This window comes from Lynx canadensis, chromosome E3, assembly GCF_007474595.2.
Source record: "Lynx canadensis isolate LIC74 chromosome E3, mLynCan4.pri.v2, whole genome shotgun sequence".
Taxonomy (NCBI): domain Eukaryota; kingdom Metazoa; phylum Chordata; class Mammalia; order Carnivora; family Felidae; genus Lynx; species Lynx canadensis.
In genome coordinates, this window is record NC_044318.1 from 23,212,168 (window position 1) to 23,264,890 (window position 52,723).

General features: G+C 51.4%; 4 protein-coding genes and 1 long non-coding RNA gene across 10 annotated transcripts; 3 read left to right on the forward strand and 2 right to left on the reverse strand.

Annotated features, from left to right (window-relative positions):
* The first annotated feature begins 4,487 nt into the window (after window positions 1–4,487).
* Window positions 4,488–17,966, forward strand: KCTD13 (potassium channel tetramerization domain containing 13). Its single transcript, XM_030300171.1, has 6 exons — window positions 4,488–5,079; window positions 6,386–6,555; window positions 14,324–14,413; window positions 14,503–14,555; window positions 15,216–15,411; window positions 17,137–17,966. Exons 1-6 carry the CDS (start codon window positions 4,836–4,838, stop codon window positions 17,371–17,373), a joined length of 990 nt encoding a protein of 329 aa, XP_030156031.1. The 5' UTR covers window positions 4,488–4,835; the 3' UTR covers window positions 17,374–17,966.
* A 181-nt stretch (window positions 17,967–18,147) lies between these two features.
* Window positions 18,148–21,267, reverse strand: ASPHD1 (aspartate beta-hydroxylase domain containing 1). The gene is made up of 3 exons (XM_030300170.1): window positions 20,275–21,267; window positions 18,919–19,032; window positions 18,148–18,383 (listed from the first exon to the last, which is right to left on the reverse strand). Exons 1-3 carry the CDS (start codon window positions 21,152–21,154, stop codon window positions 18,274–18,276), a joined length of 1,104 nt encoding a protein of 367 aa, XP_030156030.1. The 5' UTR covers window positions 21,155–21,267; the 3' UTR covers window positions 18,148–18,273.
* A 1,338-nt stretch (window positions 21,268–22,605) lies between these two features.
* Window positions 22,606–41,591, forward strand: SEZ6L2 (seizure related 6 homolog like 2). 3 transcript variants are annotated; one of them, XM_030301437.1, is made up of 18 exons: window positions 22,606–23,349; window positions 24,314–24,445; window positions 25,114–25,413; window positions 25,744–25,883; window positions 26,152–26,353; window positions 30,971–31,156; window positions 31,804–31,972; window positions 32,603–32,766; window positions 34,740–34,940; window positions 35,414–35,552; window positions 36,380–36,576; window positions 36,717–36,911; window positions 39,023–39,214; window positions 39,298–39,489; window positions 39,978–40,016; window positions 40,195–40,312; window positions 40,414–40,535; window positions 41,012–41,591. In XM_030301437.1, the coding sequence occupies exons 1-17, from the start codon at window positions 23,271–23,273 to the stop codon at window positions 40,526–40,528; spliced, it is 2,760 nt and encodes a 919-aa protein (XP_030157297.1). In that variant the 5' UTR covers window positions 22,606–23,270; the 3' UTR covers window positions 40,529–40,535; window positions 41,012–41,591. The 3 variants fall into 3 exon arrangements, with proteins under 3 accessions (XP_030157297.1, XP_030157298.1, XP_030157296.1); XM_030301436.1 differs by having other exon boundaries at window positions 22,609–23,349; window positions 40,439–40,535; XM_030301438.1 differs by lacking the exon at window positions 39,978–40,016 and having other exon boundaries at window positions 22,608–23,349; window positions 40,439–40,535.
* A 1,170-nt stretch (window positions 41,592–42,761) lies between these two features.
* LOC115504127 lies at window positions 42,762–48,085 on the reverse strand. 3 transcript variants are annotated; one of them, XR_003965594.1, is made up of 4 exons: window positions 47,822–48,085; window positions 46,171–46,620; window positions 45,923–45,980; window positions 42,762–43,458 (listed from the first exon to the last, which is right to left on the reverse strand). It is a non-coding gene; the product is annotated as an uncharacterized LOC115504127 (long non-coding RNA). The 3 variants fall into 3 exon arrangements; XR_004343042.1 differs by having other exon boundaries at window positions 45,923–46,620; XR_003965593.1 differs by lacking the exon at window positions 42,762–43,458 and having other exon boundaries at window positions 45,605–46,620.
* A 3-nt stretch (window positions 48,086–48,088) lies between these two features.
* CDIPT (CDP-diacylglycerol--inositol 3-phosphatidyltransferase) lies at window positions 48,089–51,999 on the forward strand. 2 transcript variants are annotated; one of them, XM_030300835.1, is made up of 6 exons: window positions 48,089–48,477; window positions 48,572–48,706; window positions 49,423–49,576; window positions 50,040–50,121; window positions 50,706–50,787; window positions 50,933–51,999. In XM_030300835.1, the coding sequence occupies exons 1-6, from the start codon at window positions 48,435–48,437 to the stop codon at window positions 51,076–51,078; spliced, it is 642 nt and encodes a 213-aa protein (XP_030156695.1). In that variant the 5' UTR covers window positions 48,089–48,434; the 3' UTR covers window positions 51,079–51,999. The 2 variants fall into 2 exon arrangements, with proteins under 2 accessions (XP_030156695.1, XP_030156696.1); XM_030300836.1 differs by lacking the exon at window positions 48,089–48,477 and adding an exon at window positions 49,119–49,308 and having other exon boundaries at window positions 48,617–48,706.
* Window positions 52,000–52,723: the final 724 nt, after the last annotated feature.

A 52,723-nucleotide genomic window follows, 5' to 3' on the forward strand; every position in this document is an offset into this window, starting at 1 on the left:
CTCTCTCTCTCTTTCTCTCAAAAATAAATAAACATTAAAAAACCCTCCAATAATGATATTTTTACCTGAAATATATAAAGAACTTATACAACACCAAAAAAAATCTGACTTTAAAATGGGCAGAGGACCTGAATAGACATTTTTCCGAAGAAGACATACAGATAGCCAACAGATACATGAAAAGATTCTCAGCATCACTAATTATCAGGGAAATGCAAGTCAAAACCACAAGGAGATATCACACCACATTAGTGAGAATGGCTAATATCAAAAAGACAAGAAAAAACAAGGGTTGGCAAGGATGTGGAAAAGAGGGAACCCTCGTGCACAGTCATTGGGAATGTAAATTGGTGCAACCACTGTGGAAAACAGTGTGGAGGCTCCTCAAAAAGTTAAAACCAGAAATACCATATGATCTAGTAATTCCACTACTGGGTATTTACCCAAAGAAAATGAAAATACTAATTCAAAAAGACATATGCATCCCTATGTTTATTGAAGCCAAGGGGTTATTTACAATAGCCAAGATATGGAAACAATCCAAGTGTCCACTGATAGATGAATGGATAAAGAGGATGTGATTGATATGTATATTCGATGGAATACTATTCAGCCATACAAAGGCAAGAAATTCTGCTATTTGTGACAGCATCGATGGAACTTGAAGGCACTATGCTAAGTGAAATAAAGAAAGAAAAACACCATAATATTTCACTTATATGTGGAATCTAAACAACAACAACAACAAACAAAACTAATAGAGACAGAGAACAGATTGGTGATTGAAAGAGGCAGGGGTTGGGGTAAGGGAAATGAATGAAGGTGGTCAAGAGGTACAAACTTCCTATTATATGATAAGTTCTGGGGATGTAATGTACAGCATGGTGACTATTTTATTTTATTTTTATTTGAGGGAGGGAGGGAGGGAGGGAGGGAGGGAGAGAGAGAGAGAGAGAGAGAGAGAGAGAGGAGGAGAGGGGCAGAGGCAGAGAGACAGAATCTTAAGCAGGCTGCATGCTGAGCACAGAGCCAGATGTGGACCTCGATCCCATGACCCTGGGATCATGACCTGAGCCAAAATCAAGAGCCAGACACTCAACTGACTGAACCACCCAGGCACCCCAACATGGTGACTATTTTTAAAAGAAAAATATTTTAAGGAAAATAGTATCTGAAAACTATGATAATTTACTTCACTTTTAAAATCAATATAAAATATAAGAAGGTTTAAATCACAAGAAGACTGACACTGATCTTATACAAACCAAAATATCATACTGGTATTATTTTTACATGGCAAATTTAAATTTAAAGACATTGGATTATGCCAAAAGCTCTTCCTTTATCTTTGAACTGAGGCCTTTTCTTATCTTGTACTATAATAACAAAGCCTATTACATAAATATACTTTTCAGTGCACACTGAGGAAATCATATATAGTTTAACAATTAGTTTAGACATGTTTGTTTAACTAGATTAGATATTTCTAGAGTGCACACATTCAACAGAATAATTCCCTAAAGTTTTCCAAGAGAAGAAAATGGACAGCAAAAAAAGTGAGAGGTAGCTACTTAAGGCTATAAAACTATCACTCTAAAAGGCTAATTCATGTTTTTCCTGCAAGGAGAAGGAAAACAGTTTAAATGTTAAAAAAAAAAAAAAAAAACACATTTTGACATAATACACACACACACACACACACACACACACACACACACAGTGATATTCCAGCCTATTTAAAAAAAAATAAATGAGGCACTTGGCAATGTAATACAGCTATACAATTAAAAAGTCAGCATTTATTAATCTCCAAAGTATGGAAATGAAATAATCACCTATGTTAAACAAAATAACTTCTCTCTCTCTCTCTCTGTCTCTCTCTTTCTTAGGTAGGCTCCACATCCAATACGGAGCTTGAACTCACAATCTTGAGGTCAAGAGTTGCACACTTTACTAACTCAGCCAGCCAGGCACCCCATAAAATAATCTCTCCTTTTGACAAATAAGACAAATAATCTCCTCAGGAGACTTTCTTCCTTTTTTTGTTCTAAGGTACCTCTCAAATAAATAATCTTGTTAGGGGCCACTGCAATTCTAAATTGTCCCTAGTGAGACTGTGTCAGAGAGATAAGGGTACAAGTTAGTATAATTGTGAGAAGGAAGCAGGTATTTGGCCCAATCTTAGTTGAGACAAGGATCCATAAGGATGCTGTGCAACCTTGCATCTGCAGAACTTTGCCAAAGGCCAATTTTCATTGACAGGGACCAGAGAAAATGTCCTGATTCTGGTCAGAAGAAATGAAACAAAGAAGTTTGCAGGGACACAAACAAACCTGAGGAAGAAGACCTTATAGCAATTTAAAATGGCAATCTGCTGCAAAGTTTATCCAAAAGACACTGGTCCGAGGATACCTTTTGAATTTCATAGCCTCTAAGACTCGTTATAGTACAGACTTATTGGGCATTGGTTGATAGAGTGATTTGTCTGGTTTATCCTGGTAATAAATGACACTCCAGCATGCTAACTAGTTATATGACCCCTGAGTGGTTGGCATCTCCAGCTTCTTAAAGGGACAAGTGACATTCAATCATTAGAGTTTGAGCAGTAACAGGTTTGTGATGACCTTAGACATCCAGCACTGTGTACCTGTCCTTTCCCTAGAAACGTTTCCTGTTATAGACAAATGGCATTCAAAACACTAGACAGGAGGTCAGACCATAATAGCAGGTATAAAAAGCCCGATAACAATTTTACCAAGGAAAAATAAAAATCTAATTGGATAACCAAAAAACCAACGGGGACATTATACCAAGAAAAACAAAATAATCCTAACACATAAGGGTCTTAACAAAATATTAGAGCTCAATATAGTGAGAACTTGGCTCCTGGTCATGGACAGGATGGCACCTCCGAGACACAAGGGATCTCAGATGTGTACATTATTACTAGAGTGGAGGGTCCCAGTCCACGGTGGTAAGGGCTTTAGCTGAATCTCTGTGGGTTCCCCATTTCTGACAATGCCCTCCAGCCAAAGATCAACAGGAACACACCTGTAGTTAAACGGGCGATGGCACACCATGGGGAACCCCATCATGGACATCTCAGCAAGCGTGTGTTAGGAAGGACTTATTTATTACAGGATTTAGGCTTGTGTTGGATGATTTTCAAGGAGGGTTTGAGAAACGGGAGATTTGCACTAGGTTGGAAGTTGTCAGGAGGTAGGGATAATTCTTTTTGGTTATCTTAATAATTCTTATCTAGAATTTAGGAGGAACAGATCAAGGATTAAAGCCGTACTTGGTAAAAAAATAAAAAGGCAGTCACTCAAACTGGGGGGGGGGGGTAGAAAGAGTTATGTTTGGTCATTTTTGTGGTTGGGACAATGTTCTTGTTTTTGTGTTCAGACATGATTATGAAACGGTCTTTCTCTCAATCCATCAGAGACTGCCTTTGTCTGATGTTGGGAGTTCTGTGAAATTGTTTACGCTCAAAAGGACAACACCATAGCCCGGCTGACAGTGCTAGGCCAGCTCCTGGCAATACCAAGGCTTCTAGAGGGAGGGTGCCCACCAGCTCTCAGCTGTGATGGGCTGCTTTTCTCTTTTTCACCAGCTACACTTGTAAAATCACAATCGACAATCCCTTCTGGTAAAACATGAACTCTTTGGGTCACCCCAGGCCCCATTACTCCCCAGTGCCTTACAATGGCCCACCCCACTCATTTACACTCCCGTCCCCGGGCACTGAAATCTGCACCCCTCGCTAAGCAAAAAAGGAACCAAGCCCAGAGAGAGGTGGCTTGCCTAGGATCACTCCGTGAACTGGGAGCATGGTGGAAACTACAACTCCGTTTTTCCCTGCTAGACATTAAAGGCCCATTATTAAATCTCTGAAGTAGCAGCTTCTAGAAGGAAAGTAGATTCAGTCAGATAAAACACACGCTCTTGTCAACAAGGTGTTCCGATCTTATTCCTTCTTTCTTTCAGGATTGGCTGTCTCGTGACATCAGCCGGGATTCTGAGACCCTTGCCTGGCTGCGGCAGCCACCCTTGACATTCATTCTGCTCCTCAAAACCACCAAGCGCGTTCTGGCCTGGAGTCTGTCTGTGTTTGTGCCCTTCCCACAGCCCGGAACTCTTGTCCCTCACACCTCCACGTGGCCGCGTCTTCTCTGCTTCGGCCCCGCATCACCTCCTCAGGGACGCACTCCCTCTAGACCTTACCTACTCACACCCTGCATGCCCTAGCACTCCTGTCACCTCCTCTAGAAGGCCACCTCACAGCAGTCTCTTGTAAGAGTCTCCCTTGGTGCTTTGTTCGCAGCTCTTCTCAGTTTGTCAAAAACGCGGCGATGGGAGGCGGGAAACCTTGCCCTTCACGCCCACGAAGCGCTCTGAGGGCAGAGACCCAACGACGCGGAGGAGACCTCGTTTTCCACGGCAGACTCGCGACCGGGGGGGAGGGGAGTGGGGGGGGAGGAAGCCTCCTACACTCAGGGTCCCGGGCTCGCGGAGGGGCGCCCACCTTGCACAAGGCCCCGCCCCGCCATAGGCGGAGCGCTGTCTCCCAACCGGGCCCAAGGCCAGCACGCATGCTCCGCACCGCCGGCCCGCGAGGTCGGGGGCGGGACCTTGAGGCGCCTGCGCAGTTGCTCGGCCCCGGCTTCCGGGCGGTATCGGCGCGATGGAGCGGAGGGCCAGTGCCGCCGAGTAGCGGCGCCGTGAGGTCGCGCGGGCCGGGTGGTGTGACCCGAGGGCTTGGGTCTCCGGGTACTTGGGAGCCGCCGGAGGGTGCGGAGAGAGCCTAGGATAGCCGTCCGCCGCCACTCCCCGGCATGTCGGCCGAGGCTTCGGGCCCGGCGGCGGCCGAGGCCCCGTCCCTGGAAGCGCCTAAGCCCTCGGGTCTCGAGTCTGGCTCCGCCGCCTACGGTCTGAAACCGCTGACCCCGAACAGCAAGTACGTGAAGCTGAACGTGGGCGGCTCGCTGCACTACACCACGCTGCGCACCCTCACGGGACAGGACACCATGCTCAAGGCCATGTTCAGCGGCCGCGCAGAGGTGCTCACCGATGCGGGAGGTACGCCGCGCCGCCCTCACCTGTGTGGTCTTCCAGATCCCCGTCTGCCTTTCTTCGCCCAGTCTCCTCCTACCCCCTCTCTTGTCTCTATCGTCCACTCAACTCTTATTCACCTCCCTCCAGCCCCACATCCCGTCTTATCTCCCCTTTCTCATCCATAATCTCCCTCAGTCCTTCACCCCCTGCAAATAACCAATGTTTATGGAACATCACTTCCCCCCCGCAACAGGTGCTACGGTTGTGATTCAACATGTCACTTCAGAATTTTTATTATCACTTCCCTCCAATTCTCCCACCCTTTACTCCTCTGCCCAAACGACTTGGGAACCAGCCCTTCTGCTAGCAGCGCCCTTCCAGGCAACCTTCAGGTTCCTTCTAACTGCTTAGCCTCATGTTTGCCTGTCTACCTCAGCACTGCTAACCACCAGCCGGGAGGAGTTGTCTGTTAGCGTGTTCCTGTAACACAGGTCCCTGTACACTCTAGGGATTCATCTGTAAATGCAGATTGTAGAAAAGGGCTGCTTTGGGTTTGCCAGGGACACCAGAATGGAGGGTGGACAGTTCTCTTTGGCAGGTGAACCTTATGTTCTTGGAGTGTTGCCTTCAGGGTTGGACACACATGCCCCGGTGGAACCTTAAAGTTTTTGTGAGGGGCGGGGGGGATTTAGAGGGATATAACAAGGATTGTAAGAGCAGGAGAATTAAAATTTCAGAGGTGGAGTTCAGTCTTCAAATATCTGAAATTGAAGAATGGATTTATTCAGCAATTATTTGTAAAGCGCCAGTTAGTGCCCGAGATACTTTGGTAAATGAATCAAACAAGATTAGTCTTGTGGACTTTACTTTTTTTGTGGGAGCAGGAGGAAAATAATGAGCAAGTACACATGCAAAAAATACATGTAATTGCAGATAGTAATAAGTTCTATGAATAATATAAAGGTTAAAATGGTAGTGAACCGGAGGATGGGGTAGGCATTTTAATTAAGTAGGATGGTCAGAATTAACACCAAAGGTTAGAGTTTGTTGATACGGTAATCTGTAATAACTTTCTCCCGGTGAGAGCTTTTTCAACATGGAACAGACTTGGAAGGGAGTTAATTCTCTGTGTCTGCAATATGTTGTTAAAAAGGGGCCTATGGGAGAACTCACTGGAGATTTTTAAAAGGGATGTTCTTGGGGATGGCAGCGGTCTGAGACAGATCAGTATTCAGACTCGAAGAGGGAAAATCTGTTTTTCATAAAAGTTTAGTAGCTCCGGAGCCACCTGCAAAGCCAGCCTTCCTCCTGCCTCTCTCCACCCCACCAGGTTGGGTGCTGATTGACCGGAGCGGCCGTCACTTTGGTACAATCCTCAACTACCTGCGGGATGGGTCCGTGCCACTGCCTGAGAGTACCAGAGAGCTGGGGGAGCTACTAGGCGAAGCGCGCTACTACCTGGTACAGGGCCTGATTGAGGACTGCCAGCTAGCACTGCAGGTGAGGGTCCCTGGGTCCCACCCTATGCCCATGTCCCTGGGAGAGCTGCTCAAGCAGTTAGATACTAGGACATTAAAAAAAAGAGAGAAGAGGCATATGGGGTACTGTCCAGAGATGCTGCCTGTGGCCTGGCCGTGACTGGTCATGACCACAGAAAATTTGGGGGTGCTTTCCACTGTATCCCTGCTGCCTCAAGAAGGACCTCTTTCACCACCTCATGCCAGGACTAATGCAGTTGTTAAATAACTGCTCTCTCCTTGCTGTTCCTACCTGGCTAATGGAGCTCTCACACTAGCACCTGAATGATGGTCCTTAAACACAATCCCAATCTCTTCTCCTCCTTGCTCAGAAATCTTAAATAACTCCATGTGCCACTAGGAAAAAACAAAAACAAAAAACTAATTTAAACTAGAATATAGTGACCTGTGTGATTTGGTTCTGTCCTGGGAGGCAGCATTCCACCTCCAACCAGGTTTGGTTTTTTTTCCTTTTCTTAACTTTTTTTTTTTTTTTTTTTTTAAATAGCGTTGAAATCCTAGAAGCAGAACTGCTCCCAATACAACAGGTTGGGGGTTCCAGAGCCCCAACTGCTGGGCTTCTCTTCTATGGATCTCTTAGGATTCTGAGGAGATAGAAAGCATAGCCAGGACCTGTGGGTTAAGTGTCACCTCTCCCACAGCTCACTGAACGACCTTGATTGAATCAGTTCCTACCTCTGGCATTCTGTCCTCATGTTCCAAAAGATAGGGAAACAAGAAAAATATGTACAGTGTAGTGAGTTTTACATAAGCCTTTTATTCTGTTCTACTTTTACAATGTTAAACATGTCCTTTCTTTTATGATACAATATTAATAGGAGATAATGAGGTTTTTTTTAATGCCCTTTATGTGTTAAAAAGTGGCAACTACTAACAACTTTCTGTTGTCTTGGTGAATACTTACTGGTTCTGGAAACCCAAAAATATAGAGTTCCTTTGGGCAATATCCATGTTTTTCAAACTGCATCCCATAGAAGAAAAAATGCATTTTATACTCACATATATATAACTTAAATAAGAGTTTTATGAAAAGATACTTTTAATGAAATACACACCGATATATTCTGTTCTCTTTTTAATGCTTTTTGGGACCCATTAAACTTATTCATGACCCACTAATGAGTAACCACTTGCAGTTTGAAAACCATTGCATTAAATGATCTTGAAAGTGGGTTCCTGCTCTGTAGTTCTACATTTATCCAGTGTTACCTCACACCCACTGTGTGTCAGGAGCAATTCTGCTATCTATTTGTGTGTACATCTTGTACCTCCTGTTTGACATAAAGGAGGGAAGTTGGGGATGCCTTCGAGGTCAAAGAGCCAGTAAGCCGCAGAGCTCAGATTCCCAGGTGCAGTGCTTTTTCCTCTGTACTCCAGCTGCCTCCTTTCCAGGTTTCCCTGACACCATTCCCATCCTCACCCCACTCAGAGTTTTCTTGTTTGCCTGGAGGTTTTGTTTTTGTTGTTAAGATTTGGGTTTAGAGAATTGAGTTCATCATACTCCTCAATGTGTGGTACTTAATCATTATTGGTGTATACAAATCTTTTTACTTTTTCCCTGTCATTCCCAGTCCCTTGCCCATTTCCCTTTGACCCATAGATAGCCCTCCAGTTCTAATGTTTTGATACATACACTTGGATTATGTTTGTACCCTTGAAAAGCTAAAAGCATTGTTTTATATATGTACGTTTTAAATATCCATAAATGGCATTGAGCTATTTGATTGTGTTTTCTGTTTGAACACTTTTTTCAAGATCTATTCATGTTGCTATATGTACATTTAGTTCTTTACTTCTGACTGCTGCACAAGAATCTATGGCTTGTATTCACCATATTTTATTTATACATTCCCCTGAGGTTGGAGACCTAGATTGCCTCCTACTTCCTTCCCCTACAAACAGTGCCACCTGCCACTGTGAGTGTGGATCCTGGGCCAGGGTTTCTCATGTTTGGGAGTGGAATTGCTGGGTCACAGAACACATACAAATAAATTTCAGCGAGTATCATCAGATTACTCTCCCCATTGACTGTAGCACTTTATACTCTTGATCAGCAATGCATAAGGGATCTCGTTTCTGCATATTCTCAACCACACACAGCATCATCCAGTGTTCTAATTTTGCAAATCTGATTCGTATGGAGTGATCTCATTTTAATTTGCATGCCTCTGATTACTAATGAATTGAGCATCTTTTCATATGCTTAACTCACTTTTTTGGTTTCCCATTCTGTGAATTGCCTATTCATATTCTTTACCAAATTTTCTACTGAGTTTCCTTTCTTTTTCTTGTTGCTTTGCAGAAGATCCTTGCATATTTTAGTTTAGTTCCTGGGGAGAATTAAGCCCTAAGGCATATATTGTACATAATAAGTTTATTCTCCTCCTGTGCAGCTAGAATGGTACTATTTGCTTATCATTCTTGGAAGAATTGAGAAAATAGTTACTCAAATTATTTATTTGCTGGGTTTGTGATTTGGGTGAGGAATCCTAGTTGAGAAAATCTGTTTCAGATAATTTCTAGTCAGTTTTAATTGTGGCCAGTATTTTCTCTTGAAATGTCACCTGTCTGTGGCATCTGTTGTTGAATAGAAATCCTTGATTTTTTTTATTATAAATAACCATTTATTATTTTTAAAGCAGTATATATATATGTATTGTAGAAATTTAGAAAACACAGATAATCAAAAAAAATAAAAGCACCAAATATTCTTCCGGGTCTATTCGTGTGTGTGTGTGTGTGTGTTTGCCAAATTATGGTCGTGCTGTATGTGCTGTTTTGTAGTCTGGTTTTTTTGTTTATTTGTTAATAATTGCCATCTTTCCATGTCAATAAAATTTTTTCTTATCTAACATCCAGGGTATACAAATTCTCCATTTGTTCCAGAAACATCTTTTTTTTTTTTTTTTTTTTTTTTTTTTTTAATTTTTGGGAGAGAGACAGAGCATGAACGGGGGAGGGGCAGAGAGAGAGGGAGACACAGAATCGGAAACAGGCTCCAGGCTCTGAGCCATCAGCCCAGAGCCTGACGCGGGGCTCGAACTCACGGACGGCGAGATCGTGACCTGGCTGAAGTCGGATGCTTAACCGACTGCGCCACCCAGGCGCCCCTAGAAACATCTTTTATAGCTGACTCATCTAAACCAGGATCCAGTCTAGATCTTTGCATTACATCTGGTTATTATGTTCTTTAAGTCTTCTTCCAGCCGAAAACCATCCCTTTTTTGTTCATGCTGACTTGTTAAAGAGACCACCAGCTGTCTTGCACAGTGACCCACTTTCCAAATTTGTGTGGTTGTTTACCTGTGGTGTCATTTGGTTTGTTACTCTACCCTATTCTGAGTTTTCTGTGAACTAGACTGTAGATTTAAAGACTTGACACTAAACATTTTGGTTAGAATACATTGTAGGTAATTTTATGTATTTCATACTGTGTAATATGAAGTGACCCATAATATTGTTAATATGACCCATCATTGGTAATGCTCAGAATTGGCTCCTAGATTCAGATGATAATGGTCAGATCCCTCCATTATAGTTACACTTCCTTCGTGCCAGCTGTAAAGCAATCTGTGTAATGTTTATGCACTGTGTGAATGGCAGTTATCTATCAACCACACACCAGTTGAGAATCCTTACGTGAATCAGTAGTTTCATTAGGGTTGTGGAGTAATTATAATTGTTATTATTCCTTCAACATTATGAGCTGGGGTTATTTGTAAAGTCACGTTTTCCGTTGTTAACTGGAGAAATTCTTGATTTTTTTTAATGTTTATTTTTTTTGAGAGAGAAAGAGAGAAACAGAGTGTGAGTGGGGGAGGGACAGAGAGAGAGGGAGACAGAATCCGAAGCAGGCTCCAGGCTCTGAGCTGTCAGCACAGAGCCTGATGCGGGGCTCGAGCTCATGAACTGTGAGATCATGACCTGAGCCAAAGTTGGCTGCTTAACTAACTGAGCCACCCAGGCTTCCTGTGAAATTCTTGATTTTTAATGTCAAATTCCTCCCCGCTCCTTTATTTCCCCCCTTAATGGTATATCCTTTCAGGGTCTTGCTTAAAAAGGTTTTTTGTTTGTTTGTTTTTTCCATTCTACATCTTTTATTAGCTTTATGGTTTTATCTTTCATATATGGGTCTAAATGGAATTCACTGTTATAAATGTAAATTATGAAGGGATTTAACTATTTTTTGTCCTCCATAGAGTGAACTAGTTTTCCCAATGCCACCTACTAAATATTCTGTGGTAGCCAGTGTCCAAGATGCCCACCTGCAATTCTTCCTCCTTATTCATGCTCTTGTTTAGTCCCCTTCCACACTGAATAGGGCTGACCTATGTAATCAGTAGGATATTGCAGAAGTGATGGTGTGTGACTTCTAAAGCCAAGTCATAAAAGACATTGCCATTTCTGCCCATCTCGGGTCACTCACTCTGGGGGAAGCCAGCTGCCACACGAGGACAAGGGAGGTTCACTTGGTGAGGAACTGAAGCCAATAGCCAGCTTCAGCCAATAGCCAGCACAGACTCCCAGCCATATGGGTGAACTATCTCAAGCAGATTCTCTAGGCCCAGTCCAGTCTTCGGATAACTACAGCCCTGGCCAATGTCTGGACTCCAACTTCATGAGAGACCCTGGGCCAGGACCACCCAGCTAAGGTGATCTCAAGTTCCCAATCCACCGAAACTGTGTGATAATAAATGTTTATTGTTGTAAGAAATTTGTAGTAATTTATTACCCAGCAATAGAGAACAGATTGGGTATCTGGAGTGGGGTTCTGTGGTAACAAAACTCTAAAGTGTAGGAGTGGCTTTAGAACTGGGAAGTGGGCACAAGCTGGCATGGCTTTGAGGAGAATATTAATAAAAGCCTAAAGAGCTTGAGAGGGTCTGTTCACAGAAGTCTGATGACCTTGGAGTAGGCTGCTGGGATGACAATGTTACTGGAAACTGGTGTAAAGGGGATCCTTGTTATGTAGTGGCAGAAGTTTAACAACACTGTCTCCTACAGTAATGTAGAAAGTGGAAAATGTACCTAATGATCTGGGTGGTTAGCTAAAGAGATTTCCAGAAAGAATGTTGAAGGTGCCACTGGGTTTATTGTTGCTGATAGTAAAATAGAAGAGGAGAGGGTAAGCAAGAGGAAAAACAATTGAACACAAAGGAGCCAGGTATTACTGGGTTTGAAAGTCCCCAGCCTTTCCAGGTAACGCATGATGTTAAAATTAACAAATGGCTTCCAGGCAAAGATCAAATATAGGGCATTCTCAGTAAAACATGATCTAAAGATGAAACTGAGGATATGATTGTAAAATCCTTTGTTAAGACTTCAGAAATATCCAAGAAGATGCCTCAGAGAACCTTTGAATCAAATAATAGTGCTTCTAAGAAACTTAAGGGTGTTACCCCTCAGCAGTCTCAGCACAAGCCCAAAGTAGAGGACAGCTTATCTCACGAAGATTTGTGGGTGTGGCATTTGTCTAATGAACTGAACCCCAAGACTCACAAGACACCCATTAAGTTTTTAAGAGAATTATATTGGCAGAAACACTGCCAGCTTGGACCAAAAGTGACAGACCGTGCAAGACCTTTGGACCCCCAGAGTTCTACTGGCAGGAAACCATGGAGCTGCAAGCATGGATTATCTTTCATGGAAAAGGAAGGATGACTCAGGGCAGAGCCAAGAGCCATAGAGAATCATTTCTGAATAAGAGTAGGCATCAGAAAGAGCTCCCCGTATTCATCCAACTGGATTACAGAATTGATACGAAACAGTGACCTCCGTGTGCCACCTACCTCCTCCCCAACCGTTTGAACAAGAGTGCCCCGGTGATTGTGCTAATGCCTGTTCCACCACTGCATAGTAGGTATATGGGAGAGATGAGTGGTCTCTTTAGTTCACAGGTCTTCAGATAGAGTGGAAATGTTTACGGAGCTATACTTAAGGAACTACACCTAAGGAGCCTCATCCCAACCTACACTGACTTAGATAACAAGATTCTGTACTTCAAGTGACGCTGAAATGGGATGAGACTTTGGGGGATCTTGGGAGGGAGGAAGTGTGTTTTTCAATGGGAAGGAGTTGAATCAAAGGAGCCAGAAGGTGGCCTGTAGAGTTAGTTAGCCTCCAAGGCAGTCCCTGGTGATTCTTATTCCCTAGTATTCATTCTTTCATGTAGTTTCCTTCCACACTGAACAGAGCTGACAAAACTAGGTCATGAAAGACACTGAGCCCATCACCTTGGTCTCTCGGATCATCTGCTCCGGAGAAGCCAGCTGCCATTTTGTGAGGACACGCAAGCAACCCTATGGAGAGGTCCAGATGACAGGGATGAGATGTTTCCTGCCGACAGCCAGCATGAACTTGCCAGCCATATGAATAAGCTTTCTCAGACACAAACCGTCCAAATCAGGCATGTCTTCAGATTCCTGCAGCACTGGGTGACATGACTACAACCTCAAGGGAGACCCCTATGCCAAAACGACCCATCTGAGCCACTCCTGAATCCTTGACCCACAGACACTAGGGTAATAAATATTTATTGTTGATTTAAGCTGCCAAGTTTGGAGATAGTTCATTACACAGCAATAACCAATACATACTTCATACTTGCCCCCACTGATATGTGGTGTCCTCTTTATAAATATGTTTTCATATATATACCAGCCTGTTTCCAAACTCTCTGTTGTGTTCCATTGGTTTCTTGTTTGTTCCCCCAAACCAAAACCACACTGTTTTCTTTAGTATGGCTTTGTAGGATACATTAATATATGATAGAGTCAGTCTTTTGGTTCTTTTTAAAAATTGACCTAAGTAATAGACTTTTATTTTTCCATGTTAATTTTAGAAAAAGTCATATGAGTTTTTTTTCTTTTAATGTTTGTTTGTTTGTTTGTTCGTTTGTTTTGAGAGAGAGGAGAGGGGAGAGAAATTCCAAGCAGGCTCTGCGCTTTCAGCACGGAGCCCGATGTGGGGATCAAACACACGAACCGGGTGAGATCATGACCTGAGCCAAAACCAAGAGTCAGACGCTTCACTGACTGAGCCACCCAGGTGCCCTAATTTTTAAAAATCTTCTGGAATTTCTAGTTAAGAGATCTTCTGGTTGAGAGAGGTGAGAGGGGTTTTGGCATAAAGATTCTTAAAGACAGGAAAGAGGAAAGAAGCCCATGTATCTGGTTTTGCCTCAGACCTCATCCCACCCAACCAAGTGCATTTATTGAACAGACACTGAGCATCCACTGTATACCAGGAATTCCCTAGGTGAGAAGAGACCAGATCATAAGCAAACATACCCCAAAGTGAGAAAATGTGAAGAACTAAGAGCCATGAAGAATGAGCTGTTAATGTGAAAAGGAAGTAGAGGAGCCTACTTTACTCTAGTAGTGGTCAGGGAGCTTCAGGAATTGGACCAGCACCCTCTGGGGGGTACTGTTTGAGTTATCTTAATGGTATGAAGGGGCCAGCCATACATACAACAGTGTAGACCATTCCAGGCAGTGGGAACAGCAAACACCTGGGTGGGCACAAGGAACAGCCATGGGTGGGGCTGAAGCCCAGCAAGTAGGGGAGAGTGGTAGAGATGAGATCGGAGAGGTTGAATCCTGCAGAGCTTTGTGGACCACTAAGGAGTCTGAATTTTTTTCCCAAAGGCAACAACAACTTTTGACAGCTTTTAAGTGGGGGAGTGAGTGACCTTTGGTTGTGCTGTTAACCACCTTCCGCTTCTTCTCCAGCAAAAAAGGGAGAACCTGTCCCCGCTGTGCCTCATCCCCACGGTGACATCTCCCCGGGAGGAGCAGCAGCTCCTGGCCAGCACCTCCAAGGTGAGGCCCCTGAGCCCTGTAGGGTGGAGGCCGGGGGCCTCTCCTTGCAGCCTGACCCCCACCCTTCTCCATGCTCTCTCCGCCAACAGCCCGTGGTGAAGCTCCTGCACAACCGCAGTAACAACAAGTACTCCTACACCAGGTGACCACCACGGGGCGGGAGGTGCACCGGGTGGAGTCCTGAGCTCAAGCACACCCCAGGTCTGGGCCCAGGGGAAGGGACAGAGGGACAAAGAGAAGGCCTGCCTAGATCAGGGTTCCAGCTCTGCCACTTAGCCACTGGGCACTTTGGGCAGGCCATTTTCATTCCTGAGCTTCAATGTGATCACCAGTAAACAGGCTTGAGGTGAGGATTAGATGATAATGGCTGGCGTTTACTAAGTGCTTTTCCGTAACAGGCATTGCTGTCAGTGCTTCACACATATTAACTCCCATCATCCTCACAGTCGTTTGAAGTCGGTACTATTGTGATCTCCATTTTACAGATGAGGGAACTGAGGCACCAAGAGGTGAAGTAGCTTTCCTGGTGTCATTCAGTTAAAAAGCAGCTGGTCTAGGACGTTAGGTGAAGCAGCCCAGCCCCAGAGCCTGCACTGGGAGCCACTCCGCTGTGCTGGGATTTGCTCCGCAGATGCTGGTCCTCCCTGAGGCCCGCTTAGCCTGGCCCCAGGGGTGGAGGAAGCTCCCTGCTGGGCACCAAACCCCTGGGCAGGACCAGAGTGCTGGGTAGGGGGGCCCCTAGGCTAGGGGAACAGCGGGCAGGAAGCCAGTGTACTGAGGCCTCCTGGCCCCTGGTCCTCAGCACTTCAGATGACAACCTACTTAAGAACATCGAGCTGTTTGACAAACTGGCCCTGCGCTTCCATGGGCGGCTGCTTTTCCTCAAGGATGTACTGGGGGACGAGATCTGCTGCTGGTCCTTCTACGGGCAGGGCCGCAAAATCGCCGAGGTGTGCTGCACCTCCATTGTCTATGCCACGGAAAAGAAGCAGACCAAGGTCAGAAGGGGTTCAGAGTCTGATCAGGGAGGGCTGTGGTGGTGGGCAGCACCAGGACCCTGGACTGGACAAAGGCAGCTCAGCAGACCAGGCAGCGGAGAGTCCGTTACTGGGGGCTAGGAGCTGCAGTTCCAAGTTCCAGGGTCTTTTGTAACCTTGGGCATGTCACCTTACTTCTGTGGGCCTGTTTCTCTGCCATGAAATGAAGGTGTTGGATTACAGTGGGATTCTTTACCTAGGCCATTTGGGTCTCCAGGCTATCTGGAAGTGGTTTGCAAGTTTGGGAGTGTGTATGCATCTTTCCATTTAGAAAGACCATAGTTGTTAGAATCTCAGAAGGGTCCATGACTCAAAATAGGCTTTTAAAACCTCAGGACCTTAGAACACACAGGTCTCTTAGAACAAGTGAGTGTATAATTCCTGAGTCATTAACATGACAGTCATCAGCAGATAACTTCCTGAGCACCTACTCTGCACTAAGCTTTGCACCAGGCTTCAAATCAAGGTGAATGAAATGTCTGGTTAAGTACCAGCCCTTTGTCATGGCATCTACTTCCTTCTGCCCTTGATATGAGGGAAGAGCCTCAGATACACCCTCTGAGCACCCAGTGCTATCTCATACCTCCCCACCTTTGTACACACTGTCCCTCTTCTTAGACTGTTTCCTCAGCCCCGTCTGCCTAATGAACTTGTGCTTAATCTTTAAGACGCAAGTCAAGCACAGCTTTCTTTGGGACACCTTCGCTCATGAACTTTCAACCCCACAACCCCAGAGTTGATCATACTTCCTTCTTAGCAGACTAAGCAGGCAGGCAGAGGCGGAGATAGGGGGCTGTCACACCAGCAGCAAGGGGTTAGCTTCTTGAGCGTAGGGGGTCTATCTTTTCTTCCTATCTCTCTAGTACTAGACAGGCACTTGCCACACAGCGAAAGCTAGGAAACATTCATTGAATGCATGCATGAATGAATGAGTGACCAACCCACCTTCTAAGAAGTTTCCACTGTAATTGGGAAAACAAGATAAACCAGTAATGAGAATGCAGCTTGTTAAGAGTTAGTTATATCCCTCCAGGCCACACAAAGAGACCCTCCATCACCTCCTCACTTCACTCCTTTCCACTCGCTCCACTGCCTCCCTCCTTACTATACTAAGTGCACTCCTGCCCCAGAGCTCTTGCACTTGCTGTTGCCTGTTCCCCAGACTGCTCTTTCTCTGCTTATCCATCCGGCTCCTTCCCTCCTCCTTTGTCTCTTGGTTCAATGTCACCTTTTCCAGGAGACTTTCTCTGAACTCCCTCTCTAAAATTGTAACATTCCTGGCCATGACAATCCCACCCCCTTTTTATTACTTGTATGTCTGTGTCCTCCCCCTAGAATGTAAACTTCCTGCAGATAGAAACTTTGTTTAGTTCACTGCTATCTTCTCAATGTCTAGAACAATGCCTGGTACAGTGCAGTCACTCAGTAAAAATTTGTCGAATGAACATACCAAGAGACTTGGCAGCAAAGGAGAGAAAACAAATAACTCTGCCTGACTTTAGAGCTGGACCTTGAAGGATAAGTAAGACTTTGCTGAGTAAAAAATTTGCAAAGAAGATAGTCCAGGCCAAAGAACCTGTGATTGCAAAGGCTCAGGGGTGTGCCAGTGCAGGGCCAGCTGGGGGAGGGGCACGTCTGTGTATCTGGATCAGAGGGTTGGAGCTGGGGGTTGCTGGCCTTTTGCAGGTGGAGTTCCCAGAGGCCCGGATCTTTGAGGAGACCTTGAACATCCTGATCTACGAGACTCCCCGGGGCCCAGACCCAGCCCTCCTGGAGGCCACAGGGGGTGCAGCTGGAGGTGGTGGGGCAGGCCGAGGGGAGGATGAGGAGAACCGAGAGCACCGTGTCCGCAGGATCCATGTCCGGCGCCACATCACCCACGACGAGCGTCCTCATGGCCAACAGATTGTCTTCAAGGACTGACCTTTGACCTTTCTCCCTGTTTTCCTCCTGCCACTGGAACCCAGTTCCTCTCTCTTTCCCTCCTTTTCCCATACCTTTGCCCCGGCTTTGCTGGCCAAGTCGTGGGCCCATCTTCTGTCCCTTCATCGCATGGTACAGTTCACTGTGGCCCTTTTCCATTCATTCCCACCTCACTGCTAACAGCACGGTACATTCCAGCCCCCTCCCTAGGTCAGAGCCCTTCAGAAGGCCTGCATTTGTTCCCTTATCCCATTCTTGTCCTGTTCTTCCCTCACCAGCTGGTTTAGAGTGATTTAGAGCTCCCTTTCTCCCCTTCTCTCTCTCTCTCTCTCTCCCCCCCCCCCCCCCCCCCCCCCCCCCCCCCCGCTTTTTCAGCACATAGTACACGCCAAAGTGTCAAGCCAGCCCTTACTGAGCCACCTCCCTACTGCCGTGCAGGGTAGTTTCCCTCCCTCGTCCTTCCCCCACCAGCCCCCCCCCACCTCCTTAACTTTGTACTAGGCTGGCCTGGGCTTGCACCAGCTCAGCCATCTTCTCAATCTATTTCATATTATTTATTTTAATTTTCTATTAAATTATTGGAATAAAGTTGAGTTGAGGGTCTGGTGCTGGCTCTGAGGGAGAGGATCGGGGAGATGGCTTGTGTTAAGGAGGTACTTGGTTAGTTGGATGGGACAGGCCAGGAGCTCCTGCCCAAAGCCTTGAACTGGGCTGGTAGCTAGAAAAAGGTAGTCAGGAGTTAGGAGAGGATTTAAAATCTGTATTTCAGTGTTGGCTGGTCCGTTCCCACCCGCAGCCCCACCCCACCCCCTGCAGTGGAGAGGCGGTCCTGGCTACCACTCAAGCCATCCCTGAGTGCAGCATCTCTCCAGCCCAGATGTCTGAGGGGAGCCCCTTCCTTCAAGGGTCTGGTGCGAAGACAAAGTCAAGGGCCTGGCGCTCAGCCCCAGCCACGTTGGGGTGCCAAAGGTCCACGATGAAGACCACTCGAGGCCCATCTTCTGGGGAGCCTAGGGCACATGGGGATGGAGACAAGAGAGCAGCTGACATTAATTACTTATATGCCAGAGCACTCGCCAGGTGCTCCTAACAGCAAACACTTTGTAAATAAGTGCCAGGCATTGTTCTAACCCCTTGTATGTGTTAACTCTTCATCATCAGAACAAACTTGAGGGTCAGTACCACAATTATTCCTGTTTTATACAAAGTAACTGAGGCACAGAGAGATTAAATAACCTGCCCAAGATCACACAGCTAGTAAGTGCCAGAGGTAGGACTGGAACCCAGGTGGTTCAGGCCCAGACTCTTGTGCTGTTAACCACTTGGCTATGCACCTACATTAACTTATTTAATCCTTGCAGTCACCCAATAAAGAAGGTGATCGCCCCATTTCACAGGTGTTTGGGGAAGTTATAGGACTCGTTCAAGGTCATGCAGCTGGAAAATGATGGTGTTAGGACAGGAAGCGGGTTGGGCTTGATTCTGCAGTCTCTATTCCCTTTCACTCAGTCTCTCATCCCTCCTAGCAGAACGGGAGCCCATTACCATTATGAGCCACTGTGTGCAGGAAGGAGTCGTCCACCAGTAGACAGTGTCCTTCAGCCCAGCACTGGGGCTCGCCCCCGACCACCAGCTCACAGCCAGGAGGAATCTTCAGGCCTGTGGAAAGAGACCCCGGCATCCAACACCCCTGCTTCCATCAAATGGGCCCACCCCATTTAGTCAAAATGCAGAATTGCAAGTCTTAAGCACCCCATGTAGTGTCCCTCTTTGCTGTCTGGAAGGTGACCCAAATGTAATTACGACATAGTAGCAGCTGAAGTGCTGGGAGATACAGGAAAGGCAGTGCAAAGCACAATATTTGTTTCAGAGAAAAGGGAAGGCTCCCTGGAGGAAGTGGCATCTTTTCTTGGGCTTCTGCCAATTTAACTCAAGAAGCTACTTAATGTGTGCTTGGCCCTCATTAGTATAATACTGATGGATCCACTTTGGCCCCAGGACCACAACACAGTAGAGTGCTGTGAGGAAAGTGGGCACCAACTCCAATGATGGGGAATAGACCTCCCAGAGGCGGTGTGGCACTTGAAAGTGGAGTCCTGAAGGCTGAGTAGGATTTTTCGAGGAGGTGATAAGGGAGAAAGAGATTCTAGACTGAGGATAGTGTGAGTGTGGCATCTGCCAGGATCAGCCAGAAAGCTCTCATGATTTAACACATGGTGGGAGGGAAGGGGAGGAAGGGAACAGGTGGGAGATGAGGAGAGAAGGAATCTGGACTTGATCCTGAGACCCGTGTGCTTCGAAGTGAAGGACACGTCAAACTGGTAGCACACAAAATGCTTTTAGGCAAAACAAGGTTTTAAGTAACAGCACATTAAATAACAAAAAATGTTTCCTTTTCCATTTTCTTTCAGCTTTTAAAACATGAAGAAGAGAATCTCAGTTTGGTGCTACCATAACTTTAACACCCCACCAACACTGCTCCCTTCTAAAGGAAGAGAGTGGAGGCTTCAGCCTCAGAGAGACTATTTAGCTGGGATTTTTAAAGCTTGCTTCTTTCTTTAAGTTTAAATTTGTTTTTATGAGTCCTTTCTATTTGGAGCAAGTAATACTGATTATCATTGTTCTCTAAAGATTCCTTTTAAATAAGCGAGACAAAACGTAGGGAGAATCAGTATCGAGAAAAACAGTACAGGTGGAAAATGACCATGGCAAAGCTTATGAAGATGGTTCGCAGGTAACTGAAGCTCAGGAAATGCTGCTGTGGGCAACAGGGAGTCATGGAAGATTTCTGAGAAGAGAGGCATGATCAGAACCATAGTGTAGAAAGCTCTGGTGGCAGAGAAAAGTCTGGAGGAGGGATCGTGGAGGCAAAGAGGTTGTCTGTAGGCAGCATCTACTTACCCAGATGGCATCTGACCCGGGCATTGGTGGGCCCACAGCGACCCTCAAGCCGGGCCCCAGGCAGGAGGACAGAAAAGCCAGCATTGCCGAAGGTGTTGGCACTCATAAAGCTCCGCAGCCCCCTCAGTGCCCGATAGGCCCCCGGGCACCGGCGGCAGTTGCTGGGTTGGCACCGGCCTGCTTGGTACAGCAGGAGCTGGTAGCACCCAGGGGCCAGGGGTGGGGACCAGCCCCGAGGCAGAGGAGTTGTCCCTGAGAAGTCCCAGCTCACAGCCCCAAAGTCCCGCAAAATGGCAGGGAAGCTGCTCTCCAGGAGCTCCACATCATGCCGCTGGGCATCCCGTGGCACGAAGGGGACTGAGGGCAGGTCTGGCAGGAAAAGCAGGCCTGGGCGCTGAATGCCCAGGACCCCTGGCCCTCCCCCAGGGCCTGGACCACCTTGAGCTGCCCTCCTCACCCTACCCATGCCCGCCCAGGAGTAGCGCCTAGCATAGGCCCGCAGGCGACGGCTCACTAGGCCTTCTGTCCTGAGTCCTTCCCCCGGCTCCCCAGAGCTCCCAGGGCTTGGCCTGCCAGTCTCAGAGCATCCCCTAGGCCCTCCACTGACACCCCCAGCCCGACCCCCAGCCTCCAGGGCCTGCATGTCTTGGGAGCCCAGACGGTAACAGTACCAGAGGAAAAGGGAAGTGAGGGCTCCAAGGAGCAGGGTAAGGGCTGAGGAGGCCAGGGGCGATGGCCACGCAGGCATGATGGGCAGGGAGGCCCTGGCCAGGAGGCCTGGGGCATCTTCCAGACCCCAGTTCCCCTGTCCCCCCAGTTCTCCACCGGTTCCCTCTGTGGCTGCTCCAGGGTTACCCCCTGGGCTGTTTCCCCTCCACATTTCCCACTCTTGGTTCTGTCTCCTTCTGAGGTCTTCTCTTCACCTTCTAGCTCCCTCTTTCTCACCTCCTCCAAATACCTCCAATCCTCCTTTCTCTTTCTTCCCTTCTATCTCTCTCTCCTTCTACCTCTTTTTTCTCCTTCAACACTCTCCTCTTCCTCCTCCCCCACCCCCTCTCCTTTCTCCTTCCGGCAGTTTCCTCTCTCCCCTTCAGCCTCTCCTTTCCCCACTCTCTCTCTCTGTCTCCCCCTCTCCTTTCTCCTCTCTTCCCTCTCCTCCCCGCCCCTCTTTAAGCTCTCCCTCCCTTCTAGCTTCCCCGGACAGCAGTTCCTACCCCACCTGGACCCGCAGCCCCGGGAACCCGCAACCAGTCGTCCTCCGCAGCGGCTTCTCTCTCTCCTTCCTCCCCCTTCTCCCCTCTGCCCTGGCTTCTCACTCGACCCGACCCGCGGGTCTTCTCTCCCTCTCTCTCTCTCCTTCTCCCTCTCTCTCTCTCTCTCTCTCTCCCCCCTCCCTCCCTCTCTCCTACTCGTTCCTTCCTTGGCTCCCACTCACCCTGACGTCACCCATCCCCACAGTCCTCTCAGCTTAGCTACCCCCGCCCCCACCCAGTGGCAGCCGCATCTCAGCCGGGATGGGGGGAGGGGGGGGGTCGTCTCCGGATTTGCCTCCCCGCCCCGACGGGGCGCCACGTGGGGCGCAGGGGGCACTGTGCCAACCTCCAGCCGCCCCGCAATGCGAAAAGGAGGGGCGGGGGCTGAGGAGGGGCGTGGCAAGGCAAGGCAAGGGGCGGGCGCGCGGACTGATGGACAAGGCCGGCGCTCGCGGACTGAGGACAGGGACACTGCGGCCTGTCCATAGGTCTGCAGATCCCTTGACCAGTCGGCCTGTGACTCCCCTCCCCCTCCGCCTTCGCTAGAGCCGGCCCCCGGCGGGAGACTGATTGATAGCGAGGGTGGCTTCAGCCAATCGCCGGCGGCGCGGGGGGCCGGGCCCGCTCCGGCTGGGCCGAGAAGAGCTGTCCGCTGGCTGGTGGTGCTGAAAAGGGCGCCCCAGAGGCGTGGTGACAGAGGCCAGGAGAAAAAAAATCAAAGTTGAAGCTGCCTGGCCGCTGGCCGGGGTCGTGAATGTAAGAGAAGGGGTTTCCCCTCCCCAGATCCCGGCCTGTCGCCCCTGCGACTTCTCATAAACGTGTAAACTTGCCATTCTCCTGGAAGAGGGGAGCCCATTGCACATGAGCTGTAAAACAGAAAGGGAAGTCCTGTGGGGGGTGGGGGTCCTGGATGTGGGTAGGGGGCATACTGGGGAGCCGAGCAAGCGTGAACCCAGCTGTGCCGCCCCTCGGCACCCTGGGAAGAGGAGATTCAGATTCCAGATGTGCTGGAAAGGCTGGGGGAAGAGGTTGTAATTACAGCTAGGACCAGAGTTTCCTTTGCCTCCCCTAGGGGCCGCGGGAGTGAGGATTACGGTCTGGCTCATGTGGTCCCTCCTTCCTCCATCTGCACTTCCTCCTTCTCCCTCCCCCCTCCCCGTCGCCCCCAAATAAATCCCGGCCCCTCCCTTCGCCCGTCCCCAGGATCTGACGTGGGTTCGACACCTTTCTCAGCTTCTCCCTCCCGCAGCTCCTGTGCCCGAGCTTCGGCTCTCCAGGTTCCGCAACCCCCTCCCCTCCCCGCCAAGCCCCGCTAGAGCACAGTAGGGACCCTCCTGATCCTCGACCCCACCCCAGACCCCCTGAAGCTGTCTTGCCTCTCCCCACTCCTCCAGCTTGGGATCCAGCCAGCTGGGGGGACCCAGGCGCCCGAGCGAGAGGGTAACCCAAGCGACCCGGCCCCTTCGGCCTTCTTGGTCCCACCCCCTGCAGCCGGAGCCGCGCCCCCTCTCCCACAGACCCGAGAGCAGAAGACAGAGGAGATTGGGCAAGGAGGGGTGGGATCCAGGCGACCTCCAGCCCAATTCTGCCCCTCCATCCCAAGGGGCAGAGAAATTGTCTTTCTTGCTCCATGCTAGCAGGGAAAAAAAAATAAATAAGTAAAGGGAAAGATAAAAGGAGACGGAGGAAAGGTGACAGATTATTTAGGAGAGACGCAGAGGAGAGAAATCGGTGTGAGTCGCCATGGGGACTCCCAGGGTCCAGCACCCGCCGCCTCCCCAGCTGCTGTTCCTAATTCTGCTGAGCTGTCCCTGGATTCAGGGTAAGGACATGGGAGCGTGGGGGTAGGCCCGGGGAAGGTCCTCAGCTGGGTCTTCTGCCATCCTTTCTCTGAACATCCTGGGCTTTCTGAGCTTCTGGGGGAGGGGAGGGGTACAGCTGATGGGGAAGGGGCCAGCCAGGGCTTTCTCGCTGGTGCCTGGAGCCCTAACCCCCAATACTGAAGAGGTGGGGGAATGAATGAGGGGAGCTTTTACCAGAGCCAGGGGGGGTGTTAAATACAGGAAAAAGGGCTGGGGAAGTTGGGGGGATGTCTGCGGAGGCGGCATGAAGCATGCAGGGTACCTGGGTGGGACACGGAGGTGGTGGGAGAAACGCCAGGCACTGCACACACAAACGCTCTTGGACGAATGGACAAAGACAGATGAACAGAGGCAGTGCTCAGAGACCAGAGACCAAATATTCAGTCCTCTAATCTGACCCCTCGCCAGACTCCAGGGAAGCTGGCAGAGACTGCAGAGAGGGAGAGAGAGAGAGAGAGAGAGAGAGAGAGAGAGAGAGAGAGAGAAAGAGAGAGAGAGAAAGAGAGAGAGAGAAAGAGAGAGAGAGAGAACACCACACTGCAGAGACAGAAACCCAGAAAGAAAGCTGGGCACTGCGGAAGCAAGGGCTGGGAGGTACTGCCAGACCCTCTGCAGAGCTCCAGGGTTGGGGAAGAGCACCAGTGAGGGGAAAATGAAGGTAGCACTGTGGCCACGCTGCTGGCGCTGTCCAGGGTTCACTGAAGGCCCACTCAGCCTGGGGGGTGGGGGGAGAGGGGAAGGTGCAGGAGTGTGTGAGGCAGCTGGGAGCCCCTCCTCCAATCTTGGCTCTCAGCCCAGTCTGGGACCCTCTGAGCTCCTGCAGGCCCTGCTGACTGGGGAGAGGGGAAGAGCTCTGGAAAAGATCTTTCTGGAGAAGGAAAGAGTGTGGGGCAGTGGAAGGGCTCACACAACTTCATCTCCTAGGTCTGCCCCTGAAGGAAGAAGAGGTACTGCCAGAGCCCGGAAGTGAGGCCCCCACAGTAGCCTCCGAGGCTTTGGCCGAGCTGCTCCATGGGGCCCTGCTGAGGAGGGGTCCAGAGATGGGCTACCTGCCGGGTGAGGCCCCCAGAGTGGCACGAGTGGCATACAGAGAGGGAGGAAATAAACTCAGGGAGATGGGAACCCAAGCCAGTGACGTTCAGAGAGTGATGGTTAGAGCGTGTCAAAACTGGGCATAGACAGAGACCCAGGGAAGTCGAGACAGAATCATCAAGAGACAGAGCCAGACAGAAAAACAGACCATCAGAGAGAAACACAGATGGAAACTCAGAGAACCAGACTCGGAGGAACAGGGGGGAGAGAGACACAGAAAGAGAGAGAAATGCAGAGAGTAGCAGATTTAGACTCATAAAGTCAGAGAGCCACAGGAATACTAAACAGAGAAGAGTTCCAGAGAGAGCGAAAGAGAGAGAGAGGAGAGAGAAAGGGGTACACAGGAAGGGGAGCCGGATCTGAAAGGGGAGGCATGGAGAGGCTCAAGGAGACTGTCAGAGTGGAAGGACCTAGGCAGAGAGGTGGCCAGGGATGGGGGGTCAGGCTGTGGACGCCTTGGGAGGAGGCTCAAAGTTCGGGTGGGGAAGGGAGACGTGGGGGGGGGCCTGCACCTTGTGGGGGAGGTCTTTGGGGTTCAGTGGGGGAGCCCCCAGTTTCCCTCAGCCCTGCTCCCTACCCATGGCCCCCCAATTTGCTCCTTCTGTGCCCTGACTTCCGTTGCACTGTCCCAGGATCTGATCCAGACCCCACACTAGCCACCCCTCCAGCCGGCCAGACTCTTGCAGCGCCCTCCCTGCCACGGGCCACTGAGCCAGGGACAGGGCCTCTGACAACAGCCGTAACTCCTAAAGGGGGCAGGGGGGCAGGCCCCACCGCACCAGAGCTGCTGACCCCGCCCCCAGGAACTACGGCCCCGCCCCTTCCTGGCCCCGCCTCCCCAGGCCCACCCCTCGGGCCTGAGGGAGGAGAGGAGGAGACCACGACCACCATCATCACCACGACAACTGTTACCACCACGGTGACCAGCCCAGGTGAGGCGAGCGAAAGGGGATGGGGACAGTGTGCAGGAGTACGAATGTGGGAGAGGAGCGGGTGTGCAGGGGGAGAGGCTGCTGGGAACGTGTGGAAGAAGGGGTCTGGGCTTCCGCTCAGTAATAATAAAGGCTGGCATTCATATGCCCTTGCTATGTACCAGCACCTCTCTCTGTGTTTTATCTCCATTACGGTTGGGGAAGGGAGCACCGGATAAAGGTGGTGAGAGGGGTGCTGGGGCCAAGACAGGTGAGGACCCCCAGAGTTGCTTGGCTGGGGGGGCAAGAACACAGGGATTCTCCCAACTCCAGCCACTTGTATCTCTTCAGTTCTGTGTAATAACAACATCTCTGAGGGCGAAGGGCATGTGGAGTCTCCAGATTTGGGGAGTGCAGCCAGCCGCACCTTGGGGCTCCTGGACTGCACATACAGCATCCATGTCTACCCTGGCTACGGCATTGAGATCCAGGTAACTGGACTTTGAAGCCCCCAAGCCCTTTCCTCTAGGCCCAGGGGTGTGCACAAGTTTGGCCTGGGAACCAGAGAACCTGTTTCCTAACTGAAATGGGCCTGTTTTCCGAGGATCTCAAAGACTCTCCTAGAGTTCTATAATTTGACCGATGTCACAGTGATATTTGGCTGCCACACGCAAGGGAGGGGAAGGCAAGGGGTGGGGGACTTAGGGGTCACCCACCCTCACTGACTTGTCCCGGGGGGTCTGGGTCTGGCTTCTTTAGGTGCAGACGCTGAACCTGTCTCGGGAGGAGGAACTCCTGGTGCTGGCTGGTGGGGGGTCCCCAGGCCTGGCCCCCCGACTCCTGGCCAACTCCTCCATGCTGGGAGAAGGACAGGTCCTTAGGAGTCCAACCAACCGACTGCTCCTGCACTTCCAGAGTCCACGGGTCCCAAGGGGCGGTGGCTTCAGGATCCACTATCAGGGTGAGGAGTCTGGGGTGCTGGTGGAAGGGGAGGGGCCACACTGGGCACAAGGGACATCACCAGGAGCCTTTCCTCCTGGCTAGGACCCTGGGGGCAGAGCCCATAGAGGAGATCTACATACACTTATTTCACACACTCACAGACCTGTGTCTGGGTGTGCACACAGCCAGGTGGCAGTTCACCCATTCACTCGACAAATGTTTATTGAGCACCCGTTTCATACCGGCCCTGTGTTATCCCTGGAGGGAGAAATGAACAAGCTAGATGTAAATCATCAAGGAACTCAGAATCTAGGTAAAGAGATGGGCAAGTAATCAGGATGATTATAATTCAGTGAGATTCGGACCTATATCCCTATGATGAAGGAAACACAGGCAGAGGGAACAAATTTCAAAGGGACCTAAATTTCTCCTAAGGGATACAGGGACACCTTCTTGGAGGAGGTAACTAAGCTGGGAACTAAAAGATGAGCTACTAGGGGAAGGTGGGAGGTGGAGAAAGAGGCAAGTGTCCTGACGGATGAAAAAGCATGGCCTCCTTGAGGAGTTGAAGTGATTCAGCATGGAAGACAGAATTGTCTTAGCTGTGTGACCTGGGGCGAGTTTCTTAACCTTTCTGTGCCTCACTTCTCACCTGAAAAGTGGGGATCATAATACTTAGCTCATGGCATTATTAGGAAGATCAAATTAACTAATACATGTCAGGTGCTTAAAATAGTGTCTCGTACACAGTGAGAGCTCAGCAATGTCAGTTGTTGCTACAGAAAAACCCAGAAAGTGGTGGGTGGGAAGCAGGCTCTAAGAGACCAGACTGGGAGATAGGTTGGATTCAGATCATGAGGGGCCTTATCAGCTTCAGTAAGGAGTACAGATGACTTTATCCTGCAAGGGGCATGGAGACGGGTTGAGAGGTTTTAAGCAAGACAGTGACAGCCTCAGATTTGTGGCCTAGAAAGATCCTGCTGGGTGTGGGGGGCGTAAGAGGCACAACTGCATTCATGAGCAACCACCCACAGACAGCCTACAGACAGGTGGACATTGGTGCTCACCCGTGTGTACGGGAACCTTCCCACAGTGCAAGGGTATGTTCTAGCATACACGTGTGTATGAGGCAACAGTCCCAGCCCACTGTCCCATTCCGGACCCTGCTGCCATCTCCAAAGTCCCTGTGTTCCTTGGAAAACAGAGAGGGAACTATGTTTGGGGCCAATGTCCCCATTTACATCACCTCATGGCCTTGCCTGCCTCTTGTGTGCTCTGCTGCCCCCCGTTTCCCTTGTAGGCTTTATCCAGCTCACACAGCACCCGTACCCCTTCCTCACACCCTTTCGAGTTTCTCCTAGGGCTCTGCCCAGCCCCAGGGGCTCATGTGTGCAAGGTGGAGAGACCTATTCGCGGAGAACCCAGTGAGGTGGGGGCCATGTAACTGGTGGTCGGATCAGCAGGAAGCAAGGGCATGGCCCAGGGCCCGGGCCCAGGGCAGGACTTCCGATTTTACAAAATGGCTCCCCGCTGGCTCTCTTAAGCAGCCACTTCCCTAGGGCATTGAAAATAGGACTCTTTAGACTAAGTAGAACATTTGGGGAAGCAGGGCTATTGCATAAATTGGCCTTCATTACCTGCCTCGGTCTTCCCTGCTTTGCAGCTTCTCAGGGCACCTTTGGGACCGAGGCCCTGTTTAAGCGCTCCCCAGTCTGCACTAGCTGGGGCCTCTGGTCCAAAGTGGCCTCATTAGCTTCTCTGAAAGGCCAAAGGCTCCATCACTGCTCGCCCCAAGCCCAGCGAGCGTTCCCATTTACAAAACCCCTGCGCCAACTGTGGTTTCCTTTGCATCTCCCAGCACCCCCGAGAGTGACCCCCAGCTCTGAGAGGATGAAAGGTCAGATGGATGCTAAACCACCTGTAAGTTCATTGCAGAGTCAGCAGTCAGTCCCCAGCCCTGACTCTGAGGCATTCATTAATTGAGATGGAGTGGCAAGTGATTAAGCTTTTCTAAGTACTTTCTATGTGTCAGGTGCTTTGCGTGTTTCTTTCCTTTAACCTGAAGGCCAGTTGTCAATGATAGTGATTATTACTGCCATTTACAGGTGACAGGCCCTAGAGGTGACATCACCTGCTCAAGGTCATACAGCTAATAAGTCTCGGAGCTGGACCCAGAACTCAGGTCTGCCCGGTTCCAAATCCAGTGCTCTTGTGTATTGTTCCAAAAACCCTCTTCGCCGCCGCATCAGTGGACCAGTTAGGCTAGGCTTTGGGGAGACAAAATAAATAAGGCGTGGTTCTGTCTCATCATGGCAATAGACAGCAGTCAATGTGATGATAAGATTATGCAGGTGCATGTGAGGAGGCAAGAAAGAAACAAACTCAATTGGAAAGGGGAGGGGTGAGGAAGACTTCCTGGAAGAGGTGGTTCTTAAGTTACTCCTTGAGAAATGAAAAAGGGCGAGAAGAGGGCCTTGCAGGTGGGGGAAATGGTGTGAAAAGATACGGAAGTCACAAAATTACATTGTGTAGGATATACAGATTGCGGGTGCTAAGACCTGACGCTGGGAGTGTTGCGCTGGACACAGCTATGGAAGGCACTTGAATGTCAACCCAAAGCATTTGGACTTGATTCTGCTAACTGTGGAGAGTCATCAAGAGGCTAATATATACTTAAACCACTGTATTCTAGAAGGTTTTTGTGTTTATCTTCATAGACTGTGAACTCCCGAAGGGCAAAGCCTGGGGGCCCTTTTTGTCTCTCTGTGCCCAGCACCCAGCCAAGGAAATGCTTATTGAATTTTGAAGTAGGGAGAGACCAGGTCTCTGACAGAATCACTTAGGGCTGGAGAGTTAGCAAAAACAAAGGCCCAGGCAAACTGGTACCTTCCAAGCACGGTTACCCAGAGCCTACCCCTGCTACAGAGACCCAGCTTTGGTGCACCTCCACCTGGCAGCCCTTCTTGATGAACTGTGACTGGTCTGAAACAGACACACAGAACTGTGTCAGGACCAAATTTAGAGTCCATTGTTTACTACCAAGTCTCTTCCTTTCTTTTTCTTTGTTCCTTCCTTCCTTCCTTCCTTCCTTCTTTCCTTCTTTCCTCCTTCCTCCCTTCCTTCCTTTCCTTCCTATTTTCTTTCATTCTTTCGTTCTTTCTTTCTCTTATTTAATTAGTCTCTACACCCAACATGGGGCTCAAACTAATGACCCTGAGATCAAGAGTCGCATGCTCGTCTGACTAAGCCAGCCAGGCATCCCCAAAGTCACTTTCTATTTATTTCTCTCATAGGATTCCACAAGGTTTTCAGGAGGCTTTCAAAAAAGAACACAGCAAAATTAAATAAAATAAGAAGAAAATTGGTGCCAGGAAGTGCTTATTAAAGATGAAAAAATAGACGTGGATGGACAGGCCCTTGTTGCTAGGGACAAGCTTCGATCTGGTTCCGAGCGTCTTAGCAGCCAGCACAAAAAGAGAGATTGGATAGTTCTCACTGCAAGAGAGGAGGAGAGAAACAAAGGAAAGCAAAGCTTTCCCTAGCACTTCACTTTCACTGGAGGATTCATTTAGGGGGCACTGAGTATGAAGGTCTTTAATGACAAGATGGTCAAAGTTCCTAAAGGAGTTTCATGTGGCTCCTCTGGATGAAAGCTGAGGGAATCCTACCACCACGCGCCTCCGTGGAAGAGAGTCTGTATGTGTGTAGAAGGGAGAAAGCATAGGGGCGCCTGGGTGGCTCACTTGGTTAAGCCTCTGACTTTGGCTCAGGTCATGATCTCACGGTTCGTGGGTTTGAGCCCCGTGTCAGCACAGAGCCTGACGCCTGCTTCAGATTCTGTGTCCCCTTCTCTCTCTGCCCCTCCCCCACTCATGCTCTCTCTGTCTCAAAAATAAATAAAACATTTAAAAAAATGCTTTTAAAGGAGGGAGAAAACATGGTGAGGCACTTAGTAACCAATTTCTACATCTGGAAAACGTATCACAGCGCCTTGAGTCAGAGGTCCCCACCTCTGGGAAACAGGGAGGCTGCAGGGGGTGGTCAGACAGGTCTGGGGTGGATCCCAGTTAAAATTTGTGTCAAATACAGATTGGTCCTTCCCCTTCTTAGGCAGTATAGCTGTGTCAACTTAGATGAATCACTGAACTTCTCTGTGCCTCAGTTTCCTCTCCTGTAGAGTGGCAATAATAGGACCTCCTTTTGAAGGTTTCTGCGAGGATACATGTTAAGACACATGAAATACTTAGAAGGGCTACCTCAAAAGTGCTGCATAAACTCACCTTACCAGCTGAACAGGCTCTGGAAATACTATTTGTTATTATTAGAGCTGGATGGGTTCAGAGTGGTCAACTGATTTGCCCGAGGTCACACACCAAATATGTACCACAGTCAGAATGTCTTTGAATCTCAGATACTTCATCTCTAAAATGGAAGCCAAAGTGGGTAGATTACAAAGATTAGGGGAGATAAGAGACATTGAAGTTATCTCTTCATTAGACCAAGTAGCCATGTGAAAACTCCAGTAAGGAGCCAGTCTGTGCCTCCAGGGGGATGTGGAAAGGGGGAAGGAAGTGCTGGGTGATTGGTGAGAGTGGCCTGGAGAAAAGAGTCCTTCTCCCTGCTCTGCCTTATCCAGCCTATCTCCTGAGCTGTGGCTTCCCTCCCCGGCCAACCCATGGGGATGTGAGCGTGACAGACCTGCACCCTGGGGGTACTGCCACCTTCCACTGTGATTCGGGCTACCAGCTGCAGGGTGAGGAGACCCTTATCTGCCTCAATGGCACCCGGCCAGCCTGGAGTGGTGAACCCCCCAGCTGTATGGGTGAGTCTCCTGCATGCTAAGTGGGGCCTGTCCTGGGAGCCCCATTGGGAGGGTACTATCTTGGGCATCTCCATCTTTGGGGAACATCCATCTTGAAGTGGTTTCTGCCTAGAAGAGTCCCTATCCTGGTGTCTCCATCTGGAGCTCCTTACACTGAATGTCCCTATCCTCTGAGAATCTCCATTCTTGGGGGTCTCTATCTGGGGATGTCCTGCCTAGAGGGTTTCCATTTGGGGAGTCACCATTCTGGCTGCCTCTTCTCTTAGGGACTCCTCATCCTCAAGGAAACCATTCTTGAGGTCCATATCTAGAGGGTCTCTATCCTGGAGAGTCTTCATCCTGGTGATCCCGTCTGGAAGATTTTCCATTTGAGGGCTTCAATTTGGGGGATCCCCCATAATTCCAGATGCCAGGGTATCCACATCTGGAGAGTGTTCATATTATCAGGATTTCCATCCTAGGAGGTGTCCATTCTGGGGTTTCCTATTTTAGGGCTGGTTCCCTACCTGAGTGGTGGCCTGGAAATGTCCTGTCCTCTGCCGTGAGCCTGTAGGGCACCCTGAGGCCAGGTCCCAACCAAAGGTGTGGATGTAACAGCTCTGAAGACAGGAGGACAAGTCACCTTAACATATCCCCCCCCCCCACAGCATCCTGTGGTGGCACCATCCACAATGCTACGCTGGGCCGCATTGTGTCCCCTGAGCCTGGGGGAGCGGCAGGGCCCAACCTCACCTGCCGTTGGGTCATTGAAGCAGCTGAGGGACGCCGGCTTCACCTGCACTTCGAGAGGGTCTCACTGGATGAGGACAATGACCGGTGAGGATCTGCGCCTTGAGTCAGAGGTCCCCACCTCTGGGAAACAGGGAGGCTGCAGGGGGTGGTCAGACAGGTCTGGGGTGGATCCCAGTTAAAATTTGTGTCAAATACAGATTGGTCCTTCCCCTTCTTAGGCAGTATAGCTGTGTCAACTTAGATGAATCACTGAACTTCTCTGTGCCTCAGTTTCCTCTCCTGTAGAGTGGCAATAATAGGACCTCCTTTTGAAGGTTTCTGCGAGGATACATGTTAAGACACATGAAATACTTAGAAGGGTGCCTGGCCCACAGAGAGCACTGTAAATGTGCTTGGCATCCTCATCATCATTGGTACCCCCTCTATCTAACTGCTATCGCAGCTCTGCCACGAGTTGCTGTGTGATGTTGGGCAGGTTATTTACTCTTTCTGGGCCTCCGTGTCCTCATCTCTAAAGTAAGGAGTAATAAAGAGTACCCACTCAAGGGCTCTTGTGAAAATTAAATGAGACAAAATGTGTAACGGCTTAGAGTACTTGGCATGTAGTCGACCTTTGAAAATAATAGCTTGAAAATGAGTGAGGAGAGCCTGGCAAGAGGTGGGGCAGCTTCTGAGGGGAAACTGAGCTCCTGACGACCCTTCTGTCCATCTCAGGCTAATGGTGCGCTCAGGGGGCAGTCCCCTCTCCCCAGTCATCTATGACTCAGACATGGATGATGTCCCAGAGCGGGGTCTCATCAGTGATGCCCAGTCCCTGTATGTGGAGCTGCTCTCAGAGACACCTGCCAATCCCCTGCTGCTAAGCCTCCGATTTGAAGGTAACTGCCCTCCTCTCGGGGCCCCAACTCCTGCACTCTCTCCTCTTCCTGATGGCCAGGTACAGTCACAAGCACAAACACTGTCCCTGTTCATCTCTGTGTTTGGATCCCTGGAACCTAACTTGCTTTCCCACCCCAAAACTCTAAAAATCCCCTCTGATGGACCCCTTCTAATTCCTGAAGTGGCTTTTTCTCTTTAAGTTTCATATATGGCTGGCTCTAGATACACAGCCAAGAGTCCAATTACCTTAATCTCTCAGTTCTTTGCTCTGCGTTGGCTTCATTGTCAGGCTCTCATATGTGGTGGACCTAGCCGTTCTGACTGATAAACCACCAACTTAGTAAGTCAACCAGAAAGAGAAAGTATAGCACTTTCTCAGCAGAAATGCCAAGAAGGGCTCTCATTTCCCTGGCTTAGGTCATGTGCCTACGCCCGAGCCTCATTAAAGCTAGGGTCAGGTGGTGTTAGGATTGGCAGATCCACATCACATAACCATCCAGAGTTGGCCCCAACCGGACCTCATTGACCGGGGAGGCATGTATCCCAAAATGAAAAAAGGAGTGCTGTAAACAGAAGAAGGGGGACCGGATGCTGGACAGGTAGAAACAAGGAGGTCAGCCGACCATGGGAGAAGAGGTGTTTGAACACCTTTACAGGATAGAGAGAATTTTGAGAGTCTCATACTCTACCTACTGGCCAGGCTCTGGGATAGAGAGAATTTTAAAAGTGGGAGATTAGGGGCACCTGGGTGGCTCAGTTGGTTAAGGGTCTGACTTGGTTTCCACTCTGGTCATGATCTCATGGTTCGTGAGTTGGAGCATTGAGTGGTGTTCTGTGCTGACAGTGTGGAACCTGCTTGGGATTCTCTCTCTCCCTTACTCTGCCTCTCCCCCACTCATTCTCTCTCAAAATAAATAAATAAACTTAAAAAAATAAATAAATAAAAGAGGGAGATTAGGGATGAGCATCTCAGGTGAAAGGAACAGTGTGAGCAATAGTAAAGAGTCATAGAAAGGCCTGGTATGTTTGGGAAACAGGAAATTTCAGTGTGACTGGAGCAGAGGATTTGTGCAAACAGTAGCAGGAGAGAGATAAAGAAAATGAAATGCTCAGAGATGGGAGGGGCTGGTCTCTGGTATGAATCAAGGGAGAAATGGAATTGGCACTGGGCCCTGATGGGTGCATAGGATTTGGACATGACACTTAACCTCATCGGGTTAAATAACAGTAAACTACAACAGTGGATCTAAAAAATAATTTGCATTTTGTCTTTGAAAATGTGAAAAGAGTTCCAGGTTTAAGGCCTGCCTCCCTAGTTGTGGGTCATTGCTGTTCCATGAGCTTCAGATTCCTCTTCACGTATAGTTTTGCAGCTAAGATATGATCACGTGGGCCAAAACTAAAATGCTCTCCAAATGTTTATTTTTGCTGACTTAGTCCAAAATCAAAATTGCGTAGCTTCTGCATTCACTGCACTTTTGGATTCTAGCCACAGCATGGATGATCAGGGGTAATCAGAATCTGTTATTTTTGAGGGGAGAACACACTTACATGAGCCAGTTCTCCAAAGGCACCCTTTCCTCTCCCTCCTCTGCAGTTTCTAAAACCAAGTGTCTCTAGCTGGGAATCAAGCCATGTGAGTCTGAGACCTGATTCTGCCACTGCCCTAGTGTATGACACTGGGAAAGTGACATTTTGTCCTTGGACCTCAGTTTCCTCATCTGTAGAATGGGAGCTGGGATTTGACTAGCCTAGCAGTTTTCCTCCAGAGGCCAGGAAGGTAACAGAAATGTGTAAATGAGAAGTGTTAGGGTTTGGAGGAGACTGGAGAGTGAAAGTTAATCCCTAAGCATTCCATTGTAAACAGACCACGGAATGGCCAAACGACACTTGAATTCAGCCTAAGTCCCCCCAGTCTGAGACCTCTGAGACCTATCTTAATGCTTAATTTCTGTGACTGACTCCTCTCTAGCCTTTGAAGAAGATCGCTGTTTCGCCCCCTTCCTGGCACATGGCAATGTCACCACCACGGACCCTGAGTACCGCCCAGGGGCACTGGCTACCTTCTCGTGCCTCCCAGGATATGCCCTAGAGCCCCCGGGCCCCCCCAATGCCATTGAATGTGTGGATCCCACAGAGCCCCACTGGAACGACACAGAGCCAGCCTGCAAGGGTGAGCCCTCGACATCGCCAGGAGGTCCTTCAGTCTACAGACTCCCCCCGGGCTGGGAATCTTAGGAAGGCCATTCAGGGGGGAGACTTGCCTCTCCAAACCTAATAAACCCAGGCCTTGGGCAAATCCCTGTCCCTTTCAGAAATAGTCTTCTTAACTAAATAACTGGTGGGTTTGTTACAAAACTTAGGGGTCACAACCCAAATGTCTTGAAGAGCTAGAAATAGAACTAAGTTATGGGTTGGGGGGGTAATGCATAGGCTGGAGCATGGGCAGGGCTAATTGAGAGCAGGGCTGGGGATTGGGTACAACAGGACTGGGTACATCGAGAAACAGGTGTCTTAATAGATAACAGGAAACCTGTGAGGTGGTCTAGTGCATGCAGTTGGGAGCGGTGAGGTCTGTGGTGAACTGGAGACCGCCCTCCCACCTGGGTTCTGAATCTGACGACCCCCCCCCCCCTTCCACCCTAGCCATGTGTGGAGGGGAGCTGTCAGAGGCAGCTGGTGTGGTCCTCTCTCCTGACTGGCCCCAGAGCTATAGCCCCGGCCAGGACTGCGTGTGGGGCCTACATGTCCAAGAAGAGAAGCGAATCTTGCTCCAAGTGGAGATGTACGTTTGGGTGCTGCAGGGGTGCGGCGGGCGTGGGTCGGTGAAGTGTGGTATGACAGCCTAGCCTGCATTCTGAGCCTGGCCGGCTTGCACGTCTACACGAGATTTGGTGAATATACGATCTAATGAAAGAGGCAACTAAGGGTTCAGGATGGGGGAGTGCGTTGTCGGGTAGACCTAGGTACAAATTATTAGCCAGGCGATTTTGGACAAGGAAATGGGCTACTGCAGTCTTCTGCGGCTGGGGGGGGGGGTAATAGTGAACAGGGGGCTCTGGCCTGGAGTCTCCCACTCTTTGGCTGTTTCTGAGGCCGCCCCTGGAGTAACTTCCAGGGGCCCAGGCCCAAGCTATTGTTATCACCACCAGCACCAGAGGTGGGTGTGGGTGTGAGGAGAATCCAGTGAGCTGATTTGGTGTGAGGTGGTCACGTGACGAACCAGAAGCGGGCCTGCAGATACTCCGGTGGGGCCTGGAGTTGGGCTGGTGGTAAATGAACAGGGCCTGTGATTGGTCAGGGCGGGGCTTGTGCGAGACTGTGGCTCACCGCGTGATGGAGGAGGGACCAGAGAGTGCGAGGTCGCAAGGAGTTGGACTGGGAATGGGGAAGCAGGAACTGGGAAGAGCCACAGAACAGGTGGAACCTGGAGTGGTTAGCACAGAGAAGCCCCAAATTGGTCAAAAGGCGGGGCCGGGCCTGGGATGGAAGAATGTGGGCAGGGCTGGAGAGTAGGTAGGGTTACTAATGAACTGAGTTAGGGATTGGGCAGAACCGGATAGGAGGGGCCGATCATAACCCAGCCCCCTTATCTGGTCCCACTCCCCGCAGCCTGAATGTGCGCGAAGGGGACATGCTGACACTGTTCGACGGGGACGGTCCCAGCGCCCGAGTCCTGGCCCAGCTGCGGGGACCCCAACCGCGCCGCCGCCTCCTCTCCTCTGGCCCCGACCTCACGCTGCAGTTCCAGGCACCGCCAGGGCCCCCAAACCCGGGCCTGGGGCAGGGTTTCGTGTTGCACTTCAAAGGTACCGAGGTCTAAGGTCCTGAAATGGGCAGGGGTCCGGCAGGCCAGAGATCGCGGGAGGAGCGCGAGGTCCCCGAGGCTGGAAGGGCTCCCCGAGTCATTCGCAGGGCAGCATCCAAACTCTCTGTCTTTCCCCTGCAGAGGTCCCGAGGAACGACACGTGCCCCGAGCTGCCACCCCCGGAGTGGGGCTGGAGGACGGCCTCCCACGGGGACCTGATCCGGGGCACCGTGCTTACTTACCAGTGCGAGCCTGGCTACGAGCTCCTCGGCTCCGACATTCTCACCTGCCAGTGGGACCTGTCCTGGAGCGCAGCGCCGCCCGCCTGCCAAAAGAGTGAGCTCGGGCTCCGCCCACATCTCTCGTGGCCCCGCCCCTCCCCATCTGGGTTTCGCGGCTCAGCTCGGGCGCCGCCAGACCCGTCTGCGTCCCGCTTCGGTCCCTGTGTGTCCCCGCCCCTATCCCGGCCGCGTTTCATCCCTTCGTTCTGGATTCTGCCCAGATCTTGCTCAGGCCCCGTCCCCCTTTCCCTTTGGGGTCAATTCCTCCGATCCTCGGTGTCCCAAAACTGTCCCCTCTGGACCCACTCTCATCTCCGGGCGGCATCCCTCAAGTGCACTGTTCTGGGCTCTGACCCCGCGTGCCCTGGGTCTAGCCTCACCTTTTCGCGGCCCCGCCCCACAGCCTACTGGCCCCGCCTCTGCTGAGGCCGAGTTCCACCCCTCCCGGCCTTCCCGGTCAGTTCTCGGCTCCCACTCGCTCTTTTCGTTCTAGACCCTGCTCCAGTCTCTCAGTCCCTAACCTTTGACCTTACGGGGAGTCACTGTACTAGGGCCGAGGCTGGTCAGAGAATTCGGTTTATTTTAATGCAGTCTTTGAAGCCCCATGCGGGGTTAGGGTTATGCAGAGGGTCTGGGGTCCCTCCCGACCCTGGCGGAGCTCACAGTCCAGGAGGGGGACAGACGCTTAAATAACTCAGAATATTGCACAGTGGTAACTGCGGGATGATTTGGGGCAAAGTGCTTAACATCTCTGAGCCTTGGCTGCCTCACCGGTGAAATAGGAAAAGGGGCTGTGAAGAGCAAATCAAGTTCACACAGCGCGCGTGTCAGCAGTAAGTAGTAGCTGCTATAAATATGAAGAAGGGAAGGGAAGGGGGGGTCATTGTTCCAGTGATGGGACAGGAGATTTCGCAGAGGAGGTGACATTTAAAGGAGCTGGGAGTGTTTATCTCTTAGAATAGCAGAAAGGGGTGGTTGCTGTCATTTTCTTCAAATTTGGGGAAGCCGGGCACGAGGACATGGGATGGGAGGTCTTCTACCTGGTCCTTGGGGGCAACGGTGGGCCCGATGAGGTTAAGTTCAGGAAGGCAGATTTGGGCTGCGCACAAGGAAAATGTTCTGGATAACGCAGCTCCCCATCTCTGGAAGGATTCACAGGATGTCCAGTCTGAAACCCAGACAGGACAGGACAGGACAGGGACAGAGACAGGAAGGGACGGAGGCAGGACCCAGAGGGGATAGGGGACAGGGGATAGGGCCTGGCCAAGGCAGCACATTGAGCCTGAAGCTGAGCTGAGACTCAAGTCTCCGAATCTCAGCCCAGTGTTATGGGGCTGTGACCTGGCTGAATGGCCACGGACCAGTTATTTGACCGCCTTGAGCCCTGGGAGACACGTGGGCTTTTCGGGACCATCAGGGTATAGGATACCGTGGATGTAAAACATTTAACAGGGTGCCTTGTGCAGGTCTAAGTACAAGAAATGGCTATGATTGTTACTTCCTGCAAATAAGTAAGCACCTGCAGGGCGGGCTGTAGGAGCGCACAAGGGGCTGGGAAGGACAGTGATGAGCTGAGCAGGAGGGCTCTAAAGAGGACAGCTGCTGGACCGCCTGGGTGGCTCAGTCGGTTAAGTGTCCGACTTTGGCTCACATCATGATCTCACAGTTCGTGAGTTCGAGCCCCACACTGGGTTCTCTGCTGTCAGCACAGAGCCTGCTTTGGATCCTCTGTTCGTCTCTCTCTCTGCCTGCTCCTCCCCGGCTCATGCTCCCCCTCTCTCCCCCCTTCCCCTGCCCCCCTGTCTCTCTCTCTCCCTCTCTCTCTCAAAAATAAAATTAAAGAGAGCAGCTGCTGTCCCGCTCAAGATCCACCATGCAGGGCTGGCAGTGCTGGAGTGTAGCTGGTCTGCTCTGGTACAGGGGCCACGATATTTCAAATTTCACCCTAGGGTGAGGGCCTGGGTTGCCTCCACCACTCTTTTCTGGAAGAAGCCTGAAACCTAAAATGCATGGGGGTTTAGGGCTTTCCAACTTCTGATCTCTTCATTCAGAGGAAATGGGGGGGGGGGCTTGCCTAGAGGGAAGACGGCCCACGGCTCAGCCCTAAGCTTTCTGGGAGATCCTTTAAGGGCCGAGTTCCCCCTGACCTTGCCCTCCTGCCAACAGTCATGACTTGTGCCGACCCTGGTGAGATCACCAATGGGCACCGTACCACCTCGGACGCTGGCTTCCCTGTTGGCTCCCACGTCCAGTACCGCTGTCTGCCCGGGTACAGCCTGGAGGGGGCGGCCGTACTCACCTGCTACAGCCGGGACACAGGCACACCCAAGTGGAGCGACCGGGTCCCCAAGTGTGCCTGTGAGTCTGGGGACACCCTGGGAAGGGTGGCTGGGTGGCCTGCTCAGCAGCGAGCCGGCCTGTGACTGACATGTGCCCTGCAGTGAAGTATGAGCCGTGCCTGAACCCAGGGGTGCCAGAGAATGGCTATCAGACGTTGTATAAACATCACTACCAGGCGGGCGAGTCTCTGCGCTTCTTCTGCTATGAGGGCTTTGAGCTCATCGGCGAGGTCACCATCACCTGTGTGCCCGGCCACCCCTCCCAGTGGACCAGCCAGCCCCCACTCTGCAAAGGTGCCTGGGCAGACAGGGCCGGAGGGGGCGCAGCAGTGTCTGGGGAGTGACAGGGCTGGGAAAGTCAGGAAGCGAGTCTGAGGCCAGCGGTTAACCCTGCCGAGCTCCCCCTTCACCTACGGAGGGCTCTGATCCTCACGGGTATTACAGAATTGTCCTGAAGGATGATGGAGCAGAGGGGGCTTTGGCTTGGAAGTCCCGTGCCCTCTGGAGCAGTCTCCACTTCCCTACTTTTGACAAATTCCACAGACCTGATTCATTTAGACTGCCCAAGAAGGCTGAACTTTTAGGGGTCTGGAGAAGGAGGAAGAAGGCCCTGCCCTGACTACTCCTGCCACGCCCCCGCCAAGGGAAGGATAAAGTTTAGGGTGAGCAGAGGGCAGAGAGACCCAGGCTGTCCAGCCCAGCCCCCCTGGGCTCCCGGCCTCTACCCAGCCTCCTCCCCTCCCTGGCTCAGACCCCGTCCCCTCCCCCTCCTCTCCCTGCAGTGGCCTATGAGGAGCTCCTGGACAACCGAAAACTGGAAGGTCAGTGAGGGCACAGGTGGAGAACCAGGCCTGGCCGAGTCGGGGGGGCAAGGCAGAGGCCGGGGGCAGGAGGCCAGGCCCCGGAGGGGTGAGGCCCAGGGTTCGAGGCCCAGGGCAGGAGGCTGGGAGAGCCCAGGGCTGGGCCCAGCCCCAGCTCACTGGCCTCTCTTCTCCCCAGTGACCCAGACCACAGATCCGTCGCGTCAGCTGGAGGGTGGGAACCTGGCTTTGGCTATCCTGCTGCCCCTAGGTTTGGTCATTGTCCTCGGCAGCGGCGTCTACATATACTACACCAAGTAAGTACCCTACTCGGGAAGCTTCGAGCCAGGGCAGACATCCTGCCTGCCTGGCACAGACGCCTGGGTGAGGGGGGGTTGGGGGCTCACCTCTCGATAAGCCCCTCTATCTCCTCCCTTCCCCAGGCTACAGGGAAAATCCCTCTTCGGCTTCTCGGGCTCCCATTCCTACAGCCCCATCACTGTGGAGTCAGACTTCAGCAATCCACTGTATGAAGCTGGGGTGAGCCCTTCCCCTGCCCCCGGAGCGCCACACCTCTCAGCTCCCCCAGGACTCCATAACCTTCTCTCAAAGTCTCTGTAATACCTGTCTGGGGAATTTCAACCTCAGCTGCCTACCAAGGCCACGCCAATGAACAAAGCAAGTCAGGTGTGAACAATAGAGGGTGGTGAGGACTGTGGCTAAATGGAGACCTTGCACCCCATCGGGTCCGTAGTGGAGACTCGGGCGCAGTTGCCAGATCTTCCAGTTGTTCGAGACAATCCAGAAACTCTGATTTTGTATGTGATTTTAAGATACTATAAGATAAACCGAACATCCCCTGGCTGTTCCCACCCCCTGGCTCCCAAACGTCGCGATCGGTGTTATTTGTAAAAAGCCCACGGTCTCTCCCCTTCCTTGTGGGTGCCTCCTCTCACTTTGTTCCCTCCTCCATCCCCCTCCCACTCCAGCAACTGATCCCACCTCTCTGTCTCCAGGATACACGGGAGTATGAAGTTTCCATCTGAACCCCAAGACTAAGGCCGCAGGACCCAGGACGCCCCTCCCCTCCCCCTCCTGGGCAGGGAGGAGTACAGGACCTTGCCTCTGGCTCCCCTTCTCCCTGATGTGTAAATAGTCTCCTGGTCCCACGAGGGGGCTTTGATGGCCCTTGGGGACCCTACAGTAAATAAACCAGCATCCTGCCGCCCAAGCCTCCTCTTCTCAGTTGCCAAACAAGGGGCCTGCCCCTCCCCTCTGGCCCTACTGGCTTTTGGACCCTGGGAGGGGAACTCGGCCCCCCGCAACTCCTGGGACCCCTCCAGCCCAGGGCAACCCCCCCCCCCCGCCCCCTGCCAAAGGACTGCCTGAGAGCTCTGCATTCCCTTGGCCGTGAAGCCTCTTCCCAGACGCTCTGGCCCCAGGCCTAACCCCTGGGCTCTGGAGAGTCACAGGAAGAGAGATGTAGGGGGAAAACAGGGACAAGGCCCCTACCCACTTCATGCCGTCTCCCAGCCCACAATCTCCCCGCCTTTGCTTATGGATTTTTGTTTTTGAGCAATAAACAGAAAACCACCATTTGTAACTGGGCTGGTGGGGCGTGGGAAGGTGGGTCACAGAGTGCTGGACACAGTGACGGTGGCCCATCTGGAGAGAGGCCTGGGGAAAGGGGAACAATTTGGAAAAAAGATGGCGTTCCAAGACTGGGCACAGGGCAATGTCAAGGGGGGCTGGCTAGGGGTCAAAAAGCCTGGCTTTCGTCTCACCCTCTGTGGAAGCTGAGCCCCCTCTGGGCCTCAGCTGTCTCTCCGCCAGGGCTTGGTGCTTCTAGGCTCGTATAGAAGCACCTAGTCAGGAGATGGCGGACAGTAGGCAGGAGGCAAACAGCTTTCCATTTGTTTCATAACCAGTGTACCTAAAATGCAAGCTCCTTTTGAGAGCTTTTGTATCCATCCAAGTATACCATTCTTTTGTCCCCTAATCTGCTGTTACACGTCTACTAAGGAAGGGTCAAATTTGTAGCATTTCACAAAGAATGAGCTTGTTTTTTACCCTGTGGGCTTCCTTTTCCGGCATATCCACTTTTGAACATTATAAGGAATTTGTAGCCCATTTGTCTAAAGAGTCTCCGAATTAATTGAATTTCACTTAATTCAGATTTTTATATTTAAATATAATTAAACACTCTTAGGACACTCGAAAGGACACTGAAATACTCAAAAGGAGGTTGAATTTAGGAGAACATGATGCAAGCTGATCTTACTAATAATAGCAGCCTGCATTTCTGGGCGTTTAATCTGTGCCAGGCATTGTGCTAAGCACTTTCTATGCATTCTGTTTTTAACCCCTACGAGGACCCTGTGAGACAGGGACAATTATTCCCATTTTTCTCACAAGAAAACTGAGGCTCAGAGATGTGAATGGACTTCCTCATGAGGCTCCAATAAGTGGCCGGACCGGATTTATTTTTTTTTTAAGTTTCTATTTATTTATTTATTTATTTATTTATTTATTTATTTATGTTTTTATTTAGAGATACAGAGACAGCACGAGTGGGAGAGGGGCAGAGAGAGAGAGAGAGAGAGAGAGAGAGAGAGAGAGAGAGAATCTCAAGCAGACTCCAAGCTGGCAGTGCAGAGCCTGACATAGGGCTCGATCTCATGAAACCGTGAGACCATGACCTGAGCTGAAACCAAGAGTCAGATGCTTAACCGACTGAGCCACCCAGGCGCACCCCAAGCCCCGCCCCCCCCCACTCAGATTTAAATGCAAACTCTACAAAGCTGGCTATAATGAGTGTGACCTGTTCCCCTAGGCATGAGGCCCCAGAGCTTGGAGGGGAGGCCTCAGCACTGCCATTAGTGGCAGAGAAGCTCCTCAGATGCCAGAAGCAAGGGTGTATCTTCTCAGATGCCAGAGGCCTAGACCTTAAGCTGTTGGAGCTTGGCTAGGAGGCTGGGTTTGGATCCATGAACTCATCTCTGCCAACAGGTTGACTGATAACAGTTTGTTGACTGCCTATATTAAAGCCATTCCAATAATATGGAATATTCCTGTCCACCAATATGCCCACACATCTGGCAAAACAAAAAAAGGAGCAGGAGGAGGGGGGAGGAGACGAAGGAAGGAAGGAAAGAAGGAAGGAAGGAAGGAAGGAAGGAAGGAAGGAAGGAAGGAAGGAAGGAAGGAAGAGATAGGGCCACCCTCTCATAGCCCCACCCCAGAGAAGTCACTGCAGAGCATGACCTGGGTTGGGAGGAGGGAAGGACCTCTGTCTTTTTATTAAAGCCTTTGATTTCTGGTGATGTTCTTGCCAGTTGAGGGGGAGAGGTGTGTGATGGTTCCTGAACACCTAGGAAGCTTCCAGGGGTATGTTGCTCATGACCAGAAGTCCCAGCAAAGTGAAGTGTTAATGACTCGTGAAAGAGGAGCTCTGATGCACGTTCTAGAAGGACAGAACAGGGGAGGACTTGAGAGGCCAAGAGCAGCACCAAAGGGGGTTGGGGTCATCCTCCAGATGTAAAGCTGCTAGGCAGAGCTCTCTAGAAAAGCAAAAGAGCCTTCTGATTCTTTGGACCCAAGGCTCATGTCTTCTTATCCTTCTATCCTTCATCTATCCATCTAACCCATATACCCCACTCACCTATTTATGCATCCACTATTCCCTATTTACCCACTCATCCATCCATCCATCCATCCATCCACCCACCGTCCATCCATCTATCCACCCACCCACCCACCGTCCATCCATCCATCCATCCAACCATCCATCCACATATTTATCCACATATCAACCCATTATTCTTCATCAATCGTTCTGCTCATCTGTCTGCCCATCCACCTATCCCTCATTCATCCATCCACTCACTCACCTCTCTTCCACCTAATCACTCCACCCCCATTTAAACTTCTCAAAAGCAGGGACTCTATCTTGCTCACTTCTAGCCTCCAGCCCCTACAGCACTGCTAGCACATAGAAAGTGTCCAATGAACATTCAGTGAATTTACCTAACCATTTATCCATTCATCCATTTGCCTACCCTCTCCATCCACTCACCCATCCCCCCACTCAATATTTCGATCACCTACAATGACCTATATTTCAAGGGGCAATTCAAAGGTCTGTAGGCTTCCATGTTCTTTCTTGAGGAAGGAGAAAATCCGTTGGGACGATGGGGTGCTGCCCGGGGGGATGAGAGGGTATTGGCTCAGGATGAAATTCTCAATCAAGTGCCATTTGGGAAGAAGCAGGAAACCACTGTACGGGCAGGTAGGGCCCTTAAAGAGCATCTTGTCCAAGGCTCCCATTTGACACATGGGGAGGAAGAAAGCAACTTGCTTCCTATCTAAGCTAACTATCAGATTGACACCAGATTAACCCAGGGTTTTTCTGCTACTTCAAGCTGCTTCTAACACCAAAGCCCAATTGGGAGACCTCAAGTGTCCCAAAGGCACTAGGAAGCCAACTCCCTGAGGATAAGAACAGTGGATTGTTCTCAGCTCTCTTGTGCTTCTGGTCTTGGTCATGAACATTTGAAGCAGCAGCCCTGGAGAAATGACTATCCCTCAGACCTGGTGGACCAGGCACGAACAAGACATTCAATAAACATTTGCTGTCAGTTCCTTTTCATGACCCCCGTCTCCTTCTCCACCAACTCCTTACACGGAGACACTCTTCAGGGCTCTGCCCTCAGGGTCCTCTTTTTTCTTACTCTGCATAACCCCCACCTCTGGGGGCAACCACACATCCTTCAACTGCCAACTCCCTCCAAAATCCAATTTCTGTCGCCAGCCCAGATGTCTCCAGTGAGTTTTGAAGCCGTATTTCCAACTATCTACACTACGTTTCCACACGGAGTGGGATCTGTCCAAAGGCGGGAGCATGGCTGCCATACTCCAAGAAGAGTGAGAAGGCTGGCATGACTGGAACAGGGGCAAACAAGGGGAAGGAGAGAGATCATGTAGGGCCTTAGAAGCTATGATGGGCTATGGCTTTTACTCCGAAATGGGGAACTAGTGTGGAGTTCGGAGCAGAAGCATGAGGTCATCAGACTTGTTACCTAAGTCAGAAACCTGGGGGAAGGGACGGGTCATCTGATTTCCTCTTTTATTTGTTCCCCTATCATTTCTAATCAATTACCAAACTCAGTCTTCCTGGTCTTTATTTCTCATATCTGCTCCTCTTCTCATCTATACTATCACTGTGACAATTCGAGACCTAATCATCACCGACTCAGTCTCTTGGCACAATTCCTAACTGGCCTCCACCTCCGGTCTTCCCTTTCCAGGTCTTTCTCCCCACTGACCACCAGAGTGACTGATCTAAAATTGCAGTCTCTCTTGCTCAAATCTCTTCAGTGACTTCTGATCTTAGTAAGCACACATAAGGTCTCTGAGTAGTCCCTGGCTACCCTGCCTGAGTTCTCCCACAGTTAAACTGCCTCTGGTCCCACCCTCTCCCCTGCCCTAAGCATCCATACACTCCCATGCACTCTAGTGAGACTCACCTTTGTGTCTTTGCTCATGCAAGCCCTACCACTTGGAATACACTGACCAATCCATTTTTTTGTTTTTTCCTAGAAGATTCTTTCTTTCGGTGTCACCCCCTCCAGGAAGTCCCATGATTCCTTTCCTTGCCGTTCCAACTGCAGCTGGGATAAGGGCTCTTCTCACTGTTTCCACTTCTATTACACTTCTATTACTTCTATTACAGGGCTCTTATACATATTATGCTGTAACTGACCATCTACTTGACCGGTCCCACATGACACCGTGAACTCTTCAGGGGCAGAGACCGTATCGTTCGTTTCTGGGTCCCAAACTCCTGAAACGGGGACTCGCATAACCTGTGAACTCCACACGTTCGGTTAATACTGAATGGCGTTGTCATTCATGGACTCGGTACAAACCTTGTCACGAGGGGATGGCAGGAGGTGGGTCTTGGTGCGGGTACGGTTTCTGTCAGAACTAGAGATGGCGGACGGAAAGGGGAGGGCTGAGAAGTCTGAATTTGAGGATCAGACCAGAAGAGAATCGGACTTCCCGGTTTAAAAATCCCCCTGCCCCGCTAGGATGTTGTCAAACCCTCCCTCTCTCCCCTCCAGGCTCCTTATCCTTTTCCCAGGACAAAGGGCATCTCCATTGAAGATTTACTCACCGGGTGTGGGTGTCGGTGCCTCGGGTCTTGAAGAACACTAGAAGTAGAAGCCCCAGTCAGAGAATTTCCTACCCCTCTAGCCAGAAAGAGATGTGGCTAGAGAGGAAGGGGCTGAGGTGATTCCTGGCCAGCAGTGGGGAGTGGGTACCGGGTGAGTTGTGCGGGGAAGCACTAAGCAGTCCCAGGGAGGGCTGTGAGATGTGAGATTGCTGGAGAGCTCAGCTGTGGTTGGGAGGGGTCAGGGATTGGAACTAGGGGTATGGTGGGGTCTCTGGACACAGTGGTCCTGGAGGTGGGGTCACCGTGTTTGGATATCTGAGTCCCTCGGTCTTGGGTCTGTTTTTCCTTGGTGGGCACAGGGTTCGTGCCGTAGCCAGCGGTAAACAAGGCCTCATCAGTAAGTTCTGTGCTGATCTGGGTCAGGAATTCCTCAGAACGGGATAATGAAACCTGCAAAAGGGGAAATCAAAGAGACTCAGCCTAGGAGTCCCCACATGGGAGTCCTGGGTCTGGGGGCTCCCAGGCTGGGGCTCTGGGTCTAAGGAGCCTGGTACTGGAGGGCTGAGTCTTGAGATTTGACAAAGGTGGCCCTGGAAGTAGGGGGGCGTTGTGGGTTTTTTTTTGGCGGGGGGGAGTTTCTTTGAGGACCTGAGGGCCTAGTGCTGGGGGCTATGGGCTCAGGGTTGAAGCTAGCCTCTCAAGGCTGGAGACTCTAACCCCTGGCCTAGGAGCTCTCCACTCCATCTCACCCCCATGCTCACTGGACCTCCACCCAAGGAGGTTGCAGCTTGGGACATCCTGCTGCCCTTTTCCTCCTCATTCCTGGTAGGTGTGGACGCCATCCTCCTGGGAACAGGTGGAGCCTGTGTTAGGCTGAGAAACCAGCCCACTTCCCCCAGACCCATCCCACCACCATTCCTCGGGGCCAGATTTAAATAAGGCCTTTAGGTGAACCATCCTGCTGTCTCAGTTCTCTCCCTGGGTGGGGGAAATCCTTGCCTTAAATCTTCCTGGGGGGAGGGAGTGGAATAGGGACGCTCACAACAATCCTCTCCCCACCCCCACTTCTCCCAGGGACACTCTCCTTCCTCCCACCTAAGGCCCTTCCCAAATCAAGGCAGCTGGCTTGCCGGCCCAGACCTGGCAGGAGTTGAAGTCTCGGCAAGAGGTAAACGGAGAGGGCTAAGGAGCCCCTATTTAGATCTCAGGGGACGGGGAGTAGGCACTGGGGAGGAAGGTTGGAAAGAGGGGGGTACCGGGGTGGTGCGGCTACCGTCGCTATAAAACCCTTGGTGTCTGCGGACGTTCTGCAGCCCGGTTGCCAGGATATTAGGGATTCTAGAACCAAAGGCGGGGGCCGGGGAGGGGGAGCATTTTCCCAGCATGTCGCGTTCGCTCCTCTGGTCTCCACTCCACCTCCTTCTGGGTCCCTCCTTGGGGATGCTGGGCCCAGCACCAGAAGTCTGAAAAACTTTGGAAGATCACAGGTGGTGCCTGGGACCCAGTCCTCCTACCACTAGGGGCAAGCAAGAAACAACCCCGCCCTCGGCCGCCTTCCAACCTCTCTAGCCATTCTCTCGCTCCCTGGAGCCTGCGAGAGCAAGGGCGAGACAGGGGCGGGGAAGAAACCATGTGGGCTGTACTAAATAACCTTGTATCTCAGGGACGCGTAGGTCTAGGAGGGCGGAATATTTTCTCCGTGTCTTCGTCTCCAGGAAGCTATACCCTCCGGAGAGAGAAGAATAGAAGCAGTTCCTCTGGGCCTCCTTTTCTTTTGACCTCTCCTTCTCGGTTCCCTCCTCGGCGTCATGGGTTCCTTGCCCCCCTCCTCCCTCTGCGTTTTGGTACGCGCCGATAGAAAGGGGCGGAGGGAGGAAAAGGAAGAGGAAGCGGGCAGGTCTTAAAGGGGCCGCAGCCATTTTTAAGCTTTTTTTTTTTTTTTTTTTTTTTTTTTTTTTTTCCTTTTTTCGTCCAATTTTGCCCGGTGGGGCTCAGCTGGGGTGGCGAGGGCGGCCGCTGGAGGCGCGAGGGCCTGCCCCCCGGGGAGGGCGGCGTGTGCGCGCCCCGGCGCCCGACGCACATCTGGGCCGGCCGGTGCTCCGGCGGGCTGCGAGCTCTAACACCTGGGGCCGGGCGGGGACAGCGGGGAGCTGCGCGCTCTTGGCGCTGCCGATGCGCCGGGCCGGAGGGTGAGGTCGCGCGGCGGGGCTGGGACTCAGTTGCCACCTCCAGATCGGGCCCGGGGCTGCAAGGGGGTCGCCGCGATGCCAGGCGAAAATATCTTCCTGTTTGTGCCTAACCTCATCGGTGAGTGCTGCCCGCGGCTCCGGGCCGGACGGGAGGGCGAGGGGCCTCGGGCGGGGTCTCTGATTCCACCCTCTCTGCCCCCGTCCATCCCAAGGTTATGCCCGGATTGTCTTTGCCATCGTTTCTTTCTACTTCATGCCCTGTTGCCCCCTCACGGCCTCCTCCTTCTACTTGCTCAGCGGACTTCTGGACGCTTTCGATGGACACGCTGCTCGAGCCCTTAATCAAGGTGACTGACACCTCCTCCCAACCAGCCTTGGGGCCCGACAACCCTCGGTCCCCTTTTCCTGCTTCCTGAGGACCTTAGGGCGGGCGGGTACTCGGGACCAGAGGGCTCCGTCATTCCCATCTCTAGAAGGCAGAACAGAATGGCCTGGTTTTGTAACCGAAGGGATTTTAGCGGGCTCTGAAGAAGAACTCACTGATAGGGTGTGGGGTAAGCAAGACGAGGTGGCAGTGGCAGTGCTGAAGGTCTCTCTGAATAAAAATCCACTCGACAGGTGTTTGCTGGGGGGTCTCCTGTGTGCCAGGCACAAGGAATAGGGGTTCCAGAAGGCATGTTTAGAGGGAGACTGGAGAGGGAAGACGGATGGTTTCTGGAGGGTTGATTTTTTTTTTATTCTATTCTCCAAACCCACCAGCAAGACTTCCCCTAAGACTTTAAGTCTGCTTGTCTTGAGTCCCGGACCATTGATTCTGGGATTGATGAGTTGTAGACCTAGCCTTCTCAGGCCCTGCCACACGCTCCTGTGTCTCTGCATTTCCTGCATGGTGACCCTTGTCCATTGACCTCACACCGCACGGATAGCAGCAGCCTGTTTTCCTCCCCAGGCAAGTAGGTGGTGACATTTTCAGGCTTCTTTTAGACTCTGCATCAGAAAGACACAGCAAACCGGGTCCCTGCCCCTGATGGCCCCTTCCCACCTAACAGCCCCCGTTTTTCAGGGACCCGGTTTGGGGCCATGCTGGACATGCTGACGGACCGCTGCTCCACCATGTGTCTGCTGGTCAACCTGGCCCTGCTGTACCCACGGGCCACCCTTCTCTTCCAGCTCAGCATGAGCTTGGATGTGGCCAGCCACTGGCTGCACCTCCACAGGTCTGCGATTCTGGGGGTGCCGGCCAGCTGAAGAAGAAACTAGAGTGGGGAGGGGCGGAGGCTGTCTGGGAGGGTGTTTGGGACGGCTTCCAGCTTCCTGGGAGGTCTCCCTTTCAGCTCTCCTTTGTTGAAGGACCCTGGGCAAATCCTCTGTCGGTCAGCTCTTGGTCCTGTTCACAGTTGAATTAAGCAATCCCTAAAACTCTTCAGACCGGATGGTCCCAGAATTCCAAATAGATAACAGCTGGGGGCTTTTGAAACAGCCTTCGAATCCTGACTCTGCTAGGTAATTACCAACGAGGTAATTGTGTGGCTTCAGGCAAGACGGTGGTCCTCAGCTGTGCCCCACTTCCTCTGTACGGCAGGGACGATCCCAGCACCTACGTCGTGAGGGTGGATAGGAGGATTAGATGGGCGTTAGTGGTCAGGAGTGCTCATGGATTCCCCTTGCTTTCTCCCCAAGTTCTGTGGTCCGAGGCAGTGAGAGTCACAAGATGATCGACCTGTCTGGAAATCCCGTGCTTCGCATCTACTACACCTCCAGGGTGAGCATTTCCTGCCCCTCCCTTATTCCCTCAGCTCCCTCAGCTCCTGCGGCGGGGGGGGGGGGGGGGGGGGGGGGGGGGGGGGGGGGGCAGCCCTAGTCCTACCTTAGGGGTCGGGAGGGAGGAACCAACCCAGAGTTTTCTCCGGAGAGGGCAGGGGAGGCCTGTAAGCTGAGGCACGAAGGGGAGGGCAGGATTGGTGAGGAGGACTTGTGCAGGCAGCAGGTGGGCTGGAGGCCCGGTGCACCCAGAGAGGGGCAGGTGCATCCAGAGAGGGGGAACCTGCCCCGGAGGGAAGGAGAGAGCGAAGCCAGATTGGCCTGTGGAGCCAGTGCGCAAGGCCATAAAGTGTGGGCTTTATTCTGGAAGCGGAGGTCGTGTCTGAAAGGATGTTTCAAGAGAGAAGCAATAAAGAGAGAGCTGAGATTGCTCTTTCCTCTCACCCTTGCCCCACCCTGCACACCCATTTCCCGGGTCTGGTTCTTCCCGGCTACCCATCCGCAGAGGGTTCTGGTCCCCCCTCCCTTCGCAGGGGGAGGGGCGGCACTACCCTTGCTGAAGCAGCCGATCTGCTGTTTGTGCAGCCCGCTCTGTTTACCCTGTGTGCTGGAAACGAGCTCTTCTACTGTCTCCTCTACCTGTTCAATTTCTCCGAGGGACCTTTAGGTAGGAGGCGAGGGGCTGGGCAGGAGCGTGGGAGGGGGGCCTGGCCTGCCCCGGGGTGACGAAGGCCTGAAGGCCGCCAGCTCCCAGGCCTCTCCCTCACCTGCATCCCATTTTCTTTGTATCCTCCCCGTGCTCCCTTCTGCAGTTGGCTCTGTGGGTCTTTTCCGACTGGGCCTCTGGGTCACTGCCCCTATCGCGGTGCTCAAGTCTCTCATCAGTGTCGTCCACCTGATCACAGCCGCCCGCAACATGGCTGCCCTGGACGCCGCGGACCGTGCCAGGAAGAAGTGACCCCGGAACCTCCAGCCCCTGGCTGCCCACCTGCCCTGGGAGTCTCGCTGTGCCACGCGGCTCCCCCTCTCACTCCCGCGAGGTCCCAGGCTCACGTCTTCCTAATGTGTTGTCCGGCCTGCTGGGAAAGGCATCGGCCTCTTTGGTGATGCCATGTTCTCTGAAATCCTGAGGACCAGTCCCACCAGTAGGATTCCCCAGGACCTGGACTTCAAATCAGGAAGGATGCCCAGGAGGCCCCGCCCATACGGGCAGTGCTCCTAGGGCACCAAGAGACCTGTCTGAGGACCGGGCATTGTCGCACCTGCTGGCTCAGCTCTGGGGTCTGGCTTGGCCTGAGGCTTCAGAGACACCTGAATGAGGGAGATGGGGTAGGGGCCAGGTTTCTCGACAGGCAGGGAGTCAGGCCTGTGCCCCTGGCCAGAGGAAGCCTGCGGTCCCACGGCCAAGAGAGAAGGAGCCGAGTAGATCCTTTCCCATCCCAGCTTCCTGTGTCTGGTCTATCCCAGCTCTGAAAACCTCTGTAATAAAGGGGGAGGGGGACGTCACTCTCCAGGATTTGGTTTCCTTTGAGATACGGTTGGACCAAGGCCTGGGTTGAGGGGAGCTGGGGGAAAAAGAAGATTCATCTGGATGCTTTCCCCTAGTTGCTTACTGTCTGGCTCTGTCCTGTCGTGCCACAGTGACCTCAGACAGAGGCCCTCCCTGCCACCCAAGCTTGTACCCTGTCTCTGCCTAGTTTCTTGATGACCTCGTCACTGGCTGTCTCCATTTATTTGTATACCTCATATTTTCTATCTCCACCAGAATGTAAACTCCCTGAGGGCACAGACTTTTCTTGTTCTTCCTCTGTCCCCACAATGAAGATTAACCTGAACCTGGCAGATCATAGCCACTTAATAAATATTCACGAACAGATCAGTTGGTTTCTCAAGAGTGCAGTCTTTGGATCACCTGTGGATTATTTCTTTAAAATTCAGCTGCCCGGACCTTGTGCCAGACCTTTGGAGTTGGAATCTCTAGGGATGGGCCCCGAGGTCCGCAAGTGTAATACACTGCAGGTGACCGATTCTTCCCCATAATGTTGAGAATCACTGTTCCTTCGTAAATAGTTCTGGGCATCTGTCCCTAATAGCTACCTACCCCTGCCATTTGAGCTTTCTCTGCTGTCTGGCACCAGCTTGCTTTTTAAGGCTATATTGAGCCTACCATATGCCAGATCCTGTGCTGGGGGGTTGCGGATGCCACTCATTTCATCCTTATAATAGCTTGGCCAGGAGGCCTTCGTGTCCCGGAGAGCTGAAATTTAGCAGATGGGTATTGAGCCTCAACGCCTGTGCTAGGCCCAGGGGATTAGGTCAGCCCTCTTGGAGGTCACAGGCGAGCATGTGGGGGAGGGGGGGGAGTAGTCTGGTGGTGCTTGGAGGAGGGGACAGGAGAAGGAAGTCCGGAAGTCCCGGAGCGAGCGCTTAGGTGTGGCTGAAGCGGGTGGGTGTCTAGACCGCTGCTAGGGATTGGGGCGGGAAGGGTTAATGTATCAGAGAGGGTGGATTCGCAGCTGAGACTTCGGAGCCTGGAGAGGCCAGAGAGCACACTGAGCAGTTGCAGAAAGGGAAATGGAAACAGATCGATGTGCCTGGAACAC

Bases quoted from the DNA above. Each gene is read 5' to 3' on its own strand.
- CDIPT (XM_030300835.1), top strand. From the start codon at position 48,435: ATGCCAGGCGAAAATATCTTCCTGTTTGTGCCTAACCTCATCG. The intron at 48,707-49,422 runs GTGACTGACACC...CCCGTTTTTCAG, and splicing joins TGCTCGAGCCCTTAATCAAG to GGACCCGGTTTGGGGCCATG. The intron at 50,788-50,932 runs GTAGGAGGCGAG...TCCCTTCTGCAG, and splicing joins TTTCTCCGAGGGACCTTTAG to TTGGCTCTGTGGGTCTTTTC.
- KCTD13 (XM_030300171.1), top strand. From the start codon at position 4,836: ATGTCGGCCGAGGCTTCGGGCCCGGCGGCGGCCGAGGCCCCGTCCCTG. The intron at 14,556-15,215 runs GTGACCACCACG...CCTGGTCCTCAG, and splicing joins AACAAGTACTCCTACACCAG to CACTTCAGATGACAACCTAC. The intron at 15,412-17,136 runs GTCAGAAGGGGT...GGCCTTTTGCAG, and splicing joins CGGAAAAGAAGCAGACCAAG to GTGGAGTTCCCAGAGGCCCG.
- ASPHD1 (XM_030300170.1), bottom strand. From the start codon at position 21,154: ATGTGGAGGGGAAACAGCCCAGGGGGTAACCCTGGAGCAGCCACAGAG. The intron at 19,033-20,274 runs GTAAGTAGATGC...CTCTTTCCACAG, and splicing joins CCGGGTCAGATGCCATCTGG to GCCTGAAGATTCCTCCTGGC. The intron at 18,384-18,918 runs GTAATGGGCTCC...CATGTGCCCTAG, and splicing joins GCACACAGTGGCTCATAATG to GCTCCCCAGAAGATGGGCCT.
- SEZ6L2 (XM_030301436.1), top strand. From the start codon at position 23,271: ATGGGGACTCCCAGGGTCCAGCACCCGCCGCCTCCCCAGCTGCTGTTC. The intron at 34,941-35,413 runs GTGAGCCCTCGA...CTTCCACCCTAG, and splicing joins CACAGAGCCAGCCTGCAAGG to CCATGTGTGGAGGGGAGCTG. The intron at 39,490-39,977 runs GTGCCTGGGCAG...CTCTCCCTGCAG, and splicing joins CCAGCCCCCACTCTGCAAAG to TGGCCTATGAGGAGCTCCTG.